The sequence below is a fragment of the Carcharhinus amblyrhynchos genome, chromosome 13 (genome assembly GCF_965287045.1).
Source record: "Carcharhinus amblyrhynchos chromosome 13, sCarAmb.v2.hapA, whole genome shotgun sequence".
Classification (NCBI taxonomy): Eukaryota; Metazoa; Chordata; class Chondrichthyes; order Carcharhiniformes; family Carcharhinidae; genus Carcharhinus; species Carcharhinus amblyrhynchos.
Window position 1 is genome coordinate 54,833,996 of NC_137336.1, and position 72,089 is coordinate 54,906,084.

Here is a 72,089-nt window from a genome sequence, read left to right on the forward strand (position 1 = left end):
TAGTCCTGAGCATAGCAGCTCTGACTTCTACTGCACTCTGTGCTCAAATAGTTATTACAACCATGCATCCTCCCTCCAATAACTTTTCCCCCCACCTCCCCCCCCGACACAACACTCAATTAACATGTACTATGGACACCTAAACAATTGCCGAAATGATTTGGCTAGTTCAGGCATCTTTGGAGTGATGAGGTGCCATCTTGGAAATTGGTCCTTATTGCCTGTTTTCTGCCCAGCAACTGTGTGCAATAAGGTCTAGTTTCTCCCCCTTAAACTCAGTATTATTTGATCCTTAATGAAATAATATGTTATGTGTGTGATTCCTGCTGTTTGTTTGTACCTTGCTTGATTTCAAACAGGCAGCATTTGTAGCAGAGGAGGAGGAAGAAACTACTGAGTTGTTAAGTTTAGGGATTTAGACTCTAAAGAACTACTTTTGAAAGTAATAAATCAGTGTTGCCCATCAGGAAAACAAATATGTCAGTACCCCCGGCAGTGTGTGGGGGGGCAGCAATGATATCCTGCTCTCTGGCCTGGATAAAGTTGTCAAGTGAGAAGTTAGTTTGATGCTGTTAGAGACCAAATTAGAAACCCCAAGGCATATTATTAAATTAGCCTAGACCCCACTATTTTTGATTTTGGCATTAGTATGAGCATAAAATGTTTCGCTCCAGATCTCATTCTATTGACCCACTAGGAAGCTTTTAGTAAAACAAATTTTATTTAACAATATTGTTTAACTATAACAAAAAGAATTAACATAACTTATATTTTATCAACTGAAATACTTAAACTGGACAAAGGATAATTCTTAACTGCTAGCTATCTCTATTAGTTCCAATTTAAGCAATATTCCACATAGCCTTAAACTCCTTTTCAGAATCAGTTAGGAAAAACACACAGACTTACTTGAATTGCCAGTAGTCAAGCCTTTTAACATATCTGGGCCAAGATACAAGGAGACACCTGTCTTCTAACTGTCAGACAACAGATCCTAGAAAAAGACCTATCTTCAAACAGTGGAACACCAAACAAAGGAAGAGGGAGAACACCTGCTGCCATTTCAGATCTCTGGAGAGAGATATTTATTTTCTAGCAGGTCCCAGACTTCAATTTCCAGAACAAGGAAGAGAGAAAAGGCTGCTGCTCCTTTTCAAATTTAAACAGCAACTGCCTATTTGTCTTTCTGTTAGCCTAGCTCCACCCATTTACATGACTCTTCATATCATTCAACCTAATTAAACCCTACTCTGAAATGCTAGGGAACATCTTTTGATGCTGAAATGTTACAGGACAACCCTAAAAATAACAAAACTGCATTAACTCAAATTAAAACAAGCACCCAAATAATTAGGAGCAATTATTCTTCTGCATGCTCAGAATGTGGACTGCCGGCTGCAAAAAAGCAGCAATGTAATCAGAGCTGCAAAACAATCCCATCCTAAAGAACATGACACAAAAACATTTCTTAAAGGGACAGTATTGTGGCAGTGCCATAGGACAATGTAGCAATATCATCCAGCGCTGTGTTTTGTTAAATCCCAGCCCTAACAGTCAATGTTTAAAACATGAAGTTGATGAACATTCTGGCTGAGAATTTTATTCTGGGCTCAGAAACCTGTGTCAAGTGAACTTCCATGTCATGACCCTGTAAGGGGGAATGCAAGTCTCGTTAGAGTCTCAATTATGTTCGGGTCCCTACTCTGGACATAACAGGAATGAGTGACAATGCCAAGTAAAGTGTTAAACTAACATTTTTACTGAATAATGAGGATTATAATCAAGACATGACAGTTTTAATTGATAATATAAAAAGAAGAAAAAAAATTTAAAAATAATTTCATTGAAAGGAGAAAGCACATTATATATTAAAGGAAAACAACTTTATTTACAAACTATACACATTATATTACAATACATGCTATATTAGAAACATTAAACCAAATTGGTCTGTCTACAACTCCTCAAAGAATTATGACAGGAATGTAATCTGATAAAATTCCCCTTGGTACATATCTCACAGAGTCTCTCTTATCTTACAACAGGTGGACACCACAGTGAGTTAGTCTGTTCCTGATGTTTTCTCCCATCATCTCCCATAGTGAGCTATTCTACTCCAGCTGCAGCAGTGAGCCCTAGAAGCAGCATCCCTTAAACCAAATTTCTGGTACTGTTCCAGTCTTTTGAGGCCTTGTGGTGACATTATCAAAACAATTTTCAGTCCTTAACAATTATCCTCACAGGCACTGCAAGGCAACACAGACTTTCAATATGCAAATTGTTTACAAATTCTCTTTGATCAAGGTGCTTTTTCAAAATACAAGCCCATATGAAGATCATGGACATATTACACAGATGCCACACTAGTAAAAAATAATGAATTTTATCTTGAAAATTTCACTTGATACATGATCCAGAACTTTAGGGAGAGACTTTCCTATTTCTACTGTTATCTGCGTAATGTAGTTTTTCCTATTCACTCTTAAATGGGCCAGCTGTAATATAAGATTATGTGTCCAGGTAAACGGTTTCCCTGTACCTGTCCTTTCAAATCTCTTTCTCAGTTTAAAGATCTTGATTATTTCCTCCTTGGACTTTCTAAATGTGAGTGAATACAAACATTATTTATGCAGCAAGCCCTTACACTAACACTTCAAGCAACACATTTGGTGAATCTGTACTGATCCTGCTGAAGGCTGGCTGGTCACTCACACACAGAAGACTTTATATATGAACATCATACATCTGTAGGAAAATTCACTTTTTAAATTCAGTAACTTACCTAAAAGAACAAGTAGTGCGGTCAAATGAACAACAATCCTGGTGATAAACATAATGCTGTACAGCACAGTCTGAAACTATCAATGTTACGGCTGCTGTATAATTTTGTGGCTGGAGTTGAGCTTTTGTTTCTAATGTTAGGTCCATACTGACATGAGTGGGTTAAACTTTCACAGGTAGCGCTTCCTGTGGACAAGTTCTGTGAACTGACATATGTGTTTAGCAAGAATATATTGGGCTAAATTCTCCAACCTCACCCACAGCTGCAAAGCACTGGTCCTACTGCAAGGAACAGAGATTTGGCTGAGTGCCAAATTGTTTGTTCTCGCCGGCAGCAGCAGTGGGATGTGAAGTGCCGAGAATACCACCCACTATCCCCAGTGATTTCCATGATTTTGCAACTGGAACAAAATTAACCCCTAATCCAAATTCTTTTCAAGAGAAACATTAAAGCGACATTAAAGAAACATTAAACATTCAAGAGAATACTGCTTCACAGCTCCAGGGACCTGGGTTCGATTCCCGGTTTGGGTCACTGCCTGTGTGGAGTTTGCACATTCTCCTCGTGTCTGCGTGGGTTTCCTCTGGGTGCTCCGGTTTCCTCCCACAGTCCAAAGATGTGCAGGTTAGGTTGATTGGCCATGCTAACATTGTTCCTTAGTGACCTGAGATGCGTAGGTTAAAGGGATTTGCAGATAAAATATGCAGGGATATGGGGGTAGTGCCTGAATGGGATTGTGGTTGGTGCAGACTCAATGGGCCAAATGGCCTCTTTCTGCACTGTAGGGTTTCTATGATTTCTATGATGATTAACATTCTAGTAAAATGTATGTGGGGGTAATTCTCCTATTCCACTGCACTGATCTTTTAGCGCACGGGTCTGGATTAGCCCAATCCGTGCTGGACATCCGACCCCAAGTATGCAGCTCCACACTGGAAGCAGGCATGAAGTTGCATAATTTATGTTCATTTGAATTTCAATGTAATTTAAGTGCAATTAGCGGGCCTGGGATTGAATTCCCAAGGCCCTCTATCATCACCCCACTACCCCAACCAGAGTAGGAATATTTCACTCCAGGGGGTTTACAATAGCTCCCCAACTTTTGGGAGCTGGTAGCCTGGCCCTGTTGGAGTGAAAGAGGGGCAATTGGGGCCTTCCAGTGGGTCAGGTGCTGGTGGGTGCCACCTGCGCATTGGCATTTGGCAGTGCCTGCCCTTTGCCCATGGCACTGCCCAAGGGGCAAAGTTCCAATGCCCAGGGAGACCTTGGCACTGCCCATTGGAAATAGAGTTAAGCCAAGGGGGCAGGCCTAATATGGGGGATTGGTGGGGATGGGGGAGTCCTGCTGCCACTCTGCACTTTGGGATCGTGAGCAGAGGAAAGGAGGCCAGCAATTTAGGCTAATCATTGGTGGGGGTTGAGGGTTGGGGCTGCCAGGGGGGAAGGGGATGGAGATCAGAGCAGCCGGGGGTGATCAATGCTGCTGGGGGCAGAAGGGGGGAGGGGGGAGTGATCCAGGTGGGCTGGGGGCGTGGGCATGCTTGGGGGTGCCAAGTGATCAGGCTGTGGGAGGGTAAGAGGGCCAATGTTGCGGGGTCGCAGGGCTGGCCAGCAATTGAGCTGGCCGTCAATTGGAAGGCCGGCAAACAGGAGCCACAATCTTGGCACTGACAGACTGGTGCAGGCGCAGTGGCCCACTCACCTCTCCACTGCTGGCCTCACAGCAGGAACAGGCCCTGCCTACTGTTTTTTAGTGCAAATCACGCTAGTCCACTCTGCAGTGCAGAGAGTGGGAGATTCTTCTCTAAACTCCTACTGAAAAAGAAGCAGCGTGATTTACTCCAGGTTTCATGTAAATTCGACACTTAGAATTTTTTTGTGAGAATGCTGGCCTTTGTCACTATTTCCACTCTGCAGGTTTAACAGCAAAGAACTCCACGGGGTCAGCTATGCTGAATTTGCGCTATCGAGCTGAAACTTGCATTGTCCAATGCTCTGCAATTCTGACCCTATTGAAATTCGCACAGGTCCATTAATTAACATGTTTATTGCAACTCTCATCCTAAGTGGGAGTAATGTGATGGGTGCCTGGAAATTAGGCTGCAATATTTTGAAAATCAGCTTTCGCTAAAGAATACAACAGCAGGACGGGGGAAACAGTAGATAAGTAAGCAAATGTTCAATTTGTGGCACTTGTGAAGAGTGCCTTCTAATTAGAAATGAAGAAGGGGTCAAGGCAAAAAAGAGACACAGTGAGAGAACTTAACAGCATTAGGACAAATGAAATAGGAGCAGAGTTTACCGTTCAGCTTCTCGAGCTTACTCCACCATCATGGCTGAGCTTCTGCCTCAATTCCACTGTCCACATCCATTGATTTACTGAGATATAAAATATCCATCACAGCCTTGAATAAGATCAATGAGGGAGCACCCACAACCCTCTGAGGTAGAGAATTCCAATGAATCACAACCCGCTCAGTGAAGAAATTCCTCCTCATCTCTGTCCTATATAATTGATCCTTTTTCCTGAGCCCCTGTGTTCTAGATTCCCCCAACCAGTGAAAACAACTTCTCAGTGTCTGTCCAACAACCTCCTTCAGAATCCTGCATGTTTCACTTTGTTAAACTCCAAAGAGTGTAGGGTCAGGTTACGCAATCTCTGAACACAGAACAAAACTTTCATTCAAAGAACCAACTTAATGAACATTCAGTGTAACACTCAAACATCCTTTCTTATATTTGGAGGCCAAAACTGCATAACTGTCCTCAGGTATCATGTATTTAAAGCACTGTTCAACTATAGCAAAAGTTCTTCACTCTTGTACTGGAATAAGCAGATGCCACCACTGGTGCTTCACTGTGACAGAGCTGTCAGGTTGCCTTGGACAACTGCAGCAAAATTCCCTCATTCTGGTACTCCAACTCTCAATAAAGACCCACATGTGATTTGCCTTCCTATTTGCTGTCTCTGCATGAAAAATGTTTGTGCTCCTTATGTGAGGATATCGAAGCCCCTCCGAGCATGAACACTAATAAGTTTATTACCTTTAAACAAGTATTCTGCTTTCCTACTTTACCACCAAAGGGTATAATTTCACACCTTCCCACATAATGCTCCATTTGCCATGCCACCATTTGCTTAATCTGTCTATATCAAGAGTGCTAATTGTTCAGTTTTCAGCTGGATACTCCACGGTCTGGTACCAAATGCCTTTATGGCGACATTTTTACTTTGGGGTGCAAACAGTCACTGCAAGATCAACCTCAGATTGACAGCTTTGCCACAGTGACTCACCAGTAGAGGCATCAGTTTATTCCTTTCCTCATTGTTACTTTCAATCAATATCTAGTTGAGGACCACACACAAGCTTGGCCTCTGCCCAAGCACTCTCCCTTGCATGCATGCTTGAATAAACTAGCTTGACTTTACTCTCTCCGGACTCTGAACAAAAAGAAGTCTTTGCAAAAATTAAGCAGGTTCTTCAGTTGTCGATCTTCTGGATACACTTCAACACAACCAAACCGTTGGCAGTCATCTGCGATGCTCTAGTGGAGTGCAAGGGTCTACTAAGGCAATAACTATCTAAAACAATATGGATGATACAGTAAGAAGCCTCACAACTCCAGGTTAAAGTCCGACAGATTTATTTGATAGCACAAGCTTTCAGAGTGTTGCCCCTTCATCAGGAGATGGATATGGATGATGACTGATTCAGAGGCTCATACTGGAACATTATAAACCTCAAAACAAAAGGCAGGACCAGACACAAAATAAACATTCCTTAGAAAAATGTTGTGGAGGAAAGGGAGTCATGCAAAGCTTATGAAATTGCTATATCCAGTCGTGAACTCAAAAGCAGGCCAGTTAGCTGATTTATCTCCAACGACAGAACCACAAGCTGACCAAGCAGGCATAGAATCACAGAATCCCTACAATGCAGAAGGAAGCCATTCAGACCATCGAGCTTGCACTGACAACAATCCCCACCCAGGCCCTATCCCCGTAACCCCATGTAGTTACCCTGCTAGTCCCCATAACACTAAGGGACAATTTTAGCATTGCCGATCAAACTAATCTGCACATCTTTGGACCGTGGGAGGAAACCAGAGCACCCGGGGGAAAATCATGCAGACATGGAGAGAACGTGCAAACTCCACACAGTCACCCGAGGCCAAAATTGAACTTGGGTCCCTGGCGCTATGAGACAGCAGTGCTATCCACTGTGCCATTGTGCTGACCAACAAGAAACCTTCCGAAAGCCTACTTTACTATAGCCACTGACACCATCTGCCAAGCAGAACAAATTTCTATCCAAATCTTCTCACTGCAGTGCCATCACCTTCAAATAATTCTGCACTTCTGCCTTTATCCTAAAACCACCTGAATTGGAGCTTCATTACTTCCTGTAATCTAGAAATCTGGAAATGAACTGATATCAATTTATGTGAAAGTTTACTTTAAAAGTCACTTCACAAACCAAGGTTTATTGGGATAATGTGCAGTTTTGGGCGCCGCACCTGCGCAAAGATATTTTGGCCTTGGAGGGAGTGCAGAGGAGGTTTACTAGGCTGATACCAGAGTTGAGGGGGTTGAGCTGTGAGGAGAGGCTGAATAAGCCAGGCTTGTACTCGTTAGAGTTTAGAAGAATGAGGGGAGATCTCATTGAGATGTATAAGATGATGAATGGGATGGATAGGATAGAGGTGGAGAGACTCTTCCCGCTCAAAAAAGACGGTAGGACTAGGGGGCACAGCCTCAAGATAAAGGGGGGCAGTTTAGAATGGAGTTGAGGAGGAACTTCTTCACTCAAAGGGTGGTGAATCTCTGGAATTCTCTGCCCGTTGAAGTGGTGGAGGCTGCCTCGCTAAATATTTTTAAGATGCGGGTTGATGGGTTTTTGATAAGAGAGGGGATTAAGGGTTATGGGGAGAGGGCGGGAAAGTGGAACTGAGCCACGACAGATCAGCCATGATCTTATTGAATGGCGGGGCAGGCTCGAAGGGCTAGATGGCCTACTCCTGCTCCTATTTCTTATGTTCTTATGTTCTTATAAGTATCACAACCTACTTTAAAACAAGAAACTCCTTTGCTTGTAGATAGATGGCGAGAGAGCGCAAAGGAGTTCAGTTTTGCCTCTCTCTCCTGTCCACAAAGCATGGTTACAATTTTGGTGTGCCTTTGTCCCATGTTAAACAGAAAGATGTATTTTATGAGTTCAAACTCCAAGTTAACTTGTCACAAATTAGCATCCACCGAAGAGGTTGAACCCTTTAAAATGTGCCTAGCTGATTTAGCGCAAGCATATTGCAGGATTCTGAATGACTTGGCCAATTTTCACATGGAGATCGAATGTCTGGTAACATTGCGAAGCATCAAGGTCAATCCAGACATGCAGATCTGTAAACCCAACAATGGAACTGGGAGAGGTATCCTTAACAAGTGTTAAAGTATTAATAAAATGCACAAAATGCTTAATGATGGGTCCGAATTCATATCCATTGGAACTCTGCTCAGCATGACAAGGCAGCCTTGCTCAAAGTTTAGCTGAAAAAACAGCAATGAGTTGATGGATGATGGAATTTATCATCACAGCTCACTACATTGCTTATGTATGGGCTTCCCAAGACAAATAAAAGTGATGTCCCATTTTGCTCTATCTTATCTATGACCATTTCTACACAAACTGCGAATTGACCAAATGGTTGGGCGAATTGATACAATTTGTTTTGAACAAGTTTTCCAGATAAACAGTGAAGGATTCCTTCACATTTGCAAAGACAATACAGGAGTTCCATATCAATAGCAAAGCTGTGTTCATGTGCTCATTTCATATTGCCGGCCTCTTCACTGATGCAGTGACATTGTCCGAATCAATATTCACTGAACTTCTGAACTCAATAACTGGCTCAGTTCAGGTCAGTTTTAATGACACCATGTATGTCTCAATATATGATGTTGCCTTGGAATTCCCTCTAGGCATGATGTGGAGATGCCGGTGTTGGACTGGGGTAAGCACAGTAAGAAGTCTCACAACACCAGGTTAAAGTCCAACAGGTTTATTTGGCAGCCTGAAGAAGGACGGAGATCCCCTCTAGGCCCAGCTCTCACAAACATTTTTTTTGGGTTCCACGTGAAACACATCTTCAAGGGAATGACACCTCACTTCCTACCCCTTCCATATTTCTGATATGTCAATGATCTAATTGCTATATTTAAATCTGTAGCTGCATGTAGGAATTACCTTACACATCTTAATCAGCTCATCCTGTGCTCAAATTCACCTTTGAAATGGAGCAGTTAAATGAGCTCCCTTTCTTGGACATGCTTGTTGAGAAATCTGTTAATGGGTTCTCTACCACCATCTGTAACAAGCCCACCTATACTGGTCACTCAATGCATTGGGGTTCATACAGTTCCTGACACAATAAGAATGAAAATCTCATACATAGGGCTCCAAGTCATTTTCTCAGCCTGTAAGCCCAATGCTAAAATAGGGCGCGTCAAAGACATTCTGCGAGACAAGGGTTACGTTTTTAGACCATTGCTGTCTGTATATCATATAAACTCACAATTGGTCTAATGCTGTCACTTTCAGTCCTGAAAAATATCCGGTCTACCTTAGATTATCTTGGAAGGGAAGGTTTCTCAAAGATTTGAGCAATAGCTGAGGCTAGCAATTTCACACTGCTACTATGCAGTAGCAACACAAATGGTTTTCATCACTAATAGAATATTGCTGTCAAGCCATTATGTATTCTTGTGAATTGTGTATTCTTGTGAATTTTCCTGATCAGCACAAGACAAAAAGTTTTGACAACATGTCTTTTTTCAGAAATACTAGTGTTTAGCTCTTTAGTTAACCAATATACAAATTGGCTGAATTCTCCAGCTGTTCACACCCTACCATCACTGCCAGAGAGAACAGAGAATTTGGCACTTAGCCAAATCTCTGTTCACTGCAGTGGAACAGGAGAAACCCTTTGGCATGTCTGGCCAGAGAACCCCACCCATTATCTTTGAATGAATCAGTAGAAACTAAATACATAGCTTTTAGATACTAGGACCGTGCATATTGCACTTAGCATTAAAGTTAACTTCTAACATGGCTACACAATCTTTGGCCCAAGTTTCCAGATTTAAAACACACTGGGAGATGTAAAATTAAACACCTTCCCTTTCCCCTTAAATGCTTCAAGAAATCTTTCCCATGTCCATTCTAAATGCGCAGAGCAGTGTTTTTCAATGGCACTTCATGCTGCTACCAGTTGTGGAATATTACAGCATATTTTCCTGGGCTTAATGATGCTGTGGTTCAAACAGGTCAAGGGTGGGTCTGGATTGCAGGAAAGTCGCAGAACACTGGGGAAACAACATCACATAGTTTGCTTGGTTTGTGTAGGATTAGTGTGCATGGTCTTACGTGGAGAAAAGTCCCAATACTTTAAGAACAAAATAAATTTTCTGTCATGACAATATTTCCTTTTCTGGATAGTTACCTGAAAACCAGAAACAAGAGTATCAAGCAACTCAATCACTGGTTGAACTTCACAATATGATAGAGCACAGAAAAACAGGATTTGGAAATACATTTATTTTTGTGTGAATTGACCAGACAGAAGAGCAGGAAACACACTATGTAGGAGCAGAAGTGGACGATATGGATTTTCAAGTTTGCCCCACCATTTACTATGATCATGGTTCCATTGATCTAACTCTTTCCCAAATCCCTCGATTCTCTGAATGACCAAAAATCTAGCTCAGTCTTCAATATGATACATGGAGCACTCACAAATCCCTGGAGGAGAGGATTCCAAAGATTCACAACCTTTTGTGTGAAGAAATTGTTCCTCATCCCAGTCGTAAACAATCAGCCCTTATCCTGAGGCTGTGCGCCCATCCCTCCCTGCCTCCTTCAGCCAATGGAAACAATTTCTTCGTGTCTACTCTATCAATGCCCTTCAGAATCTTGGACTTGTCCAATGAGATTATCTCTCATTTTTTTAACTCCAGACAATATAGAGTCAGTTCACTGACCTTATCTCAGGACAACCCTCCCATCCCAGAGACTACTCTCGTGAATCTTTGCTGTAGTGATTCTGTGTCTCTATATCCTACCTCATAAATGAAGGACAAAATGGTTTCACCAAAACCATGCACAATTGTAGCAGGACTTTTTGTATTCTTGTACTCAAATTTTATTTAGTTTTTATTTAGCCAGATGAGTCAATTGACAACAACTTCTCATTTACAACAATGACCTGCCCAAGAGGCTAATGCCGCCGCAGCATAAATTCCACAACAATACAATCCATTAAAGCATTAAAAACAATAACATACAAAGTAGCAGTGAAACTTAACAAATGAAAGTACAGTTGACGGAGCCCTCGCCCTTCAGCGAAATTATCCATGGTCATAAAGTTTGATAGCTCCAGCTCTAGTTGCACCTTGTTCCAGTCATTGGCAGCCTCAAATTGAAATGAATTACAACCAAAGCTTTTGCTCATTGTTAGAACAACCAATTTGATCTAGTCGCATGACCTCAGATTATAAGGCAAGATAGTAAAACGTAACAAACTTTTCAAATAGGTAGGTGTTTTCCCTAACAAGGTTCGATAAATGAAGAGAAGCTAGTGGAGTTGGCGCCTTGTTTGCAAATAGGGCCAGTTAATCAGGGAGTACAGGTTGATTGGCCATGCTAAACTGACCCTAGTTTCAGGAAGATTAGCAGAGTAAATGTGTGGGGTTGCAGGGATGGGGCGCGATTGTTGTCAGTGCAATGGGCCGAATTATTTTGTTTTGCACTGTAAGGATTCCTTGAGAGTTAGAATGGCAGAGAGATTTAGAGAGGGAGATGCTGAAATTAGGATCAAGACAGTTGAATTCAGTCACCAATGGTGGACAGGTAAAAGGCTGGGAACCAATGCCCTAAACCATTTCTTTGACCAGTCACCCCTCCTAAATTCCTCTAGCGCCTGTTCAACAGCTTCCATTTTGAAAATGCCATGGGGCGTTTTGTTACAAAATAGAAGTTCTTTGATGAAATTTGGCTCTACTTTTGAACTATGACTTAAGCATATGGATACACATTCTCATAAAAGGCAGGGTAACCCTGCAGTCAGGAAACATCAGAGTTGATCAGTACTTTGAATGCTATTGAGGAATTCATAGATTTTCATAGAAAGATGAACCAGAACAGTTAATCTTAGTCGCCTGCAATTATATTGACAAAACAAAGCATCATTGTTTCACACTCAAACCATCATATATCAATTGAAAAATAAACACTGTCTGTGTAAAAAAATCTTCACGTTATGAGGATTAAAGCAGATTATGAGATGGAGGCACCTCACATTTCCATTGGCACAGGAACACGGTGATTACAATGTAGCAAATTAAAACAGGAAAAGCCAACAGAACTGAAGCAATCAGGCTGTGAGAGAACTCTTTTGGTGTCTGAAGCAGAGAAATAGAATCAAAAAATTAAAACCTTTCTCTGCAATATTAAAACCAGCAACAATGCAAGAAACACAGCTAAAAAATCATTGCGGGACAAAGTGATATTCTTAACCATTGATCATGACTTGAAATGAGGTGTGAAAAGAAGTGATAAGAATTCCAGAATTCCTGGTATCGCAGCACCCAAAGATTCCTAGTATCCTAAATTATGTGAGTCGATATCAAGTGCAGCTCATTGAATGATCATCCAAAATTCATGACATTCTGCCACCCCATTCACATTGTGATATAATATGATTTCTGTGATCCTGAGCATACCTTTTCCCAAGTCTTTATAACTGATTTTTCTATTAATTCGTCCCAGAAAAATGAGAGCAGGACTTCTACCATGATCTTGTCCCAGTTTCTTCGATTTGGTTCTTTTTTGTTCGTTTTTGATTCATTTCTGCAAAGTGAGTATTGTTGGCAGCATTGGCATTTACTCCTCATTCCTAATTGCCCTTGAGAAAGTGACATTCTTGAATCACTGCAGACTATGTGCTGGCAATGGAGGGAAAGATGTTGAAAGTGGTGGTTGGGGAAGTTGATCAAGTGGGCTGCTTTATCCTGGGTTGTTTCAGTGTTGGAGCTGTACTTATTCAAACCAATGGAGTGAATTCCATCACACACCTAACATGTTGCTCGTAGATGGTGGAAAGGCACTGGGGAGTCAGGAACTGAGTTCTTCACTGCGGCATGCCCAAACTCTGACCTGTGGCCATGACTGTTAAATATTTTGTCCATAGTGACAGACAGCCCCAACTCTTCCCCAGGATGTTGATGATGGGGAATTCAGCAACGGTGATTGTTTTAAAATTGAAAATTATGATTCACTCATTGGACGTGGTTGTTACCTACCACTTGTGTGATGCAACTATCCTGTGAAGGGCTACATCCTAACATAATTCTTAAATTAACTCTGAATTTCTAGTTATTCTTTCATGTAATAACTTTGGAAAAAGCTGCATAGAGCTTTTCTTGTGTTTTTTTTATTCATTTATGGGATATGGGTGTCGCTGGCTAGACCAACATTTATTGCTCATCCCTAGTTGCCCTTCTGGAAGTGGTGGTGAGCTGCCTTCTTGAACTGCTGCAGCCCCTGAGGTGTAGGTACACCACAATGCAGTTAGAGAAGGATTTTCAGGACTTTGACCCAACAATAGTGAAGGCTATATATTTCCAAGTCAAGATAGTGAGTGACTTGGCGGGGAACCTCCAGGTGGTGGTGTTCCCATGTATCTGGTGCTCTTGTCTGTCTGTATGGTAGTGATCATGTGTTTAGAAGTTGCTGACTAAGGAACTTTGTTGAGTTCCTGCAGTGCGTCTTGTACACATGGCTACCACTGTTCAACGGGCTCTCAAATCTTCAATAATTTATTCCTTTCACATACAACTATTCACTGCAGCTGTAATTCCCTTCTGTATTCAGAACTCTGCATCAAATACCCTCCCCCTAAATATTCAGTCCTTTCCATCATCAACTCTCTTTATTGTTTCTGAAACTGCTTTATAACCTAACGTTCATCTTACACCCTTGATCCCCCAGACTACTCCCACATCATCTCCCAAAGCAGTATAAACGAAAGCTCAATCATCATCAGCGCTCCCTTATCACTTCCTCACCTTACACTGTGTGCTCGGACTGCCTATCAACACAGGGACAGGAGATCGACCAGAGTAACAAGAAAATACAGAAGCGAACAAAACCATTGCATTTGGAGAAAAATTGAATTGCTCACAATTGATTGTGGAGTTTGAGTTGAATTCTTTTTAGTTGGTGAGGAAGTCATTGAGTTAGCGGAAGAGAAAATCTTATTCCCTGAAAGAAACCAAACAAAAGAGGTTATGTTTCTAAGAGCCTTATCCAGAAATCCAGAACAATTGCTATCTTCTCATCGATGTAGCAATGAAGCATCTCTGGAGCTCAGAAAGTAGAATGCTCGCCATCTTATTATTTCAATGGGATATGAGAATGAAACCAGAAAGTGGAGATGAGATAGAAGATCAGCTGTGATCTTATTAATTGGCAAAACAGGCCTGAGGGACCATATGTTCTACTCCTGCTCTTATTCTTTGTCCCCTAATGGTTAGGTTGGATGGGACAGCTTCTATCTACATATCCTTCAACTGACAGGATATTATTATTGGGATGGCACAGTGGCACAGTGTTCAGAACTGCTGCCTCACAGTGCCAGGGACCAGGGTTTGATTCCTGGCTTGGTCACTATCTGTGCAGAATCTGTACATTCTCCTCAGGTCTGTGTGGGTTTCTCCAGGTGCTCCGGTTTCCATCCACAGTCTGGAAGACTTGCTAGTTAGGTGCATTGGCCATGCTAAATTCTTCCTCAATGTACCCGAACAGGCACCGGAGTATGGCGACTAGGGGATTTTCACGGTTACTTCAGTGCAGTGTTAATGTAAACCTACTTGTGACACTAATTTTAAAAATATCTGACCAATGCATAGAGCCAGTGTGAATTGATTTCTCAACTTAAGCTATCCAGTTAATGTGAACTTCTTCACTAATGCAGGTAGACAAGTTCTGTGATGGATGACAAGGTCACATCATTGTAAATGAGGTTATTATCATATTAAGTCATTGGCAAGACTGCCAATACAGCTTGTGGTTGTCCTTTCTTCAAAGAATTCCACTGTTCTGCTTGACAAGAATGGTCAGTTGTCACCCATGTGAAATCATTGGAACATGCATCCCTCTGCCCTTTTAATATCTGTCCATTCATAATTTTCAATCGCAAATTAAGATTTGTACTATTAATTAACACCTGCATAATGATTATTTCTTGAGATAATTTCACAGAGCGTATGTTTGGTATCAAAGCAGGTTTCCTCAAATTTAATATTAAATGCCGAATTTTGTTTTCATTCTTTGATCAATAGCTATTTTTAAAAACCAAATCAATGGGTGGAATTTTCCACTCTGTGCGCAGAGAAAATCAGATCTTGTTAGTGAGAATCTCGTTTTCTGATTCTCACAAGATTCTACGTCCACGTCGCAGTTTACTACCACAGCGAATGCTGCTGCAAAATCACCCCAATGTGTTTGATCTCACTGAAGTTGGTATGCTTACCATGTCCAGTAGTTTGGGGCACATCGGTGAATGGAGGAATCGTTCCTGTGGAATCACCTGTGACAGCTAAAAAATATTATTGGCAATCACTTCTGCAACAATTTTAAACTACAGTTACACCAAAAGTATTCATACTTGATTAAAATATGCTAGGAAACTAAACATAGCAGATGATAAGGTCTACAGGAATGATAGGGGGATAAAGGGGCCTTAATACTTCAGGATAAAAATCATCCCAATTGTACGGTAGGATATAAACCAGCAGTGGAGATTTTATGGGAGAGTTATGAAATTGAAAATAATTGAAGGAATGTTGCAAGAGTTGTGTATGGACCCGCAATCATGGCTGTGAAGTGGTAGCTTGTATGAGTTCTGTAATTAGGTAAGTATGTAGCAAGAGTAGTTTTAATGAGAGGTTTTAACCTTCATATACATTGGGTTATACAGACTTGCACATGTTAAAAATGTGGCTAATTTCTTGACTGTGTCTGGGATAGTTTTCAGGAGCCATGTCAGTGCAGTCCAACAGACTGTGTACTCCACAGCTGTTATAGACTTGCTGGTTAGGTTCTGTTAGGACTGTGTACTCCATCAAATTACTATGAATGCTCAATGTCACCATGGGAAAGTGGCACTGGCTCCATGGAACGGGAGAAACTGCTACCCGCTTATGGGGTAAAAAGTTCATTCTCCCACCACTGCTACTCTGCTAATTCCATTGCTGTTGCCTTTCACCCAGTCCAGACTGATGCTTTAGATGCCAAGTGAACACAGTTTGAAGTTGAGCTGATGAGGCTCAGAGCCCCTGGAGATTGGCCAGCAAGGTTATCTGCAGTGTCAGACACCATATTGTAGCCACTATGGTGGCATTGTGTCGGAGCAGTAGGACCAGCAAAGGCACTCAGGATACAGGGATGATTGGAATGGACAGGAATGATTAGTTGATTTTTGAATGGCGTATTGAATGATTTGGATAAAGTTGATTCAGTCTTCTTGTGGTCACTTTGATTTTAGCATTGTGGCTAAGTGGACGCTCTAAATAGCCTATAGTAGGTAGATGGTGAGCTGTTATAGAATGGAGACTTAGTATTGCCTTCAGTGGAACAGTAATCAAATGAGATGATCATGGACAATTCAGCTGGAAAGGGAATGTGTAAGTTGCCTGAAACCTTCTTCCTGATTATCCTCATAGTCAACGCTTTTGGTCATGTTGTTCCATGGAATGGAATAGAGTTGTGAAATTATACATGCATTTCGTAAATGGAGCATTTGTAATCGACAATTTTCTGTTTGTAAGAAACAACTTCAGAATTGAGTTCAAAATTTAGTTACTGAAATATATAGAACAGCTCAAAGCCACTGGCTTTCCTCAGCAAACATAAAGTTAATTTTGCTGTACCAGATTTGTTCACCAATATCTACAGCTGTGTGATTTCAGTTTAGGGCAGTTGACGCCAACAGAATTGTCCAGTCCTGTCAGCGGTGGCAGCATGGGGTGACATCAATGCGAAATCTGATTGACAGCAGCAGGAACAGAGAATCCGGCCACTAACGAACAGCATGCTGAAAACACTGCCCAGTAAATTACAATCAGGAGTGAGAACACTGCCCAATAAATTACAATCAGGAGTGAGAACACTGCCCAGTAAGTGACAATCAGGAGTGAGAACACTGCCCAGTAAATGACAAATCAGGAGTGAGAACACTGTCCAGGAAATTATAATCTGAAGTGAGAACACTGCCCAGTAAATGACAATCAGGAGTGAGAACACTGCCCAGTAAGTGACAATCAGGAGTGAGAACACTGCCCAGTAAATGACAACCAGGAGAGAGAAAACTGTCCAGAAAATTACAATCTGAAGTGAGAACACTGCCTGATTTTCCCTTCCCTGTCCCAAAGTGTTTGCTTTGGCAAACGAAACAACATTGGCACCACACGGACAAGCAAAGCTAACAGTATTTCAGTATCAATATCTCAATGATGCAATTGATAAGGAGCCAAATGAGTACCAATGACCAGATGATAGATTGCCATTTGAAGGGTCAAAACTCCAAACTGCAACTTTAAATTGGCAGAAACAGCCACCCACTCTTTTAGTAACAGAGAAAGCTGTATCCTTTTTCCTAAGATAGCTCACTGGGCTGTAACAAAGAGAACGAAGTCTGTTTAGCCAGCTTTCTGCCAGCTAATCACAAGTGGCTCCACTCATCTATTTGCAAAATTTGACCTAATTTAAAGCCAGGACTACTCTTCAGATTCTTATTGATGCGGGGTTGCGGGATTGGCAAGCAATCAGGATGCCACCACTGCAGGCTACTGTGCATGCACCACTGTCAGCACTGATAGGTCAGCGCATGCACAATGGCTCGCTCAGCGCGTACTGCCAGCCTCACCAGCAGGAATACACCCTGTCCTCAACTTTTCAGTGTGATTCACGCTAGGGCACTCTGTGATGCACAGAGTGTGGAAGATCCATTTTGAAAACCCCACTGAAACAAATCAATGGGATTTACTCCAGTTGTTAGGCGAATTCCACACTTAGAAAGTTTTTAGGAGAATCCCAGTACAGTCAAACTCACTCAGTACTAAACCCCATATATTATATCATTCAGTCTACAGATTACATCCATCTGCAAGTCTTTACAATAGATACTCTTGAACTGGCTAGTTAGACCTGTAAAAGTAAGGTAGATCAAGCTCTTTACTCTAATTCCTTTTTTTTTAAATGGAAAATGCTTGCCTCTGAGTTGAATTTTGTTTGGGCAAAATATTCAAAATGAGGCAGATAATAAAACACAAAAACATGGACATCTTTGGTTTTGAGTTTTTTCGCCAGGTGCAATTTCTGTTCACAGGAGTTTTATGCTTAGTAAAATCACAGAATCCCTATAGTGCAAAAGTCTACTCATCCCACCAAGTCAGCACTAACACACCAAAGAGACCCACCAAGTGCCCTATCCCGCAATTCATCATAATTACCCCATTAATGACCCTAATCTACACATGTCAGAGGAAATCACAGCACACAGAGGGAACCCACGCAGACACAGGGAGAATGTGCAAACTCCACACGGTCACTCAAGGCTGGAATAGAACCCAGGTCCCTGACACTGTGAGGCAACAGTGCTAACCACTATGCTACCATGCCACATATAGAGCACTAAATGGAACAATATTTGTCAATACATTGCTAGATTGTGCCACCTGGTAGCCAGGTTAATGCTGTGGACTAATAAAATTTACAAACTGTGGCCATTCAGCAAAGTTCACAAAGTCAGTCACTCTGGAGCCTTCCGGACCCTTGTGGAGTGGTGCAACTCGACACCTGGGTTCTCTGAGCTAGGGGGTAACTGAGTCTTCAATAGTGGTGGGTTGGTCAAGAGATACCAGCACTGAACTGAGGCCAGCACAGTCTTTCCCTCTGCTTCCGCTGACTATCGAGATACTTCCTGGAGAACACTAGGTCCTGCTAGCGCTGACATAAGTTGTAAACTGCTGCATCACTGGCAGTACAACAGACTTGCGAGCTTATTGAATAAAAAGAACATTAGCAACATGGATATGGATTGGCTAAGCAACAAGAAACAAAAAGTGCTAGTTAATGGTTGTTTCCATGCTGGAGGAAGGATTTTAGTGGCATTCCTCAGTAATCAGTGTGGGGACCCTTGCTTTTCCTGAATGTATTAATTAGCAGGCAGGTCTTTCTTAGGCATTCCAGGCACAATTTCAACATTGTAGATCATAGATTGTCAACTGTGAGTAAGATAGTGTAGAACTTCAAAGAACACAGACAAGTTGGTGGCATGAATAGACAGTTGGCAGATAAAATTGAATGCAGAGAAAAGTGAAGTGATTCATGTGAAAGGAAGGACAAGGAGAGCCAATATAAAATAAAGGATGCGACTGTAAGGGAAAGGGATGTGGACAATATATACATAAGTCATTAGAAGTGGCAACACAGGTTGAGAGAGTGGTTAATCAATCATATAATAAACTAGGCTTTTTTGATAGGGGTATAAAGTACAAGAGCGAGGAGGTTCAGCCTCAGGAAAAGTATTGTGTCCTGTCCTGTGCACTGATATTTTAAATAGGATGTGAAAGCATTAGAGATGATGCAGAAAACATTCATGAGAATCTTTCCAGTGATGAGGAACTTCAGTTATGAAAATACATTGGTGAAACTGGGACTGTTTTCCTTGGAGAAAAGTGAGTGGTTAAGGTCAGAATGCATTGCATGAGAGTGTGGTGGAGGGAGGCTTAATTGAAGCATTCAAAAGGGAATTACACTGTTCTCTGAAAGAGAAGAAGATGATGGAATGGCGATGAACTGTGTGAGTTGCTTATTTGAAGAGCCTGTGCAGACACCATGGATTGAATTGCTCTTTTCTGTGCCATAAGAATTTGTGATTCTGTGAAACACTGTTCATAGATATTGCATTTTTATACACAGTCATTCATTGTTCCAAATCGGCAAAGTGAAATTCCTTTGAGGGTGAAGAGAAGCATTGGATGCTTCTCTTGAGCATTTTGAGCATTCTCTTGAGCAGTTCTTGAGCATTTTTTCCTTTCTATTCCTGGAAATCATGGAGCTATTCTGTTGATCACCTGGGCAGCATAATGGCAGAGTAGGATGGACTTGTGGCACAGTGGTTAGCACTGCTCTAGAGACATGTTCAATTCCGGCCTTGGAAGACTGTGTGGAGTTTGCACATTTTCCCTGTGACTGTGTGAGTTTCCTCCACGTGCTCCAGTTTCCTCCCACAGTCCAAAGGTGTGCAGGTTAGGTCATTGACCATGGCAAGTTGCCCCCCTAATGTTCCAGAACGTGTGGGTTGGATGGATTAGCCGTGGGAAATGTGTGGAGTTAAGGGAATACAGCAGGAGAGAGGACCTGGATAAGTTACTCTGTCAGAGAGCAGACTCAATGAGCTGCATGGCCTCTTCTGAACTGTAGGGATTCAATGAACTACATGTGGCATTTCTGCTTAAGGCATTTCTACTTACTGCTACCCAGTGAAAGCTTCCTGTTCTACCCTCATATCTCTGCTCCAAAAAAAAGGTGTATTTGTCACTATATTTGACATGGAAACACTTAGTAACATGAAGCCTCACTTGTGTAAAAGAGATCATGAGAAGGAGAAAGTGAAGACTGCAGTGTCAAACAAAATGTTACTGTAATCATTGAGCTGCATTGATTCGCCCCTCACTCATATCATGTTTCTCTCCATCACAAAGTTTCGACATGTTCAGATCCCCTAAACAAATATCCATCTCCATTTCTGTGTTTGGTATCATTGGACTGCCAGCAGCAACTGAGAAAACTGAAGCAAAACTACAGGCAGAAAGAAAAACTGGATAATATAAAATGGAGGACATTTCAACAGAACCAGTTAAAGTACAGAGCAACATCCAACAGGAAGGAAATAAAACCAAAGTATCTGTTGGCTTTCTGAGCAAGGCTAACCCTGTGGCTTTGTTTTATGGTGAAGTATGGGACTACTTCACAGCTTCACATGAAACAACGAATGAAATCATTTAGTTGTCCAGTGAACTCGGAAATCACCCATCGAAAAATAATCATGTACAATAAATACTATAACATAATATTCATGTACTGTATATTTTTAGCTACATGTAATAATTGTTACATTTGTTATTTGCTGCTTTCAAATATTTAAATCCCATTCTACATTCAGCGGGAGTGCAGTGTACACCCAGGGATACAGTTCATTCATCTTTAGCTGTGAAAAATCTCTCCTGCCCATGTTCTATCACTGTCACCAATATACACAGCGCTTCTGTACGGAAAGGTCACAGGCTCGTTGTCTGTGTGCCTCACCTTCCGTATCGTCGCGGGCGGGGGCGCAATTTTAAGCGAGTGGACGCAAGCGGGAGCGGGACGTCCCGGCTTCATCCCTCGATATTCAACACAGACATCAACAATAAATCTAGGATCAGTATTGAAACGGGAGAAATATCAGTAATGTATAATATTGAACAGACTTACCCTCCAAAACCAGCAGATTGAAATTCACTTTCTGATTATTAAAAGGGCCGGGAATCTCTACACGGCAGCAATACCAGCCACTGTCTCCTTCACTGAGATTATCCACAGTGAGAGATACATCCCCTTCCTCTATTTTACCATCAAGGCGGTATTTTGAGGAGCTTGTGGAAGTTACAGTTTCCCCATTTGTTACAATCAGTGTTTGTGAACAGCCGAATACAGGGCACTGTCCCCTGCCCCAGCACATTTCAGTTTTACCATACCGTGTGACAGAGTATGTGCAGGGCAGTGTGACTGACTGTCCCAGGAATCCTCGCACTTCAGATCCTCTTACAGAGGGGACTGGACCTGAAACAATCAGATAAAGACAGTAATAATTCAGTGTTCATTGCACAGAGAGAGAATGAACAGACAGCACAGTACAGAGAACCAACAGATAGCACAGTACAGAAAACCAACAGATAGCACAGTACAGAGAATACCGGTTAACAACCAGCTGCCGTGACGGGAACATCGTGACTTATAAATAAGAACCGGAGTCAGATGTTCAATAACCAAGCCTCTTCCACCACTCAGTTAGATTGAAGTTGATCTGCGCCACAATTCTATTTATTCCGTTTAGCTCCATATCCTTCCACATTCCTACCTAATGTTACAAACGAGAGAAAGATGATTCCCCTTCCGATTAACTGCAACATGATGGGCCTGATTTTACCATTTTGATTCTAGGGGCTGAACCTGGGCACAATTCGTCTGGGAATCTGTTCTCAGGTGCTCCCATATGCACTTAGCCTGAAAAAAAATCACAAATCTGAATCATGGGGCTTATTATCCTGGAAGCATTGCATCTCCGATCGAAGCTTTGAACAGCGCATGCGCAGTGAGGAAAAAAAATTGAAAACTGCGCCCCTATCACATCACTCCCAGGCCACAAAAAGCGGATGAAGCAGCCCGGCAGCGATAGCCCCCATAGCCCCCACCCCCTCAACATAACTGCCCCCCCTTATCCACCCACCTTCCCAGACCACGACCCTCTGCCCTCCTTCACCCCCATCAATTGCCCGCAGATGGCAGCAGTCCCCCTGCAACCAACCCCCCCCAACCCCACCACCCGACAACAATCTGGACTCTCACTGCCTTCCCCCACCCCCACCCTAGTAGATAACAATCTGGCCTCCTCCCCCCTCCTCACCAGAGATACATCTGACCTGCCCCCCCCCCAACCAGAAAATGATCGGGCCTCCCTTCTCCCGCCGCCTCCCCCCCGCCCTCACCAGGGAATGATCTGGCCCCCCTCATCCTAACCCCCTCCCATCACCGATCTGAGTCAGAGAGCCGTTGGATGCTCTGAACTCACCTCTTCATAAGCTGGAGCACCCGAAACAGACCTATTTTGTCTGGTCTGTTTTGTGCTGAATCTGGATTCATGAACGCGATGATGAAGGGAAAATGCTGGTAAAGTTGGGTGAGAAGCCCATTAATTCAATTTAAATGCATGCAAATTTTCGGGCCATGGTAAAGTGGGCATCTGTGTGGACGTGGGAGCGAATTACGTTAATGGCCTCATGCCTGACTTTACCACATTTTCGTGCCCACTACGCAATGGTAAAATTGGGCCCAATGTGTTTTCAGAGGTGTATTAACACTTGAACATAAGAACATGAGTACATAAGAAATAGGAGCAGGAGTAGGCCATCTAGCCCTTCGAGCCTGCCCCGCCATTCAATAAGATCATGGCTGATCTGTCGTGGCTCAGTTCCACATTCCCGCCCTCTCCCCATAACCCTTAATCCCCCTGCCTATCAGAAACCCATCAACCCGCATCTTAAAAATATTGAGCAAGGCAGCCTCCACCACTTCAACGGGCAGAGAATTCCAGAGATTCACCAGCCTTTGAGTGAAGAAGTTCCTCCTCAACTCCATTCTAAACCGCCCCCCCTTTATCCTGAGGCTGTGCCCTCTAGTCCTACTGTCCTTTCTGAGCAGGAAGAGCCTCTCCACCTCTATCCTATCCATCCCATTCAACATCTTATACGTCTCAATAAGATCTCCCCTCATTCTTCTAAACTCTAACGAGTACAAGCCTAGTTTATTCAGCCTCTCCTCATAGTTCAACCCCCTCAACTCCAGAATCAGCCTAGTAAACCTCCTCTGCACTCCCTCCAAGATCAAAATATCCTTGCGTAAGTACGGCGACCAAAACTGCACACAGTACTCCAGCTGCGGCCTCACCAGTGCCCTATACAGCTGCAGCAAGACCTCCCTACTTTTATATTCAATCCCTGTGCTGAAACTTTCAAGAACAGAAATAAGTCAAGCTTTTTCATAGGATTAAACTGAAGAAAAACAGGGTCGGATTCTCCCAAAAAAATTCTAATGCCGGAACTTTACCACCTCACCCACCACAGAATTGGAATGGGTGAGGATCCAACAACGGAAACCTCCATTGATCTCAGGCGAGAATTTCCTATCTCACTTGAGCGAGGTCTTAAAATCCCAACCAAAGTGCTGGAAACTGGAGTAAATCACGTTTTTTTCCATAGGTGGTGGGAGAATAATTTCCAACACTCTGTGCACTGCAGAGTGCACCAGCATGAATCCTGTTAAAAATCAGGGCACGTGGCCTATTCCACTGCAGAGACCAGCAGCACAGCGCTGAGCGTGCCACTGCGCATGCACTGATCTGTCAGCGCTGAGATTTGCAGTGGCACATGTCAGCTTTCCAATCGCTGATGCCACTGCCAAGGGGGCACACCCTGACCACTGTCAGAACCTCTGGAGGGCTCCAATTGCTGCCCACTTCACTCCAGCGTGGTCCCCCTGCTGGCAGTCTCTGCTGAAGTGAACCACTCCTGGCAGAGCCAGATGCCAGCAGAACCAGAGACTTCAGTCCCTGGCCCACTAATTACATTTAAAATACATTCAAATAAAGGCCTGTATACGTAAGGCAGATGCACACTATTTCTGGTGCAGTGCTGACTGTGTCAGAAATCCGATGCTGGGAGATGCACTCGGGACCGGATGCCCAGCACAGCGGGATGTGAGATTTGCCCCCCACGTTTCTTTCCCAACACCAGAAAAGTAATCAGGACAGCACACGCTCACTCATTGACACAAAATCTTGCATACACAAGAACAATGACAATACAAGAGGTAGCAAGTGCTTAGACTTCTTAAAGAGACAGAAAAAAAATCCCAGAATTAGTTCCTGGAATGTTCCGGGCCTGAGAATTCTTCATTCACTGAAAACAATTGATGCTGGCAGTTTTTGGCTTTGAACTTATTCCATCCACCAGTAGGTTTCTGCTTGAAGTTATGGTTGAACCCCCGTAATGAATATAACATCTGCAACTAAAATAACTGACCCACTTCACTTCCTCTGCTGAATTTCTAGATAAGGCTCATCCTTCCTTTATGAGTGCCTGTATAGCCTTGGTATCCCAGCCTGCCTGTCATTTGTTCGCTTTGTGGACTAATAAGGTACTTTGTATGACAGGCCAGTTTCTGTCATGTCACCACAATACCTGTGTTTCCATTATACACTCAAATAGTTAGGTGGCTAAGCAATTGTCAAACCACGGGGAATGTTTGATATCCTTGTATTACTCCAATAATGAATAGTCTCCAAAACCTTTATTTACTTTTCTCTCTCAATGAGACCTGCAAGTATATCAATTATTTTTATTTTCAACCTGAAATGGCAAGGAGTATGTAGTACCTGGGAAGGTAGTTTGCATTTTAAGTGACTACCCAGAGACATGCTCAAGATGTGAATACATCCATGTTCCTGTCCACAAAGCACAAAAGAAGGTCACCGTGCTAAATTCTCTATGGTCAAGGTGCTTTTTCAAAATACAAGCCCATATGAAGATCATGGACATATTACACAGATGCCACACTAGGAAAAAAGTAATCAATTTTAATCTTGAAAATTTCAATTGATACATAATCCAGAATCTTTGGGAGAGACTTTCCTATTTCTACTGTCATCTGTGTGATGTACTTTTTCCTAATTCACTCTTAAATGGGCCAGCTGTAATATAAGATTATGTGTCCAGGCAAATGTTTTCTCTGTACCTGCCCTTTCAAATCACTTTCTCAATGTAAAGATCTTGATTAATTCCTCCCTGGGCCTTCTAAATGTTTGTGAACACTTCAGGCAACACATTCGGTGAATCTGTACTGATCCTGCTGAAGGCCGACTGGTCACTCACACACAGAAGACTTCATATATGAATATCATACATCTGTAGGAAAATTCACTTTTTAAATTCAGAAACTTACCTAAAAGAACAAGTAGTGCAGTCAAATGAACAACAATCCTGGTGATAAACATAATGCACAGTCTGGAACTATCAATGTGGAGTTGAGCTTTTGTTTCTAATGTTAGGTCCGTACTGACATGAGTGGGTTAAACTTTCAAAAGTAGTGCTTCCTGTGGACAAGCTCTGTGAACTGACGTATGTGTTTAGCAAGAATATATTGGGCTAAATTCTCTGACCTCACTGACAGCTGCAAAGCACTGGCCCTACTGCAAGGAACAGAGATTTGGCTGAGTGCCAAACTGTCTGCTCTCACTGGCAGCAGCAGTGGGATGTGAATCGCCAGAGAATTCCAACCAGTATCTCCGCTGATTTTTCCACCATTTTCCAACAGGAACAATATTAACCCATGATCCAAATTCTTTTCGAGAGAAACATTAACACTCTAGTAAAAAGTATGCATCTTTATTTCCACTCTGCATGTTTAAGGGGTCAGTTATGCTGAATTTGTGTTACTGAGCTGAAACTTACATTATCCAATGCTCTACAGTTCTGGCCCCACTGTATTTTGTACAGATCCATTTATTACATTGCAAATCTCATACTAAATGGCAGTAATGTGATTGATGCCTGGAAATTAAGCTGCAACCGTTTAAAAATTAATTTTTACTAAAGAATACAACAGCGGGTTGGGGGGACAGTAGGTAAGTAAGCAAATGCTCCATTTGTGGCCCTTGTGAAGAGTGCCTTCTAATTAGAAAAGAAGAAGGAGCCGAGGCAAAAAGAGAGACAGACAGTGAGACAGCTGCATGGTGGCACAGTGGTTAGCACTGCTGCATCACAGCGCCACAGAGACTCAGGTTCAATTCCAGACTTGGGTCACTGTCTGTGTGGAGTTTGCACGTTCTCCCCAGGTCTGTGTGCGTTTCTTCCGGGTTCTCCTGTTTCCTCCCACAGTCCAAAGATGTGTGGATTATGTTGATTGTCCAGTATGTCAAATTGCCCGTTAGTATCCTAACATGTGTAGGATTAGGGGGATTAGCAGGGTAAACAGATGAGGTTACAGGGATAGGGGATGGGTAGGATGATCTGTCAGACAGTCAGTGCAGACTCGATAGGCCGAATGGCCTCCTTCTGCATTGTAGGGATTCTATGAGAACTTAAGAGCGTTAGAGCATATGAAATAGGAGCAGCATTTACCATTCAGCTCCTCGAGCTTACTCCACCATTCAGTATGACCATGGCTGATCTTCTGCCCAAATTCCACTGCCCACATCCATTGATTTACTAAGAAATGAAAGATCTGTCACAGTCTTGAATACAATCAATGAAGGAGCACCCGCAACCCGCTGGGAGCTGTAAAGTTAAACACCTTCCATTAAAAGCTTCAAGAGACCTTTCCCATGTCCATTATAAATGCACAGATCAGTGTTTTTCAATGGCACTTTATGCTGCTGCTGTTGCGGGTTGTGGAATATTATAGCATATTTTCCTGGGCTTGATGATGCTCTGGTTCAAACAGATCAAGGATGGGTCTGGATTGCAGAAAAATCACAGAAGACTGAGGAAACAACATCACATAGTTTGGTTTTTGCAGGATTAGTGTGCATAGCCTTCCACCGGCAAAAGTCCCAATCCTTTTAGAACAAAGTAAGTGTTTCTCTCATGACAATATTTCCTTTGCTGGATAGTTACCTGAAAACCAGAAACATGAATTTTAAACAACGCAATCACTGGTTGAACTTCACAATATGATAGAGCTTAGTAAAACAGGATTTGGAAATACATTTATTTTTGTGTGAATTGAACATACAGAAGAGCAAGAAACACACTACATACGAGTAGAAGTGGACCATATGGATTCTCAAAAATCCAACTCAGCCTTAAATATAGAGCAATCACAACTCTCTGGAGTACAGGATTCCAAAGATTCACAACCCCTCGAGTGAGGAAATCGTACCTCACCCCAGTCCTAAACAATCATTCTTTATCCTGAGGATCTGCCCACCGTATTCTGCCCCACTCCACAATCGACAGCCCCCCCAACAACATGTTTTAGATTCTCCAATCAATGGGAACAATTTCTCCATGTCTACCCTATCAAGCCCCTTCAGAATCTTGTACTTATCCAATCTCTCATTATTCTAACTCCAGTTCACTCACCTTATCATAAGGCAACCCTCCCATCCCATAGACTAATCTTGTAAATTTTTGCTCTACTGATTCCATGTCTGTACATCCTTCCTGTACTTGAATTTTATTTAACCTTCATTTAGCCAAATGAGTGAAATGAGAGCCATTTCCTTATTATCAACAATAAGACGGCTCACAACACCAGGTTAATGTTCAGCAGGATTATTTGGTATCACAAGCTTTTGGAGCACTGCTCCTTCATCAGCTGAGTGGAGAGGTAGGTTTCACAAACACAGCATATATAGACAAAAACTCCATTGCAAGATACTGATTGGAATGCAAGTCTTTACAGGTAATCAAGTCTTTACAGATATAGACAATGCGAGTGGAGAGAGGTTTAATCACAGGTTAAAGAGGTGTGAATTGTCTCAAGCCAGGACATCAGGTTAGTAGGATTTTGCAAGCCCAATGCCAAATGATGGGGGTTACACATAGTGTGACATGAACCCAAGATCCCGGCTGAAGTCATCCTCATGTGTGTGGAACTTGGCTACCAGTTTCTGCTTGGCGATTCTGTGTTGTTTTGTGTCTTGAAGGCTGCCTTGGAGAGCACTTACCCAAAGGTCAGAGGCTGAATGCCCTTGACTGCTGAACTGCTCCCTGACAGTAAAAGAACACTCCTGCCTGGTGATTGTCAAGCGGTGTCCATTCATCTGTTGTCGTAGCGTCTGCATGATCTCGCCAATGTACCATGTCTCGGCACATCCTTTCCTGCAATGTTTGAGGTAGACAACATTGGGCGAGTCACACGAGTATGAACCGTGTACCTGGTGGATGGTGTTCTCATGTGTGAAGGTGGTATCCATGTTGACGAGCTAGCACATCTTGCAGACGTTGCTGTGGCAGGGTTGTGGGTACTGTGGTCGCTGTTCTCCTGAAGGCTGGATAGTTTGCTGTGAACAATGGTCTGTTCACGGTTGCGCGGTTGCTTTAAGGCAAGCGGGGCATGGGGATGGACTTGACGAGATGTTCATCTTCATCGATGACATGTTGAAAGCCCTGAAGATGATGTTGTAGCTTCTCCGCTCTGGGGAAGTACTGGACAACTAAGGGTACTCTGTCGGTCATGTCCTGTGCTTGTCTTCTGAGGAGATTGGTGCAGCTTTTCGCTGTGGTGCGGCGCAACTGTCGATCAATGAGTGGCACACCATATCCTGCTCTTACGAGGCCATCTTTCAGCATCTATAGGTGTCTGTTGAGTTCCCCCTCATTATCAGCAGGTCCTGTGTATACGGAAAGCTTGTCCATAAGGGATGGCTTCTTTCATGTGTTTAGGGTGGAAGCTGGAGAAGTGGAGCATCATGAGGTTATCCGTGGACTTGTGGTACAGTGAAGTGTTGAGGTGACCTTCCTTGCTGGAGATTCGTGTCTCCAAAAAATGCAACTGATTCTGGAGAGTAGTCCATGGTGAATCTGATGTTGGGATGGAACTTGTTGATGTCATCATGTATTTGTTTTAGTGATTCTTCACGTGAATCCAAAGGAAGAAAATGTCATCGATGTATCTACTGCATAGCATAGGTTTAAGGTCCTGTGCAGTGAAGGTCTTGTTCGAACTTGTGCATGAAGATGTTAGCAAATGAGGTATAAATTTGGTCCCCATGGCTGTTCCGTGTGTCTGGATGAAGAACTTGTTGTTGAAGGTGAAGATATGATTCCTTTGGACTCATGGCGAAGAATCACTGAAAAAACCTAAAATCCTACAAACTTGAGACAATTCACGGCTCTTTAACCTGTGAGTAAACCTCTCTCCACTTGCACTGTCCATACCTGTAAAGACTTGATTACCTGTAAAGATTCGCATTCCAACCATTATCTTGCAATGGAGTCTTTGTCTATATATGCCATGTTTGTGGAACATACCTCTCCACTCACCTGATGAAGGAGAAGTGCTCCAAAAGCTCATGATATCCAAATAAACCTGTTGCACTTTAATCTGGTGCTGTGAGACTTCTTACTGTGCTTACCTGTTGTAGTGGAGAATTTCTTGTTTTCCAAGCTGTGATAGTAAAACTTAAACAAAGTTTGCTTTGCAAAAACAACTAGCTTTTATTATCACAAAACTGCATGCAGTATATGGCAGAGCCATGGAGACAGACAGCAGTACCTACAAACCGCTGATTCTATACCAAGACCGCACCAGCTACAAGAATCAGTTCCATAGTTATACCTTTTTCTTATCAGTGTACATGTTCAATTAGTAATACAAGCAGTAATACATCATCAATTGTGTTAGGATCCGGTGACCTCCGAGATCTCTTTGATTCATCAATAATATCATTATCTTATCCTTTTGGTAGAACAGAAGAAGGCTGATGACTTCATCATTTCTGACCTTATCTCGCCTCACTCATCCAGCTCTAAGTTATGTGGAGTCAGCGTTGCCTTGACCTTCTCTGATGTTCGTCATGTCTTAGGTTATTCAGAGTCAGTTTTACAGGGGTCTGGCAATTTGGAATAGCTTGGTCAGCTCTCCTTTATTTTATACCAATTACTTGACCATTTTTCCCATCATGCCACTGCTTCATTCGTACACTATCACATACCCCAGCTCAACGCTGGCATCGCCACATCATTTACAACAATGGCTTGTCCAAGACGCTGACACCGCATCAGCATAAATTGCACAATACAATTTATTAAAACACTAAAAACAATAAAATACAAAATTAGCGATGGAGCGTTAACACTTTAACAAATAAAACTGCCAGTTGATAGAGCATTAACTCTTCAACGAAATTATCCACGGTAATAAAGTTGTATAGCTTCAGCTTTAGTTGTACCTTGTTCCAGTCATTAACAGCCTCAGACTGAAATGAATTACAACCAAAGACTTTGCACTTAGATCACCTTAATTAAAAATGAGCTGGACAGATATCTGAACTACTAAACTATGGTTCATCAAGTAGCACGAGTAAAACAGGATTTATTGCAATACTGAAAGCCAACTCTAGATATAATCTTAACTTGTAAAATGTGGGAATTAAATATCAAAGTATGGTCCAGCCAGATTCAGAGATATTTGTAAGTGAAAACTTGCTTCAATTTGGTTTTAATCAAGTTCAGAGTTTGCTGTACATGAAATTTAACAGCTTAACAAATAAAAGTGCCAATCGACAGAGCCTTAAAATAACCAATCCCCTATCCATGCTAATATATTACCCTGATTCCCCACTTTTCTGTTATTCAGTTTTGTCCTCTATATTGTTGGAGTGTTGATCCTTTTCGTACTCGTCTTAGACAATTTAACTTTCTGAATTAAGTTTGAATGTGTTTTAGATGCATTTTGAATGCTGGGTGTTATGCAGTTGTACAATTCTGCTAGCTGGCAAAGATGTCATGGACACGAGACAAAGGGGCTGTTAATGCTGCCATTAGGGACCAAAGAATGTTACCTCTAACCCACCTACCCCATATCCTTAACCTGAATGCCCAGCCCCATCAACTCCTCCCACTCGTACTAATGCATAGTAGCAGGGGGACACCCCGCCCCCTCCATCCCACCAATCATCCCCCCAATAGACCCTGCCCCCTCTGGCCAACTCCCTTGACACTGCCCAATGCCCAGCGGCAATGCCAAGATGCCCCTTGGACATTGCTTGTTAGCCCTTGGTCAGTGCCAGGATGCCATTTGGCACCACTCAAGGGGCATCCCCCTAACCCCCAACTCCTGGGGGGCCTCAATGGTTTCTCTTCCCTCAAGCGAGATTGGGGCATCTGTTCCCCGTTAGTGGGGAGCAGGAGTAAAGAACTCCTGGCAGGGGTGGAGGTGGAAACGCTAGGAGACTTCAGTCCCCGGCCCGCTAATGGAATGGAAATGCTGATTTCCGTATTGTAATCAGCTCCGCACTGATTTCCAGCGAGGAGTTGATCGTGTTGGAAAATCTGGGAGACTTGTGGAGGCCATGGCACCCAGCGGGAAGCCCACGAATTGGCCTCCGCTGATGTCTGCCAGCTCGCTGCAGTGCTCAAGCAGCACAATGGCCATGGAGTCAAAACGTCAACTCTGTTTCTCTCTACACAAATGCTGCCAGACCTGCTGAGTTTCTCCAGCATTATCCGTTTTTATTTCAAATAATCCTATTTTATTTCCAAGATGACATTCCCTACATTAAGAGTAAAAATACAGTAGATTGAGGAAACTGCTTACCCAAATGATAGGTCTCTGTTTAAGAGTCTGTATAATGTATAATTTCCACACGGGTGGTTTGAGTCTGGAATGCACTGCCTGGAAGTGTGGTGGATGCAGGTTCAATTGAAGCATTCAAGACGATGTTAGATGATGACTCGAATAGAAGAAGTGCAAAGGGGTACAGGGAAAAGACAGGAACGGCATTGAGCCAATGACGTTCATTTGGCAAACTGGTACAGGCGCAATGGCTCAAACAGCTTCCTTCTGCACCATAACCATTTTGTAATTTACTAATTGGAAATTGGAACGTAATTGGACAAAGAGAATGTGGTGATAAAGGCTGACTGTCTATCAAGAGATCAGAATGTGTAAATGGCAGAATAAAGGCAGAGATTGTCAGGGGAAAAACTGAGGTACACGGCAGTTGGCTGGGGAGGAGGGGTGGTGTTGGAAAGACAAGATTCAAAAGTTGTAAAATCAAAAAAAAGAATATGAAGTAATGAAAATGGATGGATAAGATGAAAAGAATAAATAAGTAATTACGATTCCCCCCACTGCCATTGTATAAATCATGCCCTATTTTCTTTGTCTTTGGCTCCGATGAGAGGTCAATCAGACTCAAAGCGTTGGTCCTATTCTCTCCCCACAGATGCTGTCAGACCTGCTGAGTTTTTCCAACATTTTCTCTTCTTGTTTCCAAAGCAGGCTGTGCCAGTAACGGTTGACATGTCACATCTTACCTGCAGTTACCTGATGCAGTAAAGCATCTTGATTTCAGAGTCAAACCATCGTACATAAAAAAGTTGTTTGAAGATTAAAGCAGATTATTAAATGATGACACTCACATTTCCATCGGCACAGAAGCACGGTGATTGCAATGAAGCAGATTAAAACTGAAACACGAAAAGCCAACAGTATTGGAGTCATCAGGCTATCAGCAAGCTTTTCTGGTATCTAAAATAGGGGAAATAGAAGCAAAGAACAGGAACCTTCTTTGCAATATCAAAACCAGTATCAAGTATATCCGTTCACAAATTTTAATTGACCATTGAATTTACTTGGGGTCAACTTATCACCAAGCATTCCTATCATCCATACAAATGGGATATAATGGAGTCAATAACAAGTACTGCTCATGGCATGATTATCTGAAATTCATCAAATTCTGACATTCCTGTTTCACTTCTTGGCTTCTAAGGTCTCCCTGATCACAATTTTACGTCTTACCAAGCCCTTTAGCCTAGATTATCAATAAATCCACCGCCAAAAGGTTAACTTAAGTCTGTCTCCGTTTCCTGGGTCAGGAATTAAGTATAAAATGGGGGCTCCCCAGGGGCATCACAAGTAGCAAAAGTAAGCTTGCCATTCATATAGGTGGTGTGGAGAATGGAGATGATCTTAAGGAGGAAATTGAGCTCCTTAAACTGGGTCAAAATTTTAAAAGGTGAGACATGAGGAGAGGGAAAGGTGTTCGCCATTGCAATCCCTCTACCCAAAAGATAAATTGGGGCTTTCCACAACAGCTCCATTAACCAGCTTCATTCTTCCCATGTAATTAGGATCAGCAAAGGAAAGGAAATGAGAATGTTGATAAGGCCCCTCCACCTGCCTTCATTTACCTAGCTGCAAATCACAGGTCAGGACAACAAATTTTTTTATTCATTTGTGGGACATCAGCATCGCTGGCTGGCCAGCATTTATTGTCCGTCTCTAGTTACCCTTGAAGGGCAGTTGAGAGTCAATCACAAAGACATGTGGGTCTGGCATCACATGTTGGCCAGACCAGGTAAGGACAGCAGATTTCCCTCCCTAAAGAACATTGGTGAAGCAGGTGGGTTTTCCGACAATTGACAATGATTTCATGGTCATCAGTAAATTATTAAATTCCAGACATTTATTTTCAATTGAATTCAAGTTCCACCATCTGCCATGACAGGATTCAAACCTAGGTCCCCAGAACATGAGCTGGGTTTCTGGATTAATAGTCCAGCAATAATACCACCAGGCCATCTTCTCTCTAGATGGAGTAGGGAGGAGGAAAATAGAAGTGAGAAAGCAATGTAGCAGCAGCTTCATCACTTGATGTTGCCATGTCTTTCCACCACATTGCACAATGTAATGAAAGAAAATCCAACTCTAAGCCATTTACTTCTCAGTTCAGTCATGATGTTACTCTTCAATTTCCCCATTGGCACTTCCTGTTACTGAATTATCCTTTCAACTTTGGTGATTTCAATCTGCCACTGAATTCCCAAACCCTTTTCTCCTCTTGCTGTCCACAGGCTTCTACCCTCCCTAGAAAAGGGGATCCTCTGGTTCTCTAAACATCTGACATGTTGAATATTCTACACAACTTTTTCATCCAGGCACAAGCCTTCTGTTTTCCACCTCCACTTGCTATAACTGGGAAAACAGAGATTCTTGCACTATCAGATCCATGGATTGCTAAATTTGATTAATTGTCACATGAGTGCCTTGTTATTCAGTCTTTCTTTCCTGCCCCCCTCCAACTATCACAGACCTTTCTGTTATGGACATCTGTCCATAAGCAGAAAATATTTGCAATTATTTCAAGTAGGCTGCGGCATGTTTCAAAAACCCCTAGTTTATGTGATCTAATTTTAAGTAACTCACAGCAAACTCACATTATGACTAACTCAGGAGGTTAGTTTATTCACACATGCAAACCCAGGACATGATTATTTGCAATATCCTATTCCACTGCGCATGCCCATGCACACACACAGTAAGAGAAGATGGAAAAAAAAGTTTTACAACTATAGACAGGAACAATAAAAAAGCCCATAAATGAACATGATTATCAGAACCAGAGGCAGAATCCGATAACCCATTCTTTCACACAGGAATCTGGGTTTAGCTGGATAAAGACAGGAGGCATAGAGTGTTCTTTATGGTTGGTGCTGATACTGCAACAAGTTAGTACACAGAGACTGGGTCAGTTCTGCAGACAATTGTAAGAAATCTTCCAGCAGGGACAGACTTCAAGGAACAAGCTGTTGGTCAGCCTGGAGTCCTGCTTCTTAGTGTTCACAGGTTGGATGTTAAGCAGCAGATTCCTTGGGGATAATATCAAGCCCATGCTTGCTGTCTGATGAAATGGCAGCAAGGTTCAAGATTCAACGAAACCCCAGAAGGCGCAGATCTCACCAGCAAGATCAGGACTTCCAATTTTCGCCACACCTCGCCAGTGACGTTAACAGGTTCAAATCTATAATGGGCGTGAACCCGATTGAACATATGTAAATAACATCAGCATGGTTTACAACAGGTACACCAAGACGTGAACCAGTTGTGGCGATCCTCCCAGAGGACATAAAGGTAAGTATATAGCCTCTGGGGGAGAAGAACATAGCCAAAAATTCCTTGACAATGCCCCCTAGCACTGTACCTTGGCACAGGTTGGCACTGTCAGGTTGGCACCATGTCAACCTGGGAATGGCAACCTAGCAGTACCAACATGTGCTGAAGGGCATTGTCAGGAGCGGACCCCAATGGGTGCCTCAATGAGGAAGGGGGATTCATTTACTTGTGGTGGTGGGGAGGAGCAGCCGAGGGGGCTGGGGATGTGCTGGTTTTGGGAAGGGGGCCTGGGTACTGGCATTGACTGTGTGGGTGGGAGGTTGGGGGAAAGAGGTCCGATGTTCAGGGGTAGGGGGGGGATGCCAGCACTGACTGCTGGAGGGGTTCGAGGGGAAATGCTGGCTCCAACTGAGGAGGATGGGAGGAAATGGCGGCTCTAATCAGAGGGTGGGGGTGTCGGCTCCAATCAGGAGGGAGGGCACCTATCAAGAGGGGAGTGAGGGGGTAAGGAAGTGTCTGAGACCTCCGTGGTGGGATGGGGGAGGTCATTGTTCGGTCTGAATCAAGCACCATTTAAACATGCCATTTTTCTCACCAGAACAAACGTGGCCATTTTCTGGTACGATTTCACCTCTTGTGAGACCGAATATTTAATGTTAATAATCTCGAAAAAGCCATGAGGCATCAGTCATGTGACATGGCACATTAATGAGCTCATACAGGGCAGAATCCATTGTCCACCTTCAGGTAGAGACAAGGTGGTTAGTTTCATCTCTTCAAGTGTAACAATTTTCAATCTCTCGCTCTGCTAGTTCAGATTGGAGGGCCAGTTCATCTACATTTCCTTTGCTTTTGTTGATTACAAGAGGTCGATAAGGAGGTGTGAAATTCCACAGGATGAGAGAGGAAATATTTTGTTTTTGCAACTGCTGCTGGAACCTCCCAGAAGCTGCAATCAATCTTGTGGTCGGTGGCCTGTAGCAGTCATATTATGGTCTAGCAAAGACCATTTTAACAACAACAAGAATGAGTAAAACGTGAAGTATATGTTTCTTTCATGTCTAATGGATACAATAGTCCTTTACACTCTTCCTCCCCATTTCACTTTCTCAAACTCTATCATATGTCTATATTCCCTCAGTTCCGAGGAGAGTCATCGACCCGAGGCTGCATGTCACAGGTATTTGCAGCATTTTCTACCCTAATTTCAGATATCTAATGATATTTTGCTCCTGCCCTGGTCACCAAGTCTAGCTCAAACATCTGACAAAGTATTTTGCCAAATCCTCCCCAAAGTCAAATTAGCTTATTGCTGACCATTCTGTGGGGGGAAAGATGGTGTCCTTTCCTCTACTACAACCATTTCTGCCTTCAACCGTCTTTGCATCTGAAAAATGGTACAAAGGCAGCCATGAGATAAAATAATAAAAATCAGGGGTGAGCCATCACCCACCAAACACAGCACAAATAGAATAGTTGGAGTGGAAATAGCCACACATGTGGTTTTCAGGAGGAAATCACTTGACGGTAACATTTTGGAAAGGACATGGTGCCACATCCTGTCAAAAGCTTTGCAATGTCCAAGACAAATAATGCATCAAATTGTTTCAGATCAGTTCAGCTGCAAAGACTGGAGACAGCCTTGAATGAAATGGGCAGGACATCTGATCTTATTTTCTCTTCAAACAGAGGTTTAGCTACAGCCATTAAATAACTGTGTTATTTCCAATGTTTGCAATATTAATTTAGGAAATAATCACATTCCAATATTTAAGGGTGAAATTACCATTGGCAATGTCATTGCAAGATCACAGAATAATTGCAGGTGAGAAAGGGCCTGGGTGGGATTGTCATCGCTGCAGGCTCAATGGGCCAAAAGGCCTCCTTCTTTAATGTAGAAATTCTATAATTAAATAATTCATTGGCAACCCACATGATGAAAATATGCAGAGAATAAACTCCGGTCTAAAATGATTGTTTCACGATGCTGCGCATTTTGTGTTAACAGTTAAAATTGTCAAGCATCATGCAGCACAGATTGTCATGAGCAGCAGAAACATGAAAAAAAATCACACCACTGAGGGGAGTTGTCCAGCTTCCTTTTCGATTGTGGTTTCTCTGATTTGGATTGCTTTCAGCAGTCAGCGAGAGAGCAAGTCTTTTATTTTACTTGCCAGAGCAATGGTGACTGCTGCTGTCTTTCTTTGCTTCTGTGTCACACACTCTGATGCACCCACCACTGGTCCATGTTGTCCAAGTTTACAGCTAATGTTTTAATCCCTGTCTCCTGTATGCTCTTGAAAGGTAAAAATCCACAAACCAGGATATAACTTACAGGCTATGATCCCTGCTGAGATGATAATCAGCTTCCACTATCTCCACAGGAGATGTCAGTTCACTTCTACTTGGCTCATTCCTTTGAAATGTGTCATGAGAAAGGACGTGACGTTCCATTGGCATTCTCTTAGTATCACCTACATTGGAACCTCTCAGACAATCAATTAATTTTACATTCTCAGAATTTCCTTTCTCAGCACAGAATGAGGCCATTTGGCCTGCAATGGTTGTGTGGGAGATTTGGAATGCACTGCCTGGTATGTACATCAATAGAAGCTTTCAAAAGGGAATTAGATGAATACTTGAAAGGGAAAGACATTGCAGAGTTATGGGGAAAGAACAGGCATTTGGAACTAAATGTATCTTTTTTAAAGAGCCCACACAACCATTGCAGGCCAAATGGCCTCATTCTGTGCTGAGAAAGGAAATTCTGAGAATGTAAAATTAATTGATTGTCTGAGAGGTTCCAATGTAGGTGATACTAAGAGAATGCCAATGGAACGTCACGTCCTTTCTCATGAGACATTTCAAAGGAATGAGCCAAGTAGAAGTGAACTGACATCTCCTGTGGAGATAGTGGAAGCTGATTATCATCTCAGCAGGGATCATAGCCTGTAAGTTATATCCTGGTTTGTGGATTTTCACCTTTCAAGAGCATACAGGAGACAGGGATTAAAACATTAGCTGTAAACTTGGACAACATGGACCAGTGGTGGGTGCATCAGAGTGTGTGACACAGAAGCAAAGAAAGACAGCAGTAGTCACCATTGCTCTGGCAAGTAAAATAAAAGACTTGCTCTCTCGCTGACTGCTGAAAGCAATCCAAGTCAGAGAAACCACAATCGAAAAGGAAGCTGGACAACTCCCCTCAGTGAAATTGCAGAACCCTGGAATCGCTAAACCAACTAATCAACTGCTGAAGTCATCACTGCTGGAATCGTGAGTCTCAAATGGCCATAAAGTTTCTCCATCTGCTCTTCATAGATAAGACAAAGACTGATTCATATTGTTTTGTTACACCTATTTTTGGACTTGTTTTTTACTTTTAATCTGTGTGAACACGTATCCATGTGTTCTTTATTTTTTCTTGCTATTTGTAGCAAATAAACTCACTATTTCTTTAACTCTAGAAAGCTTCTTTTTATCTCCAAAGGAAGGGATCCCTTTGAAGTAATTTTTGTTGCAACAACAAAATAAAGAAGGGGAGCCAATTCAGCCCAATCACCCCAGGACATTACAATTTGGGAGTTTCCCATCCAGAATTTAACAAATTGTGATTTGTGCCAGAATGGCACCCATAGAGAGAATAAGAGATAACAAATCTGGGGACATTTCCCAGGGATTATCTGTCAGACCTATCCAATACTGTTCTCTGACAGCCCATCAGTAACAGAAGAGGAGACCTACCAGCAACAGATAAATACAAAGTGGAAGTATATTGAGAGAAAGGAATTGCTCACAGTTGAATGTGGAGTTGAATTTTGCTCAGTTGGTGAGTTAGTGTAGGTCGGAACCTCGTTACCTGAAAAACAACAAAAATATATTCATGTTTAAAAGAGCTTTATCCAGGAATCTCAAGGACTTGACATCTTCTCATTCACATAGCGCTGAAGGATCTCTGAACCTGAAAAAGCAGGAAGCTTATCAAGCTGTTATCTAAATGGGATATGGGAATGGGACCAGAAAATGGGAATGAGATAGAGAATTAGCCATGACCTGATTAAAAGATAGACAGGCTGAAAGGGCCTGTCTTTGATGTTGGACAATGTTTGGATTTGATGGAATGTTTCAATTGATGCAGTTATTCTTACCCAATCCACAGAGCCAGAGTGAATTCACCCTTTAACTAAGACTAATTAGAAAATGTGCGCTTCTTTTTCACTGCAGATGGAAAGATGAAAGCACACCACCACAAGTGACATTATCACTGTGTTAGCTCATTGGCAAGTCCAGTGAGACAGCTTTCCATGGCTGTGCTTCACAAGAACAAGCACTGTCAATTACCAACTGCATGAAATCATTTGAACCTTCATCCCTCTGCCTTTTGAAATATAAAATCTCTGCTATATCCTCTATCTTTCCTGTTGACCTTGTATACATTGGTATATTTTAGACATCGATGAAGATCTATGCTGTTAATTAGAAAATTGTTAGAATCATACCTTTTGGATATATTTTCTTTTGAAATATGGAAAACCAGTAAATTATTTAGACACTTTGATTTTTTTTTTAAAACAGGGGTCATTTGGACTGAAAGGAAGCCTGCCTTTTCCAAGAAATCACTTGACTAGTATAGCTCTTGAGAGTGAGGACTATTTGCTTGTTTAGTCTACAATTATTTTCATGGATGGAGAAAAAACTGGGTTTAAAGGCATAGGCTATTGATTTACTGGCAATCACATAACAGAGATGAGCTTTCAATTTTGAACTTCAAAAAAAATTCACTTGGAACTGAACTGGAAATCGGAAATGCTGATCTGCTTGCGTGTTCTTTGTCTTTCTTGCAGCTATACAATTGTCAGTATCCAGCCAGGGATCTTCATCTCAGTGGAACTAATCTGTCTTTGGAAACCCAAGAAACTGAGACAAGAAGGATTGATCTGGCTGTATTTTACTCCATGATTTGCACCATTGGTTAAAAACCTCCAGGCCTTTAATAGGAATAGTGATTTGTCTTCACGTAAGGTAACTCCAGATCAACAGCATCAAAACCCTGTAAACTTTATCCATATTTTTACATAAACTCAACTGCCATCTCTGCAGAGACCCCCTATCTGTTTATCCTTTGTTTTTTTTAATTAGAAGGGATAGATAGTTACACTTTCAGATAATAAATTGTGTTTTAAACAGTTATTGCAATTCGTTTCTAAAAAGTTTTGTTTTGTAATAAATCATTCATTTGAGTTTGGTGCAGCATGGTGGCACAGAGGTTAGCACTGCTGCTTCACAGTGCCTGATTCTGGATTTGATTCTGGATTTGGGTGACTGTCTAGGTGGAGTTTTCACATTCTCCCCATGTCTGCATCGATTTCCTTCGGGTGCTCGGGTTTCATTCCACAGTCCAAGGATGTGTAGATTAGATGGATTGGCCATACTAAATAGCTCCTTAGTGTCCCAAACTGTAGATAAGGGAGTAAATACATGGGGTTACAGAGATAGGCCTAAGTAAGATTTAGAAGAAGATGGATCAAATGGCCTCCTTTTGCACTGAAGGGATTCTATGGTTTTATTCTATGATTCTAGTTTATTGAAAGAAGCCTGGTGAAAGTCTCTTTTATTCTGAGCCTAACCATTGTAAAGGAAATAATTGATCATTTTGCTGAGTGAATTAACATTTAAACTGACCTGAGGAGTATTGGAACCAGAGACACTGCAAATCCTCTCATCCGGTCATAACAATATGTGACCTTTAAAATCTATAAAATAGTTCAAGAATCAAAGCAAACTTCACTAAAAATTTAATATTAAATATCTATATTTGTTTTCTTTCTCAATGGTAGAGCTTCTATAAATACAGTCAAAAAATTTTTTTGATGTCATTTGTTATGCTTACCATGTTCAGTAGTGATTGGGGGAATCGTGACTGTGGAAGGAGCTGTGATAGATAAAAAAAGGATATTACTGGCAATCGATTCAGCAACAACTTACATCTACGGTGGCCTGCAGTTTTACCAATACTCTTCATCTATGTCTAAAATATACCAATGTAAACAAGGTCAACAGGAAAGATAGAGGATACAGCAGAGACAGGCTAATTGCCTTAATAATTAATGGTGATATCACTTCAATTCAAGAGAGGATCTAACAAGTAGGAAGTAAGCAGCAGAGAATTTATGGGCTGAATTATGAAATATAAAATTATTTAGGACTGTAGTAGGTGTAATAAATAAGGACCTGGTTGTAGCTGTGAAGTGGTACCTTGCACAAATGCTAAGATTAAACAAGCATGTTGCAACAAAATAATGGTTTTAGTGGATGATTTTACTTTCCATATGGATTGGAATATGCAAACTATTACGTGACATGTCAAAAATAGAGTTAATTTCTTGAGTGTCAATGTTGGAATGCTGTTACATGTTCCAGTTTGTAAGTGAGAGCAGCTGTTACTATTTGTGGAAAGAGTAGGGCATGATTTAAATACATAAAAATCAGTTTCCACCTGTGTGGGAGAAGGAAAAGGGAGTCCTGTGCCCTCCAAGCTTTCTGACTAATCTTATGTTAGGTAAAAGACTGACTCCAGATTCATCCTTTACTCAGTCAATGAGCAGTGAATTGTATCATCCACAACAATTTCCTGCAACTAAACTCAACAGGTCATATTAGATTAGGAAAGAGCTAAATATACTTAAAGAACCAAATATAGTTAACATCTTCACTTTGCATTAATATTTATCAAATAGCAATCATAAAATAATCAAGTTTGAAGAAGTTTGGTAGTACATATCTTGATTACTCCTAAAAGAAAAGAGATATGCTGTTGAAGCTTTTTGTTATGCACTCATCAGGACAAATTCACAGGAATGCCAATAGTAAAGGGAACAACCATTTATGCTGATTAGAACAGAGTGTGCTGACTGGTTGGCAAGTGGACTCTAATTGGTAAAGACATTGCCATGGAGACTGCAGAATCTTTCCTGTTGACCTTGTATGTTAACAGCCAAACCTTTGTTCAAATTTAATCCAAGCAGGTCGACTCTGATTGATCAAGGTATTGCCATGAGAAATGAGTCAGGAAAGGTTTATACCCCCAACCTCTTGCTTAGTTGAAAAGGGTGTAATGTGTGGACATGTTCCTTCTGTTTGTAAAGGACAGGGTCTCATATGTAGCATCCGGCATGGGAAGTAAGCCACATTGTAAGCATGACGGATAATCTTAAATTGACTTTCAGTGTAATTCTTAGCACAACTAGGATTGTTCAACCAATGCAGGATCACATTTAATGTTGGTTTGTTTGGTTTGAATTTGAACAAAGGTTTGGCAGTTAACCGCTCCCTACTGCATTCTCCATGTCTACGCCTCCATCAGTCAAAGTCTATTTGCCAACCAATTTGCACTCTTTTGTTACGTACTATGCTTATTGCTCCCTTTCCTTTGCTATTCTTCAGATTCTGTCCTGGTGAGTTCAAGACAAAACTCTTCAACAGCCCGTCCCTTTTTTCAGCAATAATCAAATTTGAAAGAGGTTTCTAAAGGGAGAAAAGTGATGCAGGACAACTGAAAGTAGCTGGTTGGCTGAGTATAATTGGGTAAGTATTTACTATTTTTGTTTTTTATAGTTTGTAAGGCTGTATTCTATAGTAACAGCAGAGAATGCAATGAAGAAAGAAAGTGGCAGTTTGGAAGTATGGGAGTTAGGTGAAGAAGGGGAGGAAGATATGTTTTTCTTTTTGGAAGATGGGATTAACTGAGAAACAATACAAAATAAGTGAACCTCAGGGTTATTATAATAAAGTAATATAAGTAAGCAAAGTAGGACAAGGGAAATAAAGTTAGCATAAGGGAGGCAAGTTGATGATACTCTTATGTAAGCATAATGTTTTGTTAAAAAGGAATTAATTAAAGGGTTTGAAAGTTGTCATGGCAGGAGAACTCACACCCATGATATGCTCCTCCTGTGCTTTCTTGGAAAATCTTGGAAACTTCAGTTGTCCCTGGTGATCACATATACAGAAAGTGTGTCAAAGAACAAAGAACAAAGGACAACCCAGCACGGGAAACAGGCCCTTTGGCCCAACGAGCCCGCGCCGCCGCATCATCCTACACCTATTCTACCCTGCGTGTCTACGAATGGAACCCCTAACTTAGCCAGATTCAGGGGAGAATAGTGTCAATTTGGTAAACCAATCAGCCTAAGAGCACATCTTTGGGGTGTGGGAGGAAACCGGAGCGCCCGGAGGAAACCCACGCAACCACAGGGAGAATGCGCAAACTCCCACAGACACAGGCCCAAATCCATGTATCTGCACAGCTAGCAGTGCTAGTCACCGAGCTGTTGCGGCGCCCGTCTACCGGTCCAGGATCAAGCACACACACCGACACGAAGTACTAGGCCACTCCCGGAACCTCCAAGAGCAGCCCACGCACGACCCACCGTGTGCATGCCCCTTGTTTGACAACAAGGTGGACCTCCACCTGCGGAATAAAAAGACAAAAACGTTAACATACAAGTCTGCATTTCCGGTGTCTCCCGAGGTTCTAACCTTATTTAATAGCCCCTACTATAACCCTCCATCCTCGTTTCGCTCATGTGTTTGTCTAAGTGAACCTTAAACGAGTCCAACGTTCCTGCCTCCACCACCCTACTCGGTAGCGCGTTCCATACCCCCACGACCCTCTGCGTAAAGAACCTTCCTCTCACATCCAAACTATACCTCTGCCCCCTCACCCTTAGATCGTGACCTCTCGTAATTGTACCCAGTCTAGGGAGCAGTCTCTCTCTATTGACTCTATCTATTCCCTTCAGTATCTTATATACCTATATAAGTGTCCAACTGAGCCCACTGGCTAACCACATTTCAAAGCTGGAGCTGAGGGTGGGTTCACTGTAGAGCATCCATGATACTGAGCAAGTAATGATTAACACATTAGGTGAGGTGGTCACGCTACAGATAAAGATTGAATGGGCAGAAAGGGATGGGTGATCCCCTAGGCAGAGTAGAGGAAGACAGGTAGTTCAAGAGTTCCCTGTGGCTAACACACTTTCTTACAGATATACCTTCTTGGATATTGTTAGGGGAGATGACTGTGCAGTGGGAAGTAGTGGCAGCCAGCTTCATGACACCATGGGTGGGTCTGCTGCACAAGAGTGGGGAAGGAGCAAGAACAGCAGGGCTACAATGGTAGGGAATTCAATTGCAAGGAGAGCAGGCAAATGTTTCTGTGACTGCAAAAGAGACTCCAGGATGGCATGTTCCCTCCCTAGTGCCACAGTCAGGGATGTTACTGAAGCAGAGGACAAACAGACAGATATTGTGGTACATATCGGTACCAACAATATGGGTAGAAAAATGGATGAAGTTCCGCATGCAGAATTTATGGACCTGAGATGTAGATTTAAAAAAAACCCAGAAGGTCGTAATCTCCTGGTGCCATGTGCTGGTGAGTTTAGAAATAGAAGGTTAGTCTAGTTGAAAGTCTGGCTGGAGAGATGATGCAGGAGGGAGGACTTTTCCTGAGACATTAGCATAGTTTTTGAGACAGTGGAACCTGTAAACAAATGGATTGTACCTGAACCAAAAAAGGACCAGTGTTCTTGCAGGAAAGTTTCATTTTTTTTGGTGGGAAGGATTTAAACTAACTTGGCAGGGGCATGAGATCTTGAGAGGGGTGTTTTCGAACTAGAATATCTAGTTTTCCCCAGGAATCAATATTGGGGCCCTTGCTGTTTGGGATTTATATAAACAATTAAGACTTAAGTCTACGAGGATTGATCAGTAAGTTCAAGGCTGATACAGAAATTGGTAGGGTGGTAAATAGTGAAGAGGATAACCTTAGATTATAGAAGGATATAGACAGGCTGGTCAGATGGACTGATCAGTAACAAATGGAATTGAATCCAGAAAAGTGCGTGATAATCATCCCAGAGCGTGGAGTCTGTTAGGCAGGAAACATGTAGGGAGCTTAGGTGCGACCATAAAGATGCTGTTTACTTATTCATCAATCTGTTTTATATTCACAAATCAAGTCTGTGAAAAATGCATCCTTATATGTGCCCTGTCCACCACTGCACCCTAATAGGAGAGATCTAAATACAAACTCTGGGAAAACATTGTGCACCAGCCTGAAAAATAATGGTTCACTTCCTGTTTTCTGTCCCGTAGCCAACTTTGCATCTATTTGCAGCCATTACCCCTTTAATCTCATGGGCTTCAATTTCCCTAACAATATATTTACACATATGTTTACCTAGAATATGATCATTTGTGGTGGTGGATGCAAACCATCAGTAACTCATGTTTCTGTACGTGTTAGATTATATCGCCTCATCTAACTGTTGCAGCAAACTATGATTCACTGGGGTATTGACTGGGAATATTACTGGGGTAGTAAGATAGCGTTTAGAAACATTCGCCAACATAACTGCAGTAAACTGTCCCACAGGGGAAAGATTTTAGTTTCCTGTCTTCAGATCCTTCCCTCCCCCTTTGGCCATTCTGAGTTCTAGGCTGCAGTCTCCAGCAGTAATGCCCTTGGATATCTGTGCATGCATTAGATGGATATCGGTGGCCATCCTGCATGGTCATATTGAGTTGGCAGGAGACACAGTGGTCTGCTGTAGAGCCGTTCAATGCTCTCTGCAATGTGTGATTTGATCCAATCATTGTCAGACAGGCAAGCGGGCCTCAGAACTGAACTGGCTTCTGTGACTGAACAGTATGAATGAGGAAGATGCAAATCATGCAAGAATGGTGACAGTGTGCACAAATAGTGGAGCTGTAGTTAGCTTTGTGAAGATAAATCTCTATTATACGGACTTGTGTTTGTACATCAGCTTTCATTACCACCAGATGTCTCAGGATGCACTGCAGCCCCCAATAATGTACTTTTGAAGTACAGTTAACCTTCATTCACAAGTACTAGTGCGATGTTGGCTAATTAATCCACTTTTTAGCAATGTTGCATGAAGGTTAAATATTGGCCAGGAAACAAACTGAAAAATGGCCCCCTCCTCCGCCATCCTCCCCATAACAATTCCAATAGTGCAGCAATCCCTCAGTATTGCACTGGAGTCGGCCTAGATATTTTGTGCTCAAGTCTCAGAGAGGCACGTGAACCACATCTACCTGACTAAGCAAAAGTGCCTCCAGCTGAACCACAGCTGACCTGAGTGACCTGCTGTCCTGTGATTGTAATTTGCTGGTATCTTGTTTTCAATTCACTCCTTTGCAGGACTATAGGAAAGGAGCTGGGGTGTGAAACTGGGCTGCAGGATAGAATTTTCAAAGAGCTAACACAGGAATGACAAGCTGAATGGCCTCCTGTCAAGTTGGAAAAGTTTCAACATAAAGTAATTCCTGCGCTGTAGCATCATCATGATAGCACCTCACCAGCGGGTAGACAGGATGCTGCTCCTGGCACGTTTTTGCATACCCGTTGCACCAGAGCTGCTCACCTGGCCTGCAAGCATCAATTTCAAGACGATGGGCTGAATTCTTCCCAAAAATTCCTGAGTGTCATAACAGCGAGAACAATGGAGTGATCGTGTTGACCTCTCAGGCTCACTCCGCTCCTCAATCCTTACACACTCAGTCACTGTTTTGGACAGTTGAGGAGGGGGGGGCAGGGCCTAAACACTGCAGTGAGCCTGGCTTCAGAGAGCTTGTGTGCTGTTTTGCAAGAGCACCCCGATCTCAAAATGTGCTAGGAGACCCCCCCCTCCCTCCCACAGATATCAAGACCCCACCCCTTTAGCGGCTTCTTCCCCCAACCCCTCCCGACACAGGCTGCTGACATTGGACCCCTCCTGAGGTCACCCTGCCTGATCCTCGATATGCCCCCCCCCCTCATCAGGACCCCCGACACGCTCCCCATCAGGAACTGTGACAGCCGCGCCTCCCCCCATCAAGACCCCTGACATTCTCCCCCATCACAGTCTTCAATATGCCTCCCTCCCCCCATCAGAACTCTGATGTCCTCCTACATCGGATGCCCAACACGCCCCTATTGCAAGCGCCACCCCCATATTAACCCCCCCCTCCCCCAATTGCAGCCCACACTTAGACCCAACCCCTCATCACTGCCCTGGCACACTGGTGGCACCTAATTGTGACTGCTAGGCTGTCACATGGCTACTGCTGGATACCACCAGTGTGCCAGTTGGGCATTGCCAGTGTCCCTGAACAGCTGGGGGATTCAGTAGCCTTCAAGCTCACCCGCTAGACCTCTGTGTCAAATTGCCGCGAATGGACACCAGTGGTGATTCTCACCATTATGGTGCCGTACCCAAAGGCTGGTGAATTCTGTACACTGGGATTTGAAATGCTACATTAAATTTGCTATTAGAACTTATGCCCTTTCTAGGTGCAATCCAATCTGTGTCGTTAGGAAAGGGCCGGGAGACTCGGATTTTTAGACCTGCACACTATTCCCCAGGACCAGTGCGATCTACTAAGAGGTTGGACAATTGCCCCAGTGTCTATTCACATCCCCTCGAGACGCATGTTTTGTTTTTTAAATTTGTACCATTGCTATTCCCTTTTGGATTGCACAACAGACCTTTTCCTGTTTAATCACTTCTGCCATCAACCATAACACAGTTGATTATCCAGTCGTACCGATGTGAACAGACACTTAAATGGTTCTCTGGCCAAGCCACACAGCAGAGGGGGCTCGAAAGATCCAGGCAATTTTTTTTTATTCATTCATGGGACATGTATGTTGCTGGTTGGCCAGCATTTATTGCCCATCTCTAATTGCCCTTGTTCAGAGGGCAGTTGAGAATCAACCATGTTATTGCAGATCTGGAGTCACATGTAGGTCAGACCAGGTAAGGATGGCAGACTTACTTCCACAAGGACATTAGTGAACCAATTGGGTTTTACCAACAATCGACAGTGATTTCATGGTCATCAGTAAATTCTTAATTCCAGATTTTTTTATTGAATTCAAATTCCACCATCTGTCATGATGGGATTCAAAAGTGGGTCCCCAGAAAATTGGTTGAGTTTCTGGATTAATAGTCTGGTGATAATACCACTAGGCTTTTGCCGTTCTATTTCTCCCTTCACAGATACCGCCAGGCCTGCTGAATATTTCCAGCATTTTTTTTTCATTTTTTATTTTTAGACCATGGCTTGTGTTTACTGTGTTTCACAGCAGGCCAGGGAAGAAATCATGGACTCTGTTGCTTCTTCTGTCACATTAGGGCCAAACTATTTCAAAGATAACACTAAGATGAGTGGCAGGGCAAAGTGTGCAGAGGACACTGAAAGCCTGCAAAGAGGGATAGATAGTCTAATTGAGTGAGCGAGCGTCTGGTAGATGGAGTACAATGTTGGTAAATGTGAGGTCATCCATTTTGGTAGGAATAACAGCAAAATGAATTATTATTGAAATGGTAAAAAATTGCAGCATGCTGCTGTGCAGAGGGACCTGGGTGTCCTTGTGCAAGAATCACAAGGAGTTGGTTTGCAAGTGAAGCAGGTAATTAAGAAGGCAAATGGAATTTTGTCCCTCATTGCTAGAAGGTGGAGTTTAAAAACAGCGAGGTTATGTTGCAGCTGTATAAGGTGCTGGTGAGGCCACACCTGGAGTACTGTGTACAGTTTTGGTCTCCTTACTTGAGAAAGGATATACTGGCACTGGAGAGGATGCAGAGGAGATTCACTACATTGATTCCGGTGTTGAGAGGGTTGGCTTATGAAGAGAGACTAAGTAGACTGCGACTATTCTCATTGGAATTCAGAAGAATGAGGGGAGATCTTGTAGAAACAAATAAGCTTATGAAGGGAATAGATAAGATAGAAACAGGGACGTTGTTTCCACTGGCAGGTGAAACTAGAACTAGGGGGCATAGCCTCAAAATAAGGGGAAGCAGATTTAGGACTGAGTTGAGGAGGAACTTCTTCACACAAAGGGTTGTGAATCTGTGGAAGTCCCTGCCTAGTGAAGCAGTTGAATGTTTTTAAGGCAAGGATAGATAAATTTTTGAACAGTAAAAGAATTAAATATTATGGTGGGTAGGGGGAGTAAGTGGAGTTGAGTCCACAAAAAGATCAGGCATAATCTTATTAAATGGCAGAGCAGGCTTGAGGGACCAGATGGTCTACTCTTGCTCCTAGTTCTTGTGTTCTTATGTTAAAAAGCTTTAGAAAAACTTATTGAGATTTTGACCCTTATGATTAGGACTTTTCAGCCCTGCCCTCGGCCAGGTTTTTCCAGAACTGCCAAAAGTTGATAAACTTGGCTGGCCCATTGCATTCCCCATGGTTAACCCTGCAACAGAAAACCACGACTTATGTGTCTATTTCACTGCAAATTATAGGCCGGAAGTTTCTGGTTGTTCACGTTCAACCACCAACCCCCCACCTCCCCCCCAACCACCACCACCAGAGCAAGTCAGGGGTCAGGGTGGAGAATTTAGCACTTCGCCAAGTTTCCATTCATTGTAGAGGGACCAGAAAATCCCACCGGCAGAGACAACCACAAATTTCCTGGCTTGGTTTCTGTATGAAATTTGAGGCTGAGATTAAATTGTGATTAGGTTAGGGTTAGCCTTAAAAAATATCATTGATAACGTTGTTGTAGTTAGGTCTAGTGTTGGGATTGAAACCATTATTGACACATCGCTTTCACTGGCTTCATTGTTATCCCCTCACAGACTAGTCAGAAAGCAACCAGAAGCAATTGTTGATTTAGGGAACTATCTTCACACCCATTGTGAGCTCCTGATTGCCGTGGAAAGTGTAAAGATGTAGAAACAAAAAAAACTCTGAAGCATTTGGTCAGAGGTCCAGGTAAATTCAGACATTCCACTTGTTAGTACACCTATTGGAGCTGGGGGTTTGCCCTGTCCACAGCCCCTGCAGTTTTGCCAAAGCCCCTTAGAATGGCTGACAATTGAAATAGAACATAGAACACTATAGCACAAACAAGCCCTTCAGCCCACAAGTTGCGCTGACAAATTTACTGGAGTTCTATGAGGATGTGTCTAGGGCGGTCGATAGAGGAGAGCCGGTGGATGTGGTCTTTCTGGATTTTCAGAAGGCGTTTGACAAGGTGCCTCATAAGAGGTTATTGCAGAAGGTCAGGGGACTTGGAGTTGGGGGTAGGGTGTTAGCGTGGATAGAGGATTGGTTGTCAAATAGGAGGCAGAGAGTGGGGGTCAACGGGTGCTATTCGGATTGGCGGATGGTGACTAGTGGAGTGCCCCAGGGGTCGGTGCTGGGGCCTCAGCTTTTTACCATTTATATAATTGATCTGGAGGAGGGAACCGAGTGTAGGGTGTCGAAATTTGCGGATGACACCAAGATTGGGGGAACAGCAAATTGTGCAGAGGGTGTGGAGAGTCTGCAGAAGGATCTAGATAGGCTGGGCGAATGGGCCAGGAAATGGCAAATGGAATTTAATGTTGGCAAGTGTGAGGTGGTCCACTTTGGTAGGAAGAATGGTAGGAAGGACTATTACTTACGGGGCGAAAAACTGCAGCAGGCGACGGTGCAGAGGGACCTCGGGGTCCTTGTGCATGAGTCGCAAAAACCCAGCTTGCAGGTGCAGCAGGTGGTCAGGAAGGCGAATGGGATGCTGGCCTTCATAGCGAAGGGGATTGAATATAAAAGTAGGGAGGTCTTGCTGCAGCTGTATAGGGCATTGGTGAGGCCGCAGCTGGAGTACTGTGTGCAGTTTTGGGCGCCGCACCTGCGCAAAGATATTTTGGCCTTGGAGGGAGTGCAGAGGAGGTTTACTAGGCTGATACCGGAGTTGAGGGGGTTGAACTATGAGGAGAGGCTGAATAAACTAGGCTTGTACTCGTTGGAGTTTAAAAGAATGAGGGGAGATCTCATTGAGACGTATAAGATGATGAATGGGATGGATAGGATAGAGGTGGAGAGACTCTTCCCACTGAAAAAAGACAGTAGGACTAGGGGGCACAGCCTCAAGATAAAGGGGGGGCGTTTTAGAACGGAGTTGAGGAGGAACTTCTTCACTCAAAGGGTGGTGAATCTCTGGAATTCTCTACCCATTGAAGTGGTGGAGGCTGCCTCGCTAAATATTTTCAAGAAGCGGGTTGATGGGTTTTTGATAAGAGAGGGGATTAAGGGTTATGGGGAGAGGGCCGGAAAGTGGAACTGAGCCACGACAGATCAGCCATGATCTTACTGAATGGCGGGGCAGGCTCGAAGGGCCAGATGGCCTACTCCTGCTCCTATTTCTTATGTTCTTATGTTCTTATATCCCTACCTACCAGGCCTATCTATAACCCTCAATCCCGTTAAAATGCCTGACTTGGAATGTATGATAAGTCAGGGAAACAAATGTCCCATTTTACTGCGGACTGCACAACTCTCTCATTTATTTCTTCATTTTTAAGTTTAGCAGCGTTCAATTTGTATTTTATTTTGCATGCTTTGCAAATATTGTTTCATTTAAAAATTAAGCATAGCTACACTATCCCAAAGATACCTCAGTTAGCCCGCCTCACTAACAGAAAGGGAGGGTAGTGTGTATTCCGGGATACAAGCGTGAACATCAGGAGCCCGTTACTCACTTTAGTTGCATGCTATTAATTCAGACTGACAAAAAACTTGAAGAAAGAATTAAGATAAAGTTCATGTTGTAGATGTTAGTTGCAGAACTCCAAAGTAAAATGGGGCAACATGGTGGCGCAGTGGTTAGCGCTGCTGCCTCACAACGCCAGAGACCCAAGTTCAGCCTTTGGTCAGTGTATGTGTTGAGTTTGCACATTCTCCCTGTGTCAGCATGGGTTTCCTCCTGGTGCTCCGGTTTCATCCCACAGTCCAAAGATGTGTAGGTTAGGTGGATTGGCCATGCTAAATTGACTCTAGTGTCAGGGGGATTAGCAAGGTAAATATGTGGATTTACAGGAATAGGGCCTGGGTGGGATTGTAGTTAGTACAGATTTGATGGGCCAAATGGCCTCCTTATGTACTGTAAGGATCCTATGAAAAGTCCTCTCTGCTGTTTCGACAAATGTGGCCCCAGAACTTTCTCTTTCTGATCTCTTTTCTAAGTCCCTGAGTCTAGTCCCCTCAGTGATGGTGACTGGGCCCTTCCTCTTCCCAACATGGAGAAGAAATCGGGATGATTCAGATTGTCTGCTTTGGACACTAAATAACCCCAGTGAAGCCATGCCCCACTAGAAGCATGGGTCCTGGTGATAAGCACTGTCTGCATCCCTTCTCCCAGGCCCTGTTCCCAGCAAATGGCTTTTCACTGTTCATTTTAGCCTTGGAATTTCAGGCTTTGGATTATTAAATCCACCAGTCAGGATTGATGGGATTAATGTTCCCTCAGGAATGTACCACACTATGCAATAAACAAACCACATGTGGCAAAGGGAAATTGGAGGGAATATTGGAGGTGGTCGTAAAACTTCCATAACCAGATGTCACACTGAAGCCACATCAGTTTTGAAAAGACATTACTTATTTCTCCCTGGCCTCTTACAAAGAGTGGTAAGAAGTCTCACAGCATCAGGTTAAAGTCCAACAGATTTATTTGGTAGCACAAGCTTTCAGAATCTCACTCCTCTTTCAGGTGAGATTCACCTGAAGGAGTGAGACTCCAAAAGTTTGTGCTACCAAATAAATCAGACTTTAACTTGGTGTTGTGAGACTTTTTACTGTGCTTACCCCAGTCTAATGCAGGCATCTCCACATCTCTTACAAAGAGGACAGTGACTGACTGTTATTAGAGAACTTGCAAATATGGAATTGAGACCTTACATTTTCTGTTTTTATTTTGAGACCATGGCAGGAGTTTACTGTATTTCCCAGCAGAACCAGGGAGAGAAATTGCGGGCCCTGGTGCTTCTGATGTTTCCAGGCCCCTCATCCCCACTCCTTCCTCTAATCCCTTCAACCTTCCATCTCACATCCTTTGGGGGCACCCAGATTGTGGAAAAATAGCCACAGTCAGGTTGAACTGTTTCAAAAAGCGTTTCAAATAAGAACTTATTGGCATTTTGACCTCTATCAGCAGGACTTTCTCACCCCGCCTGCCATCAGATTGGTCCAGTCTGCTTGAAAGTGAATGAACTTTTGGTTGACCCACTGCATTCCCCTGAGTAATCCTGCAACAGTGAGGTCGGAAAATCCCAACCTATGTATCTGTTTATAAAGCCCACTTCGAGTTTTGATTTCAGTATGACATTTGGGGCTGGGATTAGATTGTGGTTAGGTTAGGTTAGCCTTAAAAAATATTATTGATAACATTGTTATGGTTAGGTTTAGTGTTAGGCGTGAAACCATTATTGACACATCGCTGTCACTGGACACTTCCCTTTATTCCCTCACACTAACCAGTCAAAAGGCAATTGTTCATTCAGAAACTATCTTGGCACCCAATCTCAAATTCCTCATTGCTTCCACAATTTTACACTTTCCACAAAAGGAAAAGACATCGAGGACATAAGGCTCGGGCACTTTGTCAGAAGTTCAGATGGATTCAGACATTCCACTGAGACATTCAATTATCCAGATTCCCGAAAACACTTCTGACAATAAAGTGTTTGCCATGAGCCACCAGTCACTCTGTTTCCTCTTGTCGAATTCTCTATGTTTTTCCACTGTGGTTAGGGTTTTGGGTTAGTGCTTTCTCATTGCTGTGCCACGCTTCTTACAACAGTTACATCTAAGTGAAAAGGATGTTTAACCACAAAACTGGGCAATATGTGACTTCCTGCTGCAGAGAGTGAAGGTTGTTGAAGGGGGTACTGGGACTGAGAATCAAATCCCAACTTGGAAAACAGGAGCAGGCAGAAAGAGGTAGAGCAAACGTGAGGCTGTAATTGGAGGAACAGAAAGTGGGGGGGTTGTCAACACTGTTAATTGTCACGGTTTTGGCAGCCACTGGTGGAATTTTGCATTCAGCCACCTAAAGGAGCCCTGTCTGAAATGCTTGACTTGGAATGTGTGATAACTCAGGGAAACAAATATCCCACATTATTGCAGATTGCACAACTCTCTCTCTCATTGACTTCTTCATTTTGAAGTTCAGCAGGTAGATGCATTCAATTCGTATTTTGTTTTGAATGCTTTGCAAATATTATTTCATTTAAAATTTAAACATAGCTACACTATCCCAAAGGTACCTCAATCAGCCCAACTCACTCACAGAGAGAGAGGTAGTGTGTATTCTGGGACAGAAATAGGAACGTCAGGAACCCACTACTCCCCTCAGTTGCTTGGCGTTATAATTAATTCAGGCTGATAAAAAACTAACCTGGAGAAAGAATTAAGACAATGTTCAGGTTGAAGGGGTTAGTTGCAGAACGCCAAAGTAAACCCCGTCCCTGCTGTTCAGAGAACTGTGGCCCTGAAACCTTCCTTTCCTGATCTCTTCTCAGTGTCTTTAAATACTCTCCCAGTCCGGTCCCCTCGATGATGGTGCCCTGTAGCTCAGGGCCTTTCCCCTCCCAACATCGGGATGGTCTGTTTTCCTTTTTGTTTACTTTGGACTGTGAGCATCTCCATTGACAGGCCAGTGAACCCAGTCCCCATTAGAGGCACAAGCCTCAGTTGATAGCACCTCTCTGCACCCCCTCACCCAGGCCCTCTTTCCCAGCACATGACTTGTGACCATTCATTTCAGCCCCTAAATATCTGCCCATGGTTCAGGTTTTGGATGCACCAGTCAGGATTGAGGTGATCAATGAGAACATAAGAACATAAGAAATAGGAGCAGGAGTAGGCCATCCAGCCCTTCGAGCCTGCCCTGCCATTCAATAAGATCATGGCTGATCTGTCGTGTCTCAGTTCCACATTCCCGCCCTCTCCCCATAACCCTTAATCCCCTCGCTTATCAAAAACCCATCAACCCGCGTCTTAAAAATATTTAGCGAGGCAGCCTCCACCACCTCAACGGGCAGAGAATTCCAGAGATTCACCACCCTTTGAGTGAAGAAGTTCCTCCTCAACTCCGTTCTAAACCGCCCCCCCTTTATCAATGTTCCCTCAGGAATATATCACATAGCAAAGCAAAATCACAGGAATGTCAGAGCTGGTGCCAAACTTCCATCGCCAGATGTGTCACACTGGAGCCACATCAATCTTGGAAATATATTACTTTATAGAATCACAGAAACTGTATATACAGGAGAGGCCATTCAGCCCACCAAGTCTGCACTGACTCTGACAGAGTATCTTACCCAGGCCCTCTCGTCCTATCCTCATTTACCATGGCCAATTCATATAACCCCCACATTTGGGACACTAAGGGGCAACTTAACATAGCCAGTCTTTGGAGTGTGGGTGGAAACTGGAGCACCTGGGGAAAGCCATGCAGACACAGGGAGAATGTGCACACTCAGCACAGTCAGTCACCCAAGGCCAGGATTGAACCGAGGTCCATGGGGCTGTGAGACAGCAGTGCTAACCAATGTGCTGCCATGCCGCCCTCCTTATCTCTCCCTGACCCCTTACAAAGAGGAAAGTGACAGATTGTTATTACAGAACTTACAATTATGGAACAGTGGCCTTACATTATAGTAAGTGTTGGAGGGAGAATTATTGCTAATCTCTGGCTGAGGCATTAAATAAGTTTTTTGTGTCGGTCTTCACGGAGGAGGACACAAAAAGCTTACCGAATATTAAAGATAGAAGGATGGTAGGAGATGAGGTCCTTTATGCAATTACTGTCACTAGAGAGGTAGTGCTTGATAGACTAACGGGACTGAACATAAGAACATAAGAAATAGGAGCAGGAGTAGGCCATCCAGAAGGTAGACAAGTCCCCGGGACTGGATGGAATGCATCCCGGGGATCTGAAAGAAATGGCAGAGGTGATAGCGGATGCCTTAGTAATTATTTATCAAAATTCGCTGGACTGTGGGGAAGTGCCGGAAGATTGGAAAACGGCTAATGTTACACCGCTGTATAAAAAAGGTAGCAGACAAAAGGCAGGGAATTATAGGCTGGTTAGCTTAACGTGCATAGTTGGAAAAATGCTAGAATCCGTCATCAAAGAAGAAATAGCAAGACGCCTAGAAAAGAATGGTTTGATCAAGCAGACAGCACGGATTCGTGAAGGCGAAGCCGTGTTTAACGAATTTATTGGATTTCTATGAGGATGTGACTAGTGCGGTAAGCAAAGGGGAACTGGTGGATGTAGTGTTTTTAGATTTCCAAAAGGCGTTTAATAAGGTGCCTCACAAAAGGTTGCTGCAATAGGTTAGGGTGCACGGAGTTGGGGGTAAGATGTTAGTGTGGATAGAGGATTGGTTATCTAACAGGAAGCAGAGAGTTGGAATCAATGGGTGCTATTCTGGTTGGCAGTTGGTGACTAGTGGAGTGCCGCAGGGATCGGTTCTTGGGGCCTCAACTGTTTACCATTTACATAGACGATCGGGAGGAGGGGGCTGAGTGTAGAGTAACAAAATTTGCTGATGACATGAAGATGAGCGAAAAAGCGAATTGCGTGGAAGGCGCGGAAAGTCTGCAGAGAGATCTGGATAGGCTGAGTGAGTGGGTGAGGACCTGGCAGATGGAGTATAATGTTAGCAAATGTGGGGTTATCCACTTTGGTAGAAATAATAGTAGGAGGGATTATTATTTAAAGGGCAAAAAGCTGCAGCATGCTACAGTGCAGAGGGACCTGGGGGTCCTTGTGCACAAATCACAAAAACCCAGTCTGCAGGTGCAGCAGTTGATCAAGAAGGCGAATGGAATGTTGGCCTTTATAGCGAGGGGGATAGAATATAAAAGTAGGGAGGTCTTGCTGCAACTGTGCAGGGCACTGGTGAGGCCGCAACTAGAGTACTGTGTGCAGTTTTGGTCATTGCATTTGCGAAAGGATATATTGGCCTTGGAGGAAGTACAGAGAAGGTTCACCAGGCTGATACCGGAGATGAGGGGGTTAGATAGGGTAGAGGTAGAGAGATTCTTCCCACTTAGAAAGGATAGCAGAACTAGAGGGCACAGCCTCAAAATAAAGGGGGGGGGGGGGCGGTGGGGCAGTTTAGATCAGAGTTGAGGAGGAACTTCTTCACTCAAAGGATGGTGAGTCTCTGGAATTCTCTGCCCATTGAAGTGGTGGAGGCTACCTTGCTGAATATATTTAAGTCACGGGTAGATAGATTTCTGATAGACAAGGGAATTAAGGGTTATGGGGAGAAAGCGGGAAAGTGGAACTGATCCACTGCAGATCAGCCATGATCTTGTTGAATGGCGGGGCAGGCTCGAAGGGCTAGAGGGCCTACTCCTGCTCCTATTTCTTATGTTCTTATGTATGTCCTCTGGATTGCAGTATGAGGAATCCGTGTAACAAGTTGGAGTTGTACAGCTGCCTATCTCTGGGATCGGCAAGGTACCAAAAGGCTTGGGGAACAAACGTGCTTCAGGTGGCTGACCCCACATATGGTTTAGAAACAGAAAATACTGGAAACAACAGCAGGTGAGACAAACAGAAATAATGAGTGGAGTTCTCCCAAAAACATTCTAAGTGTCGTAATGGCAAGATCAATGGACCGGTCTCTCAGGCCTGCTCCACACCACAATCCTCTCACATTCAATCACTTTTCTGCGGATTCGGGAGAGACCAAAACATGCTGTTCAGACTGTTTCAGTGCGCTCAGCTGCTGCATCATAAGGGTGCCCTGATCTCACACTGCAATGGGAGATCTCCTCACCCTCCCACAGACATCAGAACTGCTCCTCATCAGCATGCTCTCCCACTCCCTCCATGACACATAATGTGGATATCAGGACATTAGGGACCTCCTGATGGTTCGCCCTGCCTGACGCTGAACATGTCCCCCTATCATGATCCCTGACATGTCTCCCCATCTTGACTCCCAACATGATCCACTTCTGTATAACCCCCATAGCCCTCTGCATAGCCCCTCCCCTTCCCCACCCTGCTCTCCCCATTATAGCCCTCATTCAGACTGCACCCCCTTGGAATTGTCCCTGGCACACTGCCCAACTGGCACCACTGGGTGTCCACTGGCTAATGCCAGTGTATCAGGTGGGCACCGCCAGATAGGCACTGCCGACAACCACCTGAGACTGCAATGACTTCCGAGCCCCTTGGCGTTGCCAGGTCTCTGCTAGTGAAGTTCAGTAGTGATGCTCGTCATTATTGTGCTGTGCCTGAAGGCCAGAGACCACCGTGCGCAGGAGTTGAATGGGCTATGCATATTTAGATGTGCCTTTTTAGGTGTGATTCGGTTTGCACTATTTGGATGGGACTGGAGACTCGCCGACTGCGCACTCTTCTCCATGATTGGCATGATCTATTAATGGCAAGGTCAGAAAATCTCGATGCATCATGTGCACAGAAAAATATAACATTAAACTGACTTACCCTCCGAAACCAGCAGATTGGAGTGGTTTATCTGATCATTAAAAAGGCCGGCTATCTCGATGCGGCAGCAATACCAGCCACTGTCTTCTTCACTGAGGTGGTCCACAGTGAGAGATACATTCCCTTCCTCTATTTTACCATCAAGATGGAATTTTGTGGAGATTGTGTAAGTTACAGTTTTCCCATTTGTTACAATCAGTGTATCTGCACAGCTGTATGCAGTGCACCATCCTCTGCCCCAGCACATTTCAGTTTCACCATTGTGTGTGACAGAGTATGTGCAGGGCAGTGTGACTGACTGCCCCAGGAATCCTCGCACTTCAGATCCTCTGACAGAGGGGAATGGACCTGAAACAATCCAGATAAAGACAGTAATAATTCAGTCTTCATTGCAGTGAGAGAGAAAGTGTACAGAGAATGAACAGACAGCGCAGTACACAACTATCAGCTGGATTGTGTCAGTAACACACCAACCACATTTTATGCATTGCATTAAGTGATTCTATTTTAACATAGTACAGTGTAAGAAAATTTATGTTTTAAGCTCAAAAACTTACATAAAAGAACAATTAGAGCAGTCAGATGAGTCACAAACATCATGCTGGACGCTGCGGGCTCGAACTATCTAAGTTGCAGTTGGTCAGTTGAAATACTTGGTCCTAATATTAGTTCAGTATGTGATTAAGAGTTTCCTTCACTCATCAGTAATATGAAACCACAGTGAAATTAAGGAAGACTGCTCCATATGTAGTTGAGCATGTACCCTTTTAAGAGAACCAGGTTTGGTGACCCAGGACACAAGCTCCACCCTGGGTGGAGCTTGCTCGATCATCCTTGTGCTGCTGACATGACGTTGAATAAATAGTTCCTCTTAGTTTATACTTAGTTCATAGATATCATAGAACCCTACAGTGCAGCAAGAGGCCCTTCAGCCCATCGAGTCTGCACCGAACACAATCCCACCCAGGCCCTGTCCCCATATCCCTACATATTATACCCACTAATCCCTCTAACCTACGCATCCCTATGTTTCCGCTGGATTTGTAGAAGGAAGGAGGAAGATCAGACATCACCCAGATTCCAATAAAAAGGTACACAGCAGGCATCAGGCTTACAGCGGTAGTCACAAGGGGTCTAGGGCATCAGTTGACGGCCAGAATAGGAGAAGTATTCTCAACTGGGTGCACCAAGATCATCGGTCAGGAGGGGACTCGGGTTGCATTTGACGTGAGTGGTAGGAGACCACAACTGGTGAGGGGAATCCCTGTGCAGGGCCCTGGGGCGGGTGGAGTGGGAGATAGGAGGTCATCGCTCGTGAGGTATGAGAGACCAATGGCTTCTTTTTCTCAGTGACACCTCATTGAGGGGTCATCCCAACTGGTATCACCAGGAGGCATCCATCGGGTGATCGTCAATGGGGCAGGAATCATATTCGAGACAACTTGTAGGTGGTTGTTGAGAAGAAACATTTATTTACAATGAAGGCATTCAGATAAGCTGTTGTAACATAAAAACTTGTGAAAAGAAAACGTTAAGGTGATTAAATATCTTTCTAACTAGTGCAGCCCTTCACCAGTGCCATCTCAGTGCAACTACAACTTCCTAACCTTTCGTGGCCTACCACTATGGCTCAGTGACTTCCCAGATGTACATTAGAGATGGAGGAGGCCAGCTGCCAACCTCACCCAATGGCCTGTGATGCGCATGGCAGGCGTCCTCTGGAGATCCTGGACCTTGAGGGTCCTGGCCTGCTTCCAGGTGCCTGCGATGTTTCCATAACACCCTCCCCAACCCGCTGCCCCTGAGATGCCCCGCTGTTAGGAAGTGGGGAGTCGTAAGCTGTTGCCCTAGCCACAGTCTCCTGGCATGGAAGGCCCTGGCATGGGCTCGAGTCCTTCCTCCTCCCTTGGGCTCCCTTTTGGCCCCTGGGTCACTCCATGGGACGCCAACACTTCTGCAGTGAGGTCCAGAAGTTCCAGTGTCGCCTGGCACTGCCAGTCCTGGAGGACCACCTGCATCCTACCCATGGTGGTTGACCCCTCCGCGATGGCCACTTGAGTCATGCGCCATCTCTCAATGGCTGCAGCCCTCAGCTGTGGCCCTCTGAGGCTGGGCCACTTTCTCAAGGGTTGCTGCCATTGCCTGCTGTGTCTCTGCGCTGTCCCGTCGTCTCCTGCAAGCTCATGAGCCTCTCAGCCATGGGCTGCAGAATCTCGAGAAACCAGCTCAGTCCCTCCACTATGGCCTGCTGTGACTTGGCCATAGCTTGGAGCCTGCCACCCATGGTGAGGATCCCCTGACCCAGGCTTTCCACTGCAGATGCCATCCTTGCAGTGTTGGCCTGGGAACCACACAAGATAATCAAGCTTTGGGACTCCTCCCAGCAGCCTCGCAGTTGGTCTAGTGTGGCTGTCAGCCCCTCCTGCATTCCCTGACTCTGATGCTGCATTTCCAGCAGCTGAAGGAGAAGGAATCTCAGAGGCCCAGCATGCATATTGGGGACTCTGAGTCCTCGCCTCCAGCAGGCCCTCGCATGCCAGCGGCCTTGGACATTCCCTCCTCCACCCGATGTACATCAGCAGATGCGTCATGCTCACCAGATTGTGACCCAGAAGCCTCAACACTAACTGGATCCACCAAAATGTCAATTTCTGCGATGGGGAGCTGATGGATAAACAGTGCCACCCTTGGAGTTCCCTTCACTCATATCCTCCGAGGACTTGTCCAGGCTATCCTTCGCAGGATGGATGGGAGCTGTCGCCGGGGCCTTCAGTCCAGAAGCCACTGAGGCATCCGGATCAGTCCCTGCTACACAGGACACAAGGTTAAGTGCAAGGGAGGGAGAGGAATCCAGGATGCGCGATTCACATTTCTCCATTGAACATAGAAGAAAGAACCCAGAAAATTACATCACAGGAACAGGCCCTTCAGCCCACCAACCCTGTAGCAACCAGGCTGCCCATTTGATTTGTTTGCCCCTACCCTTCCAGGGGCCATATGCCTCTATTCCCTGCCCCTTCAGGTAGCTGTACAGATGCCCTTTACATGTCCCTATCATTTCTGCACCCACGACCTCCCCCGGCAGTGAGTTCCATGCACCCACTACCCTCTCTATGCAAATAAACATGCCTCGTACATCTCCTTTACACTTTGCTCCTTGCACCCGAAACTCGTGCCCCCAAGAAGTTGCCTCAAAGTGAGTGTAGGAATGACAAGTGCTCACGTCTGGATGGCAGCCTGACCATGTTGTTGCTGACAGCCCGCGTTTTCCCTTCTCTAGAGAGCTCCAGTGCCCATTCATCGAAGGGGGTGAGGACCCAAAGGTCTAGCTCACCACCACCACCACCACCCTGTCTTCACCCTCTCACAGAGTAAATGGTGGCATGGTTCCTGCAGAGAATCAGGTGGTGACCCTTAGAGGGCAAACACAGTGGGGCTCATTGTGGGGAAAGGAAGGAGGTGTTTGGGGGTCAGAAGCTGGATGCATGTTGGATGCTGGGAATGGAGGAACATGCTAAATGGGATGCAGCACTTACCTTTGCTGCACAGATGACATCATTGAGTTTTTTCTGACACTGCTTCATGGTTTGAGGGGCTACTGCCCTGGCACTGACTGACTTCCTCCCAGGCCGCATTTCCATCGGCCACCCCTCTCCTCGCCCCGGTCTACGTCCTCCTGGGAGGAAACGTGTATCCTGCCTCATCTCTGCTGCATCCAGCAGCCTCCCCAGGTCATCCTCAGAAAATCGGGGTGCTGGCCGTGAGCTCATTTTCGCCCTGCCTGCCTGTCTATTCTTGAGACTTTTATGGAGCTGCCCCTCATTAGGGCAGATCAACTGCAGGTAGTTTGACAGAGCATTCCAGCAAGTTCCATGTGCTTTGTTTGTCAGTATTGAGGAGAAGGCAAGTGAGCACTTGCAGGTGTGCTGAAGGGAGGGGGGTAGTGATGGGTCAGTGCCTCAATGATTAGTCATGATGTGGATGTGCCGGCGTTGGACTGGGGTAAACACAGTAAAAAGTCTGACAACACCAGATTTTAGTCCAACCGATTTATTTGATAGTAAACGCACAAGCTTTCGAGGTTTCCCTCTTCGTCAGGTGAATGGAGAGTTCTGGCCTCGGACAGAGCATATAAAGCACAGACAGTTTACAGATTACTGATTAGAATGCGAATCCTTACACCTAACCTGCTGTTCAAGTCCTAAAGTGGCTGACAATGTGTGTGGAAGGAGCACTGATCACAGGTTACAGAGATGTGTATTGTCTCCAGACAGCACAGTGAGTGAGGTTTTGCAAACCCAGGCAAGTCACGGGGGTTACAGATAATGTGACATGAACCCAAGATCCCTGTTGAGACCGTCCTCATGTGTGCGGAACTTGGCTATCAGTCTCTGCTCAGCGACTCTGTGTTGTCGTGTGTCGTGAAGGCCGCCTTGGAGAACGCTTACCCGAAGGTCAGAGGCTGAATGCCCGTGACCACTGAAGTGTTCGCCAACAGGAAGGGAACAGTCTTGCCTGGTGATTGTTGAGCGATGTTCATTCATCCGTTGTCGTAGCGTCTGCATGGTTTCCCCAATGTACCATGCTTCGGGACATCCTTTCTTGCAACGTATCAGGTAGACAATGTTGGCCGATTTGCAAGAGTATTTACCGTGTACCTGGTGGATGGTATTCTCACGTGTGATGATGGTATCCATGTCAATGATCCGGCATGTCTTGCAGAGGTTGCTGTGGCAGGGTTGTGTGGTATTGTGGTCACTGTTCTCCTGAAAACTGGGTAGTTTGCTGCGAACAATGGTCTGTTTGAGGTTGTGTGGTTGTCTGAAGGCAAAAAGTGGGGGTGTGGGGATAGCCCTGGCGAGATGTTCATCTTCATCAATGATATGTTGAAGACTCCGGAGAAGATGTCCATTCACCTGATGAAGAGGGAAACCTCAAAAGCTTGTGCGTTTACTACCAAATAAATCGGTTGGACTAAAACCTGGTGTTGTCAATGATTAGTGACGGGGAGAGAGAGAGAGGGAGATGTCACATGACCATCAGAGTCCAGAGGAGATGGGGCCTTGTGCAGGAGGGCCTAGAGTGGGGGTGAAAGGGGATCCCTCCACCTGATATCTGTAGGATGGATCTCTCTCAATGGAGGGAAGGGGGGATTCACTGACTCTGCCTGAGATCAGTAGAGGGGAAAGGAGGAGCAGGCTGCCCTTGTTCTGGGTGGCAGATGGTAAGGGAATAAGTAGGTCTGTAATGTTGTGGGGCTGGGGCAATGTCTGTGGGAACCAGGGGGAGGTATTATCCGGCCCAGGAGTGATGTAACAGGAGCGCAACTTTCAGTTTTTTTTCTAACTGCGCATGCGCAATTCAGAGCTCTAATCATTTCAGGCATGATAAGCCCTGCCCACGGCATGATTCAGACTCGTGATGTTTTTTTCAGGCAGAGTGAAATGGGGACATGTGAATGCCGATTTCCAAGTTGAATCTGCATTGCGCACAGATTCAGCACTTAGAACGAAAATGGTAAAATCAGGCCCTAAGTGTTCCTGTCCTGCAGGTTGACTGTGCAATCCCATCCACTCTTTTGCTTTGGCAATTAAATGATAAGATAAAATTCTCTGATGGAGCTGGAGCCCGCGACACTCTGCCAAATCTCAAAAGCTTCTGCCCATTTTTCTAATTCAGAATGGCATCCTACTTGGGGGTACTGACAGGTGATGTTGTTCCCATATGTCTACCCTTGTCCTTCCAGGTGGTGGAGGTTACAGGTTTGTAAGGTATTGTTGAAGGAGCGTAGGTTGATGCAGTTTAAGATGGGGCTGGCGTGCAGGAGAGAGTGGTCTATTTTGTTCTGGATGGTGTTGAGCTTCTTGAGATTTGTTGGAGCTGCACTCATCCAGTCAAATATTGAGTATTCTATCACATTTCTGATTTGTTCCTTGTTGATGGTGAACAGAATCTGGAGAGACAGAATGTGAGTTACCCCCTGAAGAATTCTCAAGTTCTGATCTGCACTTGTAGGCACATATTTATATTGTTGGTCCACTTCAGTTTTTGGTCAATGGTAATACCTCATTGGTGTTGATGGTCTGGGATTCCACAACAGTCATGTCATTGAATTTCAAAGAGAGATGATTCTCTTTTGTTGCAGATGGTCTTTGCCAGGCACTTACGTGGCACAAATATTATTTACCATCCTTTCAGCCCAGTGAATAACATTCAGGGCTTGCTGCACATGGAAACAGTCTCATTTATTATCTACGAAGCTGAGAATGATACTGAACATTGTGCAGTTACCAATAAACATTCCCAATTCATTGGCATGAGATTCTCATTGTTCATTTTTTTTGTCTATTCAATGTGCCCAAATGACCCAATACAAATAGATGTAGGAAGAGGGTGGCACAGTGGTTAGCACTGCTGCCTCACAGCGCCAGGGACTTATGTTCCATTTCTAGCTTGGGTCACTGTCTGTGTTGAGTTTACACATTCTCCCCTTATCTGTGTGGGTTTCCTCCAGGTGCTCCAGTTTCCTCCCACAGTCCAAAAATGTGTGGGTTAGGTGAATTGGCCATGCTAAATTGTTCCTTAGTGTCAGGAGGACTAGCTAATGTAAATGTATGGGGTTATGCAGATAAGGCCTGGGTGTGATTGTGGTCAGTGTGGACTCAATGGGCAGAATGGCCTCCTTCTGCACTGTGATTCTGTTATCTAAGAGGAAAATCTCCTAAGTAACTATTCTACAGGGAGTAAAAATACATGAATACACAAATATGTGGTTACAATTTTATAGGAAATCAATTCTTAAATTAACCAATTTTTGTTATAATTTCACACCATGTAAGTTTTAAAAGACTCAGCAGAAACTAAAGTTCAGTTATTGGGTCCTAATGCATATTGCAAATTGGTGCACCATTAAAATTAACAAATGGTAAATCACAGGCAGATTCTCAATACAAATTCCAGGACTGAACATACACAGAGCACTAAAGCTAAACTTCTCCTGTTAAAAGCTTTAAGAGGAATTTCCCATGTCCATGAAAAGTGTGCAGTGCTCATCATTGTTTATCAGTAATGTCAGGATCCTGGCACTGCTTTTGGGTACTGTCCAGTCAGCACATTTTCCTGGGTTTGATGGTGTTCTTCTTCAGACAGGTTGAGGATGGGCCTGGGGCTGTGAGAGAGATCACGACATTGGAGTACAGTTTCACATGCATGCTTTCTATGAATTGCCCAGGATAATTGCACATGGAATTATATTGAAAAATCTCCGGTCTATCAAAACAAAGGAAGTGCTTCTGCCATAGTTGGCTCATATTGCTGCATATTGACCTGAGGATCAAAAACAAAAATATTGAACAATTTCTCCACTGGCTTGCATTCACAATCTGACACAGCAGAGTAAAACACCAAAGTGAAATGTACATTCCTTTTCTGCGTAAATTTCATACTTAAAAAGGCAAAGAATCAGCAGTCCTCAGATCTGAATGTTCATTATAGTGAATTCAGCCATCACTTTCTTTACAGCAAAGGATGCTGATTAGAAAAGCAGCATAGTATTTATGTTACTGGATTTGTAATCCAGAGGCTTTGATTAATGATCTGGAGACCTGAGTTCCAGTCTCGCTGCAGCAACTGGGTAGTTTAAATTATTCTGGATTAAAAAGCAATGTTGACCATGTAACTACTGGATTATTATTGCCTTTACCTGCTCTGGCCTATATTTGACTCTAGACCCACAGCAATGTGGTCAATCATTACCTATCTCCTGGAATGCCTAGCAAGTCACTTAATTGTGTTCAAGGAGACATTTTATCTCCAAAAGTAAAATGGACAATAAATACTGGTCTTGTCATCCTTAATGAATGAAAAACATGGGTTGAGCCTGTCAGTTTCAGGATGACAGGAGGCGGAATCAGGTTCCAGGTGCAGTATCTTTGTCAGAACACATATCCAGCAGGGGTCCAGGGTACTTTTCTCTTTGATGTGGAGATGCCGGCGTTTGACTGGGTAAACACAGTAAGAAGTCTCACAACACCAGGTTAAAGTCCAATAGGTTTATTTGGTAGCAAATGCCATTAGCTTTCAGAGCACTGCTCCTTCATCAGATGAGTGGGGAGTTCTGATCACAAACAGGGCATATAAAAGGCACACAATCAGTTTACAGAATACTGATTAGAATGCAAGTCTTTACAGCTAATCAAGTCTTAAAAGTGCAGACAATGTGAGTGGAGATAGCATTATTCATAGGTTAAAGAGATGTGTATTGTCTCCAAACAGCTACAACATCTTCTCCGGAGTCTTCAACATGTCATCGATGAAGATGAACATCTCGCCAAAGCCATCCCCACACCCCCACTTCTTGCCTTCAAACAACTGCACAACCTCAGACAGACCATTGCCCGCAGCAAACTACCCAGCCTTCAAGAGAACAGTGACCACAACACCACACAACCCTGCCACTGCAACCTCTCCAAGACATGCCTGATCATCGACACAGATGCCATCATTTCACGTGAGAACACCATCCACCAAGTAGACGGTACATACTCTTGCAACTTGGCCAACGTTGTCTACCTGATACACTGCAGGAAAGAATGTCCCAAGGCATGGTACACTGGGGAGACCATGCAGACACTATGACAACGGATGAATGAACACCGCTCGACAATCACCAGACAAGACTCTTCTCTTCCTGTTGGCGAACACTTCAGCGGTCACAGGCATTCAGCCTCTGATCTTTGGGTAAATGTTCTCCAAGGCAGCCTTCACAACACACAACAGCACAGAGTCACCAAGCAGACTGATAGCCAAGTTCCGCACACATGAGGATGGCCTCAACCAGGATCTTGGGTTCATGTCACACTATTTGGAACCCCATGACTGGCCTGGGCTTGCAACATCTCACTTACTGTCCTGTCTGGAGACAATACACATCTCTTTAACCTATGATTAATGCTATCTCCACTCACATTGTCTGCACCTTTAAGACTTGATTAGCTGTAAAGACTCATATTTTAATCAGTATCCTGTAAACTTATTATGTGCCCTGTTTGTGATCAGAACTCCCCACTCACCTGATGAAGGAGCAGCGCTCTGAAAGCTAGTGGCATTTGCTACCAAATAAACCTGTTGGACTTTAACCTGGTGTTGAGAGACTTCTTACTGTACTTTTCTCCTTGTCAGGGCAACATGATGTGCTTCCAGAATTTTAGAAATGTTTATTTTTCAGAACTCTTGTAACCATAGATTTCTGTTAATGTTTCACAATTGCTTGCCTTTTTCACTCTTGAGCTATCTTCATATGTTAAGTTTCAGCTTCCACGAGGGTGCTCTATGATGAGATTCCAGGCTTGGCAAACTGCTTAGATCCTCAAATTGGAAAGGATTCTAACTAGCTGACAGAAATAACGCTGGGATCAGGCAGAGGCCTGAGAAACTCTAACCCCAAAGTGGGAATAATGCCAGTTACAAGCAGAACAAATGGCAACCTTCAACTGCCATGAGTCTGCATTCTAAACTTCTATTCAGATCCTTGGCATTTTCATTTACCCATCTGTTTAACTTTTCATTTAATCACTTCTAATTTATCTAATTGGCATTAAAGATGCTAATGCTCCACTGAGCATTAAAAATCCTCCAGTAATGAAACACATGTGTTTTGTTCCAAAATAGGAGTTACCCAATGAAACTTGCCACTGTGGCTAAAATGCTTTTTGATTTGATTTAATTTGTTATTGTCATGGGTATTGGTATTCAATGAAAAGTATTGTTTCTTACATTCTATACAGACAAAGTGTATTGTTCATAGTGTACATAACAGAAAAGGAAAGTAAAGGGTGCAGAATGTAGTATTACAGCCATAGCTAGAGTGCAGAGAAAGATCAACTTAATTTAAGGTAGGTCCATTCAAAAGTTTGATGGCAGCAGGGAAGAAGCTGTTTTTGAGTCGGCTGGTACATGATCTCAGACTTTTGTATCTTTTTCCCAATGGAAAAAAGGTGGAAGAGTGGGTTTCTTGATTATGCTGGCTGCTTTTCTGAAGCATTGGGAAATGCAGACAGAGTCAATGGATGGGAGGCTGGTTTGCTGATGGACTGGGCTATTGAATGGTTCAGCGATATGGGTACAATTTGGTAAAAGTCCAGCACTGCAGGAATAAGGGAGACAGTGGTATAGTGGTAATGTCCCTGGAGTAGTCATCCTGAGGACCAGGCCAATCCTTTGAGGACTGGTTTCAAATTCCACCATGGCAGTTGAGAGAATTTAAACTCAAGTAATAAACACAACAAATTAAATAGAAAATCTGGAATTGAAAACTAGTCTCAGGAATGAGAGCTATTAAACTATCAATTGTAATAAAAGCCAGCTGATTCACTAGGAAAGGAAATCTGCCATCCATCAGCCTACATTTGAATCCACACCCACACAATTTGGTGGACTCTTAATTGTTCCCAAGGGATGAGGAGCAATTGTTAGTCTTATCAGTGATGCCCATAACACACGAGTGAATAAACAAAAAGTCAGAAATCACTTCTTTACACGCAGATCAGTAGCTGGCATGGCATTGGGGAAATGTGTCTGTGTAAAAGGGTAAATTAGTACATTGAAATGTCTTATCTTCCCTGCAGCAGTGAAGTAATGTGCCTTTATTTCAGACTCAAAAGGGGCGAACTTGAGCCAGTGTTCGCCGTCCATGGGAATAGCAGGGGGTTGGCTCAAGATTTGGCAAACCTCAGAAGTTGAGGATCTCGCCAGCAAGATCATGACTTCTGATTTTGGCCACCCTCACCGGTGACATAATCAGGTTCATGCCCATAACAAGTATGAATCTGATTTAAATACATTTTAATGTATTTACATGTCATTAACTGCCCTCCCAACCATATATTGACACCTGCGATATATTCAAACCACGCTGATATGACACCATCCACATCAACCCACAACAGACCATTGTGGTGATGGCTAACACGAGGGGACATAGCTTTAAATTGAGGGGTGATAAATATAGGACGGATGTCAGAGGTAGGTTCTTTACTCAGAGGGTAGTAAGGGCGTGGAATGCCCTGCCAGCAGCAGTTGTGGACTCGCCAACTTTAAGGGCGTTCAAATGGTCATTGGATAGGCATATGGATAATATTGGAATAGTTTAGGTTAGAGGGTCATTAGATTGGTTCCACTGGTCGGCGCAACATCGAGGGCCGAAGGGCCTGTACTGCGCTGTAACGTTCTATGTTCTAGACATGAACCTGTCTTGGGAATCCCCCCAGGGCACAGAAGTGAACATAGCCCCTGGGGAGAGGAACAAGACCAGGCAGTGGCCTGGCATTGCCCCTGGGCACTGATTGGCAATGCCTGGTTAGCACTATAGCAACTTGGCAGTGCCAACCTGTGCTGGGGACAGTAGCAGGGCAGAACCTTGTGAGAGCCTCATGGGGGAGGAAGGGATTTATTTATTTGTGGTGGTGGGGAGCTGGGGGGATGCAGACTTGGGAACTGGGGATGCTGATGATAGCTAGAGGTGGGTGGATGCATGTGTTGACTGTGTGGGTGGGGAGTTGGGGGTAAGGGGTCCGATATTTGTGGGGAAGGGGGGTGCCTGACTGGCTGTATGGGTAGGGGGAAGGGATCCAATGTTTGGAAGGGAAGGACAGAGTGTCGGCATTGACTGTTGGGGATGGGTGGGAGGTGGAAATGCCTGCTTCAAAGTGGGGGGAGGTGGGGGGGGAAGGGGTGGGAGTGGGAAGATTCATCCATCATGTTGAAAAATAAATAATAACTGTGCTGAAGACATTTTTGGCAGTGTTTGTTTCCAATTCTGTGCACATACTGTTCTAGTGTTTACTCCCTTACATCATTGCAAGTGACAGTGTAAGCAGTGGCCTAATCTGTACAGGCTTACATGTATTTTTGTAACTGTGGAAGAACATTTTGTAAAAGATTGGAACCCTTTTCACTGCTATCCCTTCTTAGAGACACTAAAAAAATGACTGAAAAAAATTAATTTTAGAAACACGGAAACATTTGTGTGGATTTTGAGCTATGTTAGTCAGAGATTTGGAACTGTTGTGAAGCAACAAAAAAAATAGCTTGGGCTTTAACTGGTGCTGCACCTTCATTCGTGGGACAGTCAAGCAGAAAGCAAACTGGTATACTTCAGGTTTAACGTGATGTATACGATGGTAGAATGACTCTCTGCCATGGGAAATAATGCTTTAGGACAATATCAGAACACAGTGGAGTCGAGTCATTGCATTTCTGAGCATCCTCTGACCAATGCACATCTTATCAAGATAAAAATCTTTTCAAAACTTTTTGAGGATCAGGGAAGATTACTAAATGGCAAAACTTACATTTCCATCGACACAGGAGCACAGTGATTGCAATGAAGCAGATTAAAACTGAAACACGAAAGGCCAACAGAATTGAGGAAATCAAGTTGCTAACTAGCGCTGCTGATACCTGAAATAGAATCAGAGAACAGGAACTTTCTTCGCAAAGTGAAAACCAATGTAAATTTAAGAATGTTATCTTAAAAATGGAACAAAGTGATATCCATTAACCATTAAACATTACTTGGGCATGTGATCGCTAAGATCCAGAGTTTTGTATCAATCATGGGAGTAAGTTAAAGATATTTGGGTCTATACCAAGTACCTCTCATGATACAATCATCTAAAATTCAGGATGCTGCACCACCCCTGCTTCATTTCTACGTAAATCAGATTTCTCTGATCACAATCTGATCTGTTTCCAAAACATTACAACCAGATTTTCAACAAATCCACTTCAGAAAGATTAGGACAGAACTTACACCCTGACTATACCCCAGTTTTCTGGGTCAGGGGTTATTAAATACACAAAGACTGTTCACAATAGCAGCAGCAGCAGCGACATGGTGGCACAATGATTAGCACTGCTATCTCACAGTGCCAGGGATCCAGGTTCACTTCCGGCCTTGGGTGCCTCTATGGAGTTTGCATGTTGTCACCCTGTCTGCGTGAGTTTCCTCTGGGTGCTCTGGTTTCCCATTGTCCAAAGATGTACAGGTTAGGTGAATTAGCTATGCTAAATTGCCACTTAGTGTGCAAAAATATGTAATTAGATGGATTAGCTATGGTAAATGTGCAGGGTTACAGGGCGGAGGGGATGATGAAACATGTCATTGATGGCACTATCAAGATGCACTCATTGAGCAATAACCTGATCAGCGATGGCCAGTTTGGGTTCCGCTAGGGACACTCAACTCTTGATCTCATTATAGCCTTGGTCTAAACATGGACAAAAGAGCTGAACTCAAGAGGTAAGGTGAGAGTGACTGCCATCTTCTCCATCCAGAAAGGGAATTGGGGCCATTCCAAAATTAGCCCAGTAAAGAGTTTCATCTCTGCCCTACACTGGCAGCAAACGACAAGCATGTGGAGCTGCCGATAGACTCCACCGTTTGCCTTCATTATCTAACCACAAGTATGGAATGTGAAGGTAGAAG

At 43.6% G+C, this 72,089-nt stretch overlaps 1 protein-coding gene and 1 long non-coding RNA gene across 4 annotated transcripts; both read right to left on the reverse strand.

Annotated features, from left to right (window-relative positions):
• Positions 1-11,562: 11,562 nt before the first annotated feature.
• Positions 11,563-15,433, reverse strand: LOC145351524 (uncharacterized). Its single transcript, XR_013888418.1, has 3 exons — positions 15,368-15,433; positions 14,018-14,097; positions 11,563-12,236 (listed from the first exon to the last, which is right to left on the reverse strand). It is a non-coding gene; the product is annotated as an uncharacterized LOC145351524 (long non-coding RNA).
• An 11,559-nt stretch (positions 15,434-26,992) lies between these two features.
• On the reverse strand, positions 26,993-59,244 carry LOC145351525 (hepatitis A virus cellular receptor 1 homolog). 3 transcript variants are annotated; one of them, XM_080201118.1, is made up of 7 exons: positions 59,161-59,244; positions 58,604-58,951; positions 43,216-43,272; positions 41,174-41,215; positions 39,081-39,142; positions 32,808-32,916; positions 26,993-27,332 (listed from the first exon to the last, which is right to left on the reverse strand). In XM_080201118.1, the coding sequence occupies exons 1-7, from the start codon at positions 59,201-59,203 to the stop codon at positions 27,301-27,303; spliced, it is 693 nt and encodes a 230-aa protein (XP_080057244.1). In that variant the 5' UTR covers positions 59,204-59,244; the 3' UTR covers positions 26,993-27,300. The 3 variants fall into 3 exon arrangements, with proteins under 3 accessions (XP_080057244.1, XP_080057245.1, XP_080057246.1); XM_080201119.1 differs by lacking the exon at positions 41,174-41,215; XM_080201120.1 differs by lacking the exons at positions 41,174-41,215; positions 43,216-43,272.
• Positions 59,245-72,089: the final 12,845 nt, after the last annotated feature.

Coding starts and splice junctions, on each gene's coding strand:
- LOC145351525 (XM_080201118.1), bottom strand. CDS start 59,203: ATGATGTTTGTGACTCATCTGACTGCTCTAATTGTTCTTTTAT. Junction 58,952..59,160: donor TGCTCTAATTGTTCTTTTAT/GTAAGTTTTTGA, acceptor GGATTGTTTCAG/GTCCATTCCCCTCTGTCAGA. Junction 39,143..41,173: donor CCCAATCACTACTGAACATG/GTAAGCATAACA, acceptor GTTGTTTTTCAG/GTAACGAGGTTCCGACCTAC.